This window comes from Triturus cristatus, chromosome 1_1 (assembly GCF_964204655.1).
Source record: "Triturus cristatus chromosome 1_1, aTriCri1.1, whole genome shotgun sequence".
Lineage (NCBI taxonomy): Eukaryota > Metazoa > Chordata > Amphibia > Caudata > Salamandridae > Triturus > Triturus cristatus.
This window is the reverse complement of record NC_140579.1, coordinates 171974388-172046476: the sequence shown is the minus strand read 5'-3', so window position 1 is coordinate 172046476 and position 72089 is coordinate 171974388.

Below are 72089 nucleotides of genomic sequence, written 5' to 3'. Positions count from 1 at the left end.
CCTAGGGAGTGAGACCATGCTGTCTCTTCTCCATCCAGCATGAGGCGCTGGGACAGCCTTCAGCCCTGGTAAGTGAGATCATACTGTCTACTATCCATCAATCAGGAGGTGCTGTGACAGCCTTCAGACCTGGGGAGTGAGACCAGACTGTCTCTTCTCCATCCAGCATGAGGCACAGGGACAGCCTTCAGACCTGGGGAGTAAAACTATGATGTCTCTTCTCCATCCAACAAGAAGCTTTGTGACAATCTTCTGACGTGGAGAATGAGACCATACTTTCCATTATCCATCCATCAGGAGGCTCTGTGACAGCCTTCAGACCTGGGGAGCGAGACCATGAATTCTCTTCCCCACCCAGCATGAGACGCTGGGACAGCCTTCAGACCTAGGGAGTGGGACCGTGCTGTCTCCTCCCCTTCCAGCATGAGGTGCTGGGACAGCCTTCAGACCTAGTGGGTGAGACCATGCTGTCTCTTCTTGTTAGAAATGAGGGGGCTCTGGTTGACGCAGGTGTGTACCCACAACAAGCAGGGACCCTTTACTTCTTGTCAGGGCGAAGGGTGACTCCCCAGAATAACCCCTGCTCACCCTCTAGGTGCGTGGCGCGAGCAGTCTAGGCTAAGTCTCAGGCGTACACGGTTAAGCAAATGCAATTACACATACAGTAAACCCCTTGCATGCACCACAAATGGACACCAATCCGGAAGTATATAAAAATAAGCTTTTATGTAGATTCAGCAGATTCCAATACAAGGCCCAGTAACGTTAACCTGATGGGGCCACAACTCTTGGAAATACGGTAAAGTCACTTTGTTGCGGAAAGTTCTTTAGGCGGGCACAAGGTAACTGTGGGCCTCAGCGCACTCCGTGCTGAGGCGGCGCCCGGGAAGCACACGGCAGATGACAGGGAAATCAGAACGTTGCGGACCCTGGATCCGATGCGAGCTCGCGGTCGAGTTCGTAAGTACAGTACCTTATTTCTTGACGCGAAGGCGGGTGCGGGATTTCAGCGGCTCTTCGACAGAAGAGCGAGGCGGCGTCCAGGGCTCCCACACTTCACGATGGGGGTCTGATCTTCAGGCTCACGACAATAGCGGGGTGTTGTAGGTGGCGGTTGAACAAAGCGGGGCAGCCGGGCACGCAGATTACGTCCGGGCCGTCCGAGGCTTGGAGATGCTCACAACGCCGATTCCGGCGGGAGGGTGAAGGTGCGTAGCGAGCCTCCAGCGAGCGAGGTGACAGGGGCAGCCCAGCACAGCATAGGGGGAGCGGCTCCGATCGAGCGAGGCTCTTCCCAAGGCGGGGGCGGCTAAGCAGTACCTGGTCACGGCTCAGGGAGGGACTGGGGCACGAGGGTCACAGCTCCGGCGAGGGAACGGACACCACAGTCCAGCGGCAGGCGAGTGAAGATCAGGGAGAGCCCAATGGTCCTGGGGCTCAGTTCAGGGGGCAAGCTCAGTTCCAAGCCCTTGGAGATCGTTTTGGAAAGCACAAGTTTTGAAAGTAAAAATAAAGCAAAGTCTTCAGCAACAGTTTCTCTTCTCCTCTTTGGCAGCAAGGTCACCACTGCAGGCCAATCCCCCAGGATAGGGACAGTCTTCTTCCTACAGCTTTCCCAGTGCCTCCTCCTCAGGCAGAGATTCTTCTTGGTCAAAAGCGGATCTAGTTTCTTAGGAGCAGGGCTCCTACATTTATACAGCAAATCTTTTGTTCTCCCAGGCCAGTGGGGCCCTTGCCTAGTCCAGTCCGGTTTCTGAGCACTTTGTTTACGCGATGCAGGCTTCTTCTTTCAGAGTGCAGGGCAGAGTCCTCAGACGCTCCACAGGGGCCGGAGCCGGCATTGAGGTGGCAGAGCACTGTCCTATTCAGAGCCTAGGAGTACTCCTCCCACCCATCTACCTGTCGATCGTCCTATTCACCACCAGGCTACCTAGCCCTGCCCATCTGGGATCCCCCAGCCCTGTCACTCATACCAGCCAGACATTAGATACACATCCCGCTGAGGCGGGCTGAAATGTTTAGGCAAGCAAAGGCCAGCTTTCTAAAAGCGGCATTTGCAAACCCGGAATATTAAAATAAACCTTGGGAAAAGATGTACCTTATTATTCCGAGTTCAGGCATACTAAACTCGATCTTCTACCATGTTCCCTGGGTCGGTCAGGATCATAGGGTGTAACAATCCAAGCCGCCCATACTGGCCTATGAGAACAGGGTAGCCTTGCAGTAGTGAACAACAAGATGGCGGTAATTCACTACTAGGACATGCCACGCATCTAGGCTTGTCCTACCTTATGCTCACAACGCACCCTGCCCGTGGGCCTACCAGAGGGGTGACTAACATGCAGCTAAGGGAAGGTTTTAGGGACCGGCAAGTGTGGGCAATGGCCGGTCAGCATGTCAGTACCAGACTGCACGCAGGTTCTGCGATGGCAGACCTTAGACATATTTTACCGGCCGCTTCTGTGGGTGGCACAACCCGTACTGCAAGCCCACCAGCGGTGTTTGCCTTTACATGCCCTGGCGCTCCTGGCGCACTTTACTGGGGTCTGACAGTAAATCAAACGATCCAATCATGGAATCCAACCAACGTGTACAATTTACATAGGGTGCACTCGCACCGCGACACTGGTTGGCAGTGGCACAGCGCGCTGAGCGGCCAACACCATAAAAGCACATGAGGAACAGCGACAAAAAGAGGAAGGGAGACTCACGCCAAGGTGCCAGGTCTAACACTTCTCCATCCAGCATTAGGCGCTGGGACAGCCTTTAGACCTGGGGAGTGAGACCATGCTGTCTCTTCCCCATCCAGCTTGAGGCGCTGGGACAACCTTCAGACCTAGAGGGTGAGACCATGCTGTCTCTTCTCCATCCAGCATGAGGTGCTGGGACAGCCTTCTGACCTGGGGAGTGAGACCATGCTTTCTCTTCTCCATCCAGCTTGAGGCGCAGGGACAGCCTTCAGACCTGTGGAGTGAGACCATGCTGTCTCTTCTCCATCCAGCATTAGGCGTAGGGACAGCCTTCAGACCTGGGGAGTGAGACCATGCTGTCTCTTCTCCATCAAGCAAGAAGCATAGTGACAATCTTCTGACGTGGAGAGTGAGACCATACTGTCTATTATCCATCCATCAGGAGGCGCTGTGACAGCCTTCAGACCTGGGGAGTGAGACTATGCATTCTCTTCCCAACCCAGCATGAGCCGCTGTGACAGCCTTCAGACCTGGGGAGTGAGACCATGCTGTCTCTTCTCCAGCATGATGCGCAGCGACAGCCTTCAGACCTGGGGAGTGAGACCATGCTGTCTCTTCTCCATCCAGCATAAGGCGCTGTGACAGCCTTCAGACCTAGGGAGTGAGACCATGCTGTCTCTTCTCCATCCAGCATGAGGCGCTGTGACAGCCTTTATAACTGGAGAGTGAGACCATGCTGTCTCTTCTCCAGCATGATGCGCAGCGACAGCCTTCAGACCTGGGGAGTGAGACCATGCTGTCTCTTCTCCATCCAGCATAAGGCGCTGTGACAGCCTTCAGACCTAGGGAGTGAGACCATGCTGTCTCTTCTCCATCCAGCATGTGCGCAAGGACAGCCTTCAGACCTGGGGAGTTAGACCATGCTGTCTCTTCTCCATCCAGCAAGAAGCATGGTGACAATCGTCTGACGTGGAGAGTGAGACCATACTGTCTTTTATCCATCCAGCATGAGGCGCTGTGACAGCCTTCAGGCATGGGGAGTGAGACCATGCTATCTCTTCTCCATCCAGCATTAGGCGCAGGGACAGCCTTCAGACCTGGGGAGTGCGCCCATGCTGTCTCTTCTCCATCCAGCAAGAAGCATGGTGACAATCTTCTGATGTGGAGAGTGAGACCATACTGTCTACTATCCATTCATCAGGAGGCGCTGTGACAGCCTTCAGACCTGGGGAGTGAGACCATGCATTCTCTTCCCCACCCATCATGAGCCGCAGTGACAGCCTTCAGACCTGGGGAGTGAGACCATGCTGTCTCTTCTCCATCCAGTATGAGGCGCAGGGACAGCCTTCAGACCTGGGGAGTGAGACCATGCTGTCTCCTCTCCATCCAGCATGAGGCGCTGCGACAGCCTTCAGACCTAAGGAGTGAAACCATGCTGTCTCTTCTCCATCCAGCATGAGGCACTTGGACAGCCTTCAGACCTGGGGAGTGAGATCATACTATCTATTATCCATCAAACAGGAGGCGCTGTGACAGCTTTCAGACCTGGGGAGTGAGACCATGCATTTTCTTCCCCACCCAGCATGAGGTGCTGGCACAACCTTCAGACCTCGGGAGTGAGACTGTGCTGTCTCTTCTCAAGCCAGCATGAAGCGCTGTGACAGCCTTCAGACCTGGGGAGTGAGACCATACTGTCTCCTCTATCCAGCATGAGGCGCAGGGACAGCCTTCAGACCTGGGGAGTGAGACCATGATGTCTCTTCTCCATCCAGCAAGAAGCATGGTGACAATCTTTTGATGTGGAGAGTGAGACCATACTGTCTCTTCTCCATCCAGCATGAGGCACTGGGACAGCCTTCAAACCTGGGGAGTGAGACCATGCTGTCTCTTCCCCATTCAGCATGAGGCGCTGGGACAGCCTTCAGACCTAGGGAGTGAGACCATGCTGTCTCTTCTCCGCCCAGCATGAGGCGCTGGGACAGCCTTCAGACCTAGGGGGTGAGACCATGCTGTCTCTTCTCGATCCAGCATGAGGCGCTGGGACAACCTTCAGACCTGGGGAGTGAGACCATGCTGTCTCTTCTCCATCCAGCTTGAGGCGCAGGGACAGCCTTCAGACCTGGGAAGTGAGACCATGCTGTCTCTTCTCCATCCAGCATGAGGCACTGGGACAGCCTTCAGACCTGGGGAGTAAGACCATGCTGTCTCTTCTCCATCCAGCTTGAGGCGCAGGGACAGCCTTCAGACCTGTTGAGTGAGACCATGCTGTCTCTTCTCCATCCAGCATTAGGCGTAGGGACAGCCTTCAGACCTGGAGAGTGAGACCATGCTGACTCTTCTCCATCCAGCAACAAGCATGGTGACAATCTTCTGACGTGGAGAGTGAGACCATACTGTCTATTATCCATCCATCAGGAGGCGCTGTGACAGCCTTCAGACCTGGGGAGTGAGACCATGCATTCTCTTCCCCACCCAGCATGAGCCGCTGTGACAGCCTTCAGACCTGGGGAGTGAGACCATACTGTCTCTTCTCCATCCAGCATGAGGCGCATGGACAGCCTTCAGACCTGGGGAGTGAGATCATGCTGTCTCTTCTCCATCCAGCAAGAAGCATGGTGACAATCTTCTGACGTGGAGAGTGAGACAATAATGTCTATTATCCAACCATCAGGAGGTGCTGTGACATCCTTCAGACCTGGGGAGTGAGACCATGCAGTCTCTTCTCTATCCAGCATGAGGCGCTGCAACAGCCTTCAGACCTAAGGAGTGAGACCAGCATGAGGTGCTGTCTATTATCCATCAATCAGAAGGCGCTGTGACAGCCTTCAGACCTGGGGAGCAAGACCATACTGTCTCTTCTCCATCCAGCATGAGGTGCAGGGACAACCTTCAGACCTAGGGAGCGGGACCATGCTGTCTCTTCTCCATCCAGCATGAGGCGCTGGGACAGCCTTCAAACCTGTGGAGTGAGACCATGCTGTCTCTTCCCCATCCAGCATGAGGCGCTGGGACAGCCTTCAGACCTGGGGAGTGAGACCATGCTGTCTCTTCTCCACCCAGCACAAGGCGCTGGGACAGCCTTCAGACCTACGGGGTGAGACCATGCTGTCTCTTCTCGATCCAGCATGCGGCGCTGGGACAGCCTTCAGACCTGGGGAGTGAGACCATGCTGTCTCTTCTCCATCCAGCATGAGGCGCTGGGGCAGCCTTCAGACCTGGGGAGTGAGATCATACTGTCTACTATCCATCAATCAGGAGGCGCTGTGACAGCCTTCAGACCTGGGGAGTGAGACCATGCTGTCTCTTCTCCACCCAGCATGAGGAGGTGCAACAGCCTTCAGACCTAAGGAGTGAGACGATGCTGTCTCTTCTCCATCCAGCATGAGGCACTTGGACAGCCTTCAGACCTGGGGAGTGAGATCATCCTGTCTATTATCCATCAAACAGGAGCCGCTGTGACAGCCTTCAGACCTGGGGAGTGAGACCATGCTGTCTCTTCTCCACCCAGCATGAGGTGCTGGGACAGCCTTCAGACCTCGGGAGTGAGACTATGCTGTCTCTTCTCCATCCAGCATTCGGCGCTGGGACAGCCTTCAGACCTGGGGAGTGAGACCATGCAGTCTCTTCTCAATCCAGCTTGAGGCGCTCGGACAGCCTTCAGACCTAGGGAGTGAGACCATGCTGTCTCTTCTCCATCCAGCATTCGGCGCTGGGACAGCCTTCAGCCCTGGTGAGTGAGATCATACTGTCTACTATCCATCAATCAGGAGGTGCTGTGACAGCCTTCAGACCTGGGGAGTGAGACCAGACTGTCTCTTCTCCATCCAGCATGAGGCACAGGGACAGCCTTCAGACCTGGGGAGTAAAACTATGATGTCTCTTCTCCATCCAACAAGAAGCTTTGTGACAATATTCTGACGTGGAGAATGAGACCATACTTTCCATTATCCATCCATCAGGAGGCTCTGTGACAGCCTTCAGACCTGGGGAGCGAGACCATGAATTCTCTTTCCCACCCAGCATGAGACGCTGGGACAGCCTTCAGACCTAGGGAGTGGGACCGTGCTGTCTCTTCCCCTTCCAGCATGAGGTGCTGGGACAGCCTTCAGACCTAGTGGGTGAGACCATGCTGTCTCTTCTCCATCCAGCATTCGGCGCTGGGACAGCCTTTAGACCTGGGGAGTGAGACCATGCTGTCTCTTCCCAATCCAGCTTGAGGCGCAGGGACAGCCTTCAGACTTGGTCAGTGAGACCATGCTGTCTCTTCTCCATCCAGCATGAGGCGCTGGGACAGCCTTCAGACCTGGGGAGTGAGACCATGCTGTCTCTTCTCCATCCAGCATGAGGTGCTGGGACAGCCTTCAGACCTGGGAAGTGAGACCATGCTTTCTCTTCTCCATCCAGCTTGAGGCACAGGGACAGCCTTCAGACCTGTGGAGTGAGACCATGCTGTCTCTTCTCCATCCAGCATGAGGCGCTGTGACAGCCTTCAGACCTAGGGAGTGAGACCATGCTGTCTCTTCTCCATCCAGCATGAGGCCCTTGGACAGCCTTCAGAGCTGGGGAGTGAGACCATACTGTCTATGATCCATTCATCAGGAGGCGCTGTGACAGCCTTCGGACCTGGGGAGTGAGACCATGCATTCTCTCCCCCACCCAGCATGAGGCGCTGGGACAGCCTTCAGGCCTGGGCAGTGAGACCATGCGGTCTCTTCTCCATCCAACCTGAGGCGCTGTGACAACCTTCAGACCTGAGGAGTGAGACCATACTGTCTCTTCTCCATCCAGCATGAGGCGCTGTGACAGCCTTTATACCTGGGGAGTGAGACCATGCTGTCTCTTCTCCATCCAGCATGTGCACAAGGACAGCCTTCAGACCTGGGGAGTTAGACCATGCTGTCTCTTCTCCATCCAGCAAGAAGCATGGTGACAATCGTCTGACGTGGAGAGTGAGACCATACTGTCTTTTATCCATTCAGCATGAGGCGCTATGACAGCCTTCAGGCCTGGGGAGTGAGACCATGCTATCTCTTCTCCATCCAGCATTAGGCGCAGGGACAGCTTTCAGACCTGGGGAGTGAGACCATGCTGTCTCTTCTCCATCCAGCAAGAAGCATGGTGACAATCTTCTGACGTGGAGAGTGAGACCATACTGTCTACTATCCATCCATCAGGAGGCGCTGTGACAGCCTTCAGACCTGGGGAGTGAGACCATGCATTCTCTTCCCCACCCAGCATGAGCCGCAGTGACAGCCTTCAGACCTGGGGAGTGAGACCATGCTGTCTCTTCTCCATCCAGCATGAGGCGCAGGGACAGCCTTCAGACCTGGGGAGTGAGACCATGCTGTCTCCTCTCCATCCAGCATGAGGCGCAGCGACAGCCTTCAGACCTAAGGAGTGAAACCATGCTGTCTCTTCTCCATCCAACATGAGGCACTTGGACAGCCTTCAGACCTGGGGAGTGAGATCATACTATCTATTATCCATAAAACAGGAGGCGCTGTGACAGCTTTCAGACCTGGGGAGTGAGACCATGCATTTTCTTCCCCACCCAGCATGAGGAGCTGGGACAACCTTCAAACCTCGGGAGTGAGACTGTGCTGTCTCTTCTCCAGCCAGCATGAAGCGCTGTGACAGCCTTCAGACCTGGGGAGTGAGACCATACTGTCTCCTCTATCCAGCATGAGGCGCAGGGACAGCCTTCAGACCTGGGGAGTGAGACCATGATGTCTCTTCTCCATCCAGCAAGAAGCATGGTGACAATCTTTTGATGTGGAGAGTGAGACCATACTGTCTCTTCTCCATCCAGCATGAGGCACTGGGACAGACTTCAAACCTGGGGAGTGAGACCATGCTGTCTCTTCTCCACCCAGCATGAGGCGCTGGGACAGCCTTCAGACCTAGGGGGTGAGACCATGCTGTCTCTTCTCGATCCAGCATGAGGTGCTGGGACAGCCTTCAGACCTGGGGAGTGAGACCATGCTGTCTCTTCTCCATCCAGCTTGAGGCGCAGGGACAGCCTTCAGACCTGGGGAGTGAGACCATGCTGTCTCTCCTCCATCCAGCATGAGGCACTGGGACAGCCTTCAGACCTGGGGAGTAAGACCATGCTGTCTCTTCTCCATCCAGCTTGAGGCGCAGGGACAGCCGTCAGACCTGTGGAGTGAGACCATGCTGTCTCTTCTCCATCCAGCATTAGGCGTAGGGACAGCCTTCAGACCTGGAGAGTGAGACCATGCTTTCTCTTCTCCATCCAGCAAGAAGCATGGTGACAATCTTCTGACGTGGAGAGTGAGACCATACTGTCTATTATCCATCCATCAGGAGGCGCTGTGACAGCCTTCAGACCTGGGGAGTGAGACCATGCATTCTCTTCCCCACCCAGCATGAGCCGCTGTGACAGCCTTCAGACCTCGGGAGTGAGACCATACTGTCTCTTCTCCAACCAGCATGAGGCGCATGGACAGCCTTCAGACCTGGGGAGTGAGATCATGCTGTCTCTTCTCCATCCCGCAAGAAGCATGGTGACAATCTTCTGACGTGGAGAGTGAGACAATACTGTCTATTATCCAACCATCAGGAGGTGCTGTGACATCCTTCAGACCTGGGGAGTGAGACCATGCTGTCTCTTCTCTATCCAGCATGAGGCGCTGCAACAGCCTTCAGACCTAAGGAGTGAGACCATGCTGTCTCTTCTCCATCCAGCATGAGGTGCTGTCTAATATCCATCAATCAGAAGGCGCTGTGACAGCCTTCAGACCTGGGGAGCAAGACCATACTGTCTCTTCTCCATCCAGCATGAAGTGCGGGGACAGCCTTCAGACCTAGGGAGCGGGACCATGCTGTCTCTTCTCCATCCAGCATGAGGCGCAGGGACAGCCTTCAAACCTGTGGAGTGAGACCATGCTGTCTCTTCCCCATTCAGCATGAGACGCTGGGACAGCCTTCAGACCTGGGGAGTGAGACCATGCTGTCTCTTCTCCACCCAGCACGAGGCGCTGGGACAGCCTTCAGACCTAGGGGGTGAGACCATGCTGTCTATTCTCGATCCACCATGAGGCGCTGGGACAGCCTTCAGACCTGGGGAGTGAGACCATGCTGTCTCTTCTCCATCCAGCATGAGGCGCTGGGGCAGCCTTCAGACCTGGGGTGTGAGATCATACTGTCTACTATCCATCAATCAGGAGGCGCTGTGACAGCCTTCAGACCTGGGGAGTGAGACCAGATTGTCTCTTCTCCATCCAGCAAGAGGCACAGGGACAGCCTTCAGACCTGGGGAGTGAGACTATGATGTCTCTTCTCCATCCAACAAGAAGCTTGGTGATAATCTTCTGACGTGGAGAGTGAGACCATACTGTCTATTATCCATCCATCAGGAGGCGCTGTGACAGCCTTCAGACCTGGGGAGTGAGACCATGCATTCTCTTCCCCACCCAGCATGAGCCGCTGTGACAGCCTTCAGACCTCGGGAGTGAGACCATACTGTCTCTTCTCCAACCAGCATGAGGCGCATGGACAGCCTTCAGACCTGGGGAGTGAGATCATGCTGTCTCTTCTCCATCCCGCAAGAAGCATGGTGACAATCTTCTGACGTGGAGAGTGAGACAATACTGTCTATTATCCAACCATCAGGAGGTGCTGTGACATCCTTCAGACCTGGGGAGTGAGACCATGCTGTCTCTTCTCTATCCAGCATGAGGCGCTGCAACAGCCTTCAGACCTAAGGAGTGAGACCATGCTGTCTCTTCTCCATCCAGCATGAGGTGCTGTCTAATATCCATCAATCAGAAGGCGCTGTGACAGCCTTCAGACCTGGGGAGCAAGACCATACTGTCTCTTCTCCATCCAGCATGAAGTGCGGGGACAGCCTTCAGACCTAGGGAGCGGGACCATGCTGTCTCTTCTCCATCCAGCATGAGGCGCAGGGACAGCCTTCAAACCTGTGGAGTGAGACCATGCTGTCTCTTCCCCATCCAGCATGAGACGCTGGGACAGCCTTCAGACCTGGGGAGTGAGACCATGCTGTCTCTTCTCCACCCAGCACGAGGCGCTGGGACAGCCTTCAGACCTAGGGGGTGAGACCATGCTGTCTATTCTCGATCCACCATGAGGCGCTGGGACAGCCTTCAGACCTGGGGAGTGAGACCATGCTGTCTCTTCTCCATCCAGCATGAGGCGCTGGGGCAGCCTTCAGACCTGGGGTGTGAGATCATACTGTCTACTATCCATCAATCAGGAGGCGCTGTGACAGCCTTCAGACCTGGGGAGTGAGACCAGATTGTCTCTTCTCCATCCAGCAAGAGGCACAGGGACAGCCTTCAGACCTGGGGAGTGAGACTATGATGTCTCTTCTCCATCCAACAAGAAGCTTGGTGATAATCTTCTGATGTGGAGAGTGAGACCATACTGTCTATTATCCATCCATCAGGAGGCTCTGTGACAGCCTTCAGACCTGGGGAGCGAGACCATGAATTCTCTTCCCCACCCAGCATGAGGCGCTGGGACAGCCTTCAGACCGAGGGAGTGGGACCGTGCTGTCTCTTCCCCATCCAGCATGAGGTGCTGGGACAGCCTTCAGACCTAGTGGGTGAGACCATGCTGTCTCTTCTCCATCCAGCATGAGGCGCTGGGATAGCCTTTAGACCTAGGGAGTGAGACCTTGCTGTCTCTTCTCCATCCAGCTTAGGGCGCCGGGACAGCCGTCAGACCTTTGGAGTGAGACCATGCTGTCTCTTCTCCATCCAGCATGAGGCGCTAGGACAGCCTTCAGACCTAGGGAGTAAGACCATGCTGTCTCTTCTCCATCCAGCATGAGGCCCTTGGACAGCCTTCAGACCTGGGGATTGAGACCATATTGTCTATTATCCATCCATCAGGAGGTGCTGTGATAGCCTTCGGACCTGGGGAGTGAGACCATGCATTCTCTTCCCCACCCAGCATGAGGCGCTGGGACAGCCTTCAGGCCTGGGGGGTGAGACCATGCGGTCTCTTCTCCATCCAGCCTGAGGAGCTGTGACAACCTTCAGACCTGAGGAGTGAGACCATACTGTCTCTTCTCCATCCAGCATGAAGCGCTGTGACAGCATTTATACCTGGGGAGTGAGACCATGCTGTCTCTTCTCCATCCAGCATGTGCGCAGGGACAGCCTTCAGACCTGGGGAGTGAGACCATGCTGTCTCTTCTCCATCCAGGAAGAAGCATGGTGACAATCTTCTGACGTGGAGAGTGAGACCATACTGTCTTTTATCCATCCAGCATGAGGCACTGTGACAGCCTTCAGGCCTGGGGAGTGAGACCATGCTATCTCTTCTCCATCCAACATTAGGCGCAGGGACAGCCTTCAGACCTGGGGAGTGAGACCATGCTGTCTCTTCTCCATCCAGCAAGAAGCATAGTCACAATCTTCTGACGTGGAGTGAGACCATACTGTCTATTATCCATCCATTAGGAGGCGCTGTGACAGCCTTCAGACCTGGGGAGTGAGACCATGCATTCTCTTCCCCACCCAGCATGAGCCGCTGTGACAGCCTTCAGACCTGGGGAGTGAGACCACGCTGTCTCTTCTCCATCCAGCATGAGGCGCAGGGACAGCCTTCAGACATGGGGAGTGAGACCATGCTGTCTCTTCTCCATCCAGCATGAGGCGGTGCGACAGCCTTCAGACCTAAGGAGTGAGACCATGCTGTCTCTTCTCCATCCAGCATGAGGCACTGGGACAGCCTTCAGACCTGGGGAGTGAGATCATCCTGTCTATTATCCATCAAACAGGAGGCGCTGTGACAGCCTTCAGACCTGGGGAGTGAGACCATGCATTTTCTTCCCCACCCAGCATGAGGTGTTGGGACAGCCTTCAGACCTCGGGAGTGAGACTATGCTGTCTCTTCTCCAGCCAGCATGAGGCGCTGTGACAGCCTTCAGACCTGGGGAGTGAGACCATACTGTCTCTTCTCCATCCAGTATGAGGCACAGAGACAGCCTTCAGACCTGGGGAGTGAGACCATGCAGTCTCTTCTCAATCCAGCTTGAGGCACTGGGACAGCCTTCAGACCTAGGGAGTGAGACCATGCTGTCTCTTCTCCATCCAGCATGAGGCGCTGGGACAGCCTTCAGCCCTGGTAAGTGAGATCATACTGTCTACTATCCATCAATCAGGAGGTGCTGTGACAGCCTTCAGACCTGGGGAGTGAGACCAGACTGTCTCTTCTCCATCCAGCATGAGGCACAGGGACAGCCTTCAGACCTGGGGAGTAAAACTATGATGTCTCTTCTCCATCCAACAAGAAGCTTTGTGACAATCTTCTGACGTGGAGAATGAGACCATACTTTCCATTATCCATCCATCAGGAGGCTCTGTGACAGCCTTCAGACCTGGGGAGCGAGACCATGAATTCTCTTCCCCACCCAGCATGAGACGCTGGGACAGCCTTCAGACCTAGGGAGTGGGACCGTGCTGTCTCCTCCCCTTCCAGCATGAGGTGCTGGGACAGCCTTCAGACCTAGTGGGTGAGACCATGCTGTCTCTTCTTGTTAGAAATGAGGGGGCTCTGGTTGACGCAGGTGTGTACCCACAACAAGCAGGGACCCTTTACTTCTTGTCAGGGCGAAGGGTGACTCCCCAGAATAACCCCTGCTCACCCTCTAGGTGCGTGGCGCGAGCAGTCTAGGCTAAGTCTCAGGCGTACACGGTTAAGAAAATGCAATTACACATACAGTAAACCCCTTGCATGCACCACAAATGGACACCAATCCGGAAGTATATAAAAATAAGCTTTTATGTAGATTCAGCAGATTCCAATACAAGGCCCAGTAACGTTAACCTGATGGGGCCACAACTCTTGGAAATACGGTAAAGTCACTTTGTTGCGGAAAGTTCTTTAGGCGGGCACAAGGTAACTGTGGGCCTCAGCGCACTCCGTGCTGAGGCGGCGCCCGGGAAGCACACGGCAGATGACAGGGAAATCAGAACGTTGCGGACCCTGGATCCGATGCGAGCTCGCGGTCGAGTTCGTAAGTACAGTACCTTATTTCTTGACGCGAAGGCGGGTGCGGGATTTCAGCGGCTCTTCGACAGAAGGGCGAGGCGGCGTCCAGGGCTCCCACACTTCACGATGGGGGTCTGATCTTCAGGCTCACGACAATAGCGGGGTGTTGTAGGTGGCGGTTGAACAAAGCGGGGCAGCCGGGCACGCAGATTACGTCCGGGCCGTCCGAGGCTTGGAGATGCTCACAACGCCGATTCCGGCGGGAGGGTGAAGGTGCGTAGCGAGCCTCCAGCGAGCGAGGTGACAGGGGCAGCCCAGCACAGCATAGGGGGAGCAGCTCCGATCGAGCGAGGCTCTTCCCAAGGCGGGGGCGGCTAAGCAGTACCTGGTCACGGCTCAGGGAGGGACTGGGGCACGAGGGTCACAGCTCCGGCGAGGGAACGGACACCACAGTCCAGCGGCAGGCGAGTGAAGATCAGGTAGAGCCCAATGGTCCTGGGGCTCAGTTCAGGGGGCAAGCTCAGTTCCAAGCCCTTGGAGATCGTTTTGGAAAGCACAAGTTTTGAAAGTAAAAATAAAGCAAAGTCTTCAGCAACAGTTTCTCTTCTCCTCTTTGGCAGCAAGGTCACCACTGCAGGCCAATCCCCCAGGATAGGGACAGTCTTCTTCCTACAGCTTTCCCAGTGCCTCCTCCTCAGGCAGAGATTCTTCTTGGTCAAAAGCGGATCTAGTTTCTTAGGAGCAGGGCTCCTACATTTATACAGCAAATCTTTTGTTCTCCCAGGCCAGTGGGGCCCTTGCCTAGTCCAGTCCGGTTTCTGAGCACTTTGTTTACGCGATGCAGGCTTCTTCTTTCAGAGTGCAGGGCAGAGTCCTCAGACGCTCCACAGGGGCCGGAGCCGGCATTGAGGTGGCAGAGCACTGTCCTATTCAGAGCCTAGGAGTACTCCTCCCACCCATCTACCTGTCGATCGTCCTATTCACCACCAGGCTACCTAGCCCTGCCCATCTGGGATCCCCCAGCCCTGTCACTCATACCAGCCAGACATCAGATACACATCCCGCTGAGGCGGGCTGAAATGTTTAGGCAAGCAAAGGCCAGCTTTCTAAAAGCGGCATTTGCAAACCCGGAATATTAAAATAAACCTTGGGAAAAGATGTACCTTATTATTCCGAGTTCAGGCATACTAAACTCGATCTTCTACCATGTTCCCTGGGTCGGTCAGGATCATAGGGTGTAACAATCCAAGCCGCCCATACTGGCCTATGAGAACAGGGTAGCCTTGCAGTAGTGAACAACAAGATGGCGGTAATTCACTACTAGGACATGCCACGCATCTAGGCTTGTCCTACCTTATGCTCACAACGCACCCTGCCCGTGGGCCTACCAGAGGGGTGACTAACATGCAGCTAAGGGAAGGTTTTAGGGACCGGCAAGTGTGGGCACTGGCCGGTCAGCATGTCAGTACCAGACTGCACGCAGGTTCTGCGATGGCAGACCTTAGACATATTTTACCGGCCGCTTCTGTGGGTGGCACAACCCGTGCTGCAAGCCCACCAGCGGTGTTTGCCTTTACATGCCCTGGCGCTCCTGGCGCACTTTACTGGGGTCTGACAGTAAATCAAACGATCCAATCATGGAATCCAACCAACGTGTACAATTTACATAGGGTGCACTCGCACCGCGACACTGGTTGGCAGTGGCACAGCGCGCTGAGCGGCCAACACCATAAAAGCACATGAGGCACAGCGACAAAAAGAGGAAGGGAGACTCACGCCAAGGTGCCAGGTCTAACACTTCTCCATCCAGCATTAGGCGCTGGGACAGCCTTTAGACCTGGGGAGTGAGACCATGCTGTCTCTTCCCCATCCAGCTTGAGGCGCAGGGACAGCCTTCAGACTTGGTCAGTGAGACCATGCTGTCTCTTCTCCATCCAGCATGAGGCGCTGGGACAACCTTCAGACCTAGGGGGTGAGACCATGCTGTCTCTTCTCCATCCAGCATGAGGTGCTGGGACAGCCTTCAGACCTGGGGAGTGAGACCATGCTTTCTCTTCTCCATCCAGCTTGAGGCGCAGGGACAGCCTTCAGACCTGTGGAGTGAGACCATGCTGTCTCTTCTCCATCCAGCATTAGGCGTAGGGACAGCCTTCAGACCTGGGGAGTGAGACCATGCTGTCTCTTCTCCATCAATCAAGAAGCATAGTGACAATCTTCTGACGTGGAGAGTGAGACCATACTGTCTATTATCCATCCATCAGGAGGCGCTGTGACAGCCTTCAGACCTGGGGAGTGAGACTATGCATTCTCTTCCCAACCCAGCATGAGCCGCTGTGACAGCCTTCAGACCTGGGGAGTGAGACCATGCTGTCTCTTCTCCAGCATGATGCGCAGCGACAGCCTTCAGACCTGGGGAGTGAGACCATGCTGTCTCTTCTCCATCCAGCATAAGGCGCTGTGACAGCCTTCAGACCTAGGGGGTGAGACCATGCTGTCTATTCTCGATCCACCATGAGGCGCTGGGACAGCCTTCAGACCTGGGGAGTGAGACCATGCTGTCTCTTCTCCATCCAGCATGAGGCGCTGGGGCAGCCTTCAGACCTGGGGAGTGAGATCATACTGTCTACTATCCATCAATCAGGAGGCGCTGTGACAGCCTTCAGACCTGGGGAGTGAGACCAGATTGTCTCTTCTCCATCCAGCAAGAGGCACAGGGACAGCCTTCAGACCTGGGGAGTGAGACCATGCTGTCTCTCCTCCATCCAGCATGAGGCACTGGGACAGCCTTCAGACCTGGGGAGTAAGACCATGCTGTCTCTTCTCCATCCAGCTTGAGGCGCAGGGACAGCCGTCAGACCTGTGGAGTGAGACCATGCTGTCTCTTCTCCATCCAGCATTAGGCGTAGGGACAGCCTTCAGACCTGGAGAGTGAGACCATGCTTTATCTTCTCCATCCAGCAAGAAGCATGGTGACAATCTTCTGACGTGGAGAGTGAGACCATACTGTCTATTATCCATCCATCAGGAGGCGCTGTGACAGCCTTCAGACCTGGGGAGTGAGACCATGCATTCTCTTCCCCACCCAGCATGAGCCGCTGTGACAGCCTTCAGACCTCGGGAGTGAGACCATACTGTCTCTTCTCCAACCAGCATGAGGCGCATGGACAGCCTTCAGACCTGGGGAGTGAGATCATGCTGTCTCTTCTCCATCCCGCAAGAAGCATGGTGACAATCTTCTGACGTGGAGAGTGAGACAATACTGTCTATTATCCAACCATCAGGAGGTGCTGTGACATCCTTCAGACCTGGGGAGTGAGACCATGCTGTCTCTTCTCTATCCAGCATGAGGCGCTGCAACAGCCTTCAGACCTAAGGAGTGAGACCATGCTGTCTCTTCTCCATCCAGCATGAGGTGCTGTCTAATATCCATCAATCAGAAGGCGCTGTGACAGCCTTCAGACCTGGGGAGCAAGACCATACTGTCTCTTCTCCATCCAGCATGAAGTGCGGGGACAGCCTTCAGACCTAGGGAGCGGGACCATGCTGTCTCTTCTCCATCCAGCATGAGGCGCAGGGACAGCCTTCAAACCTGTGGAGTGAGACCATGCTGTCTCTTCCCCATCCAGCATGAGACGCTGGGACAGCCTTCAGACCTGGGGAGTGAGACCATGCTGTCTCTTCTCCACCCAGCACGAGGCGCTGGGACAGCCTTCAGACCTAGGGGGTGAGACCATGCTGTCTATTCTCGATCCACCATGAGGCGCTGGGACAGCCTTCAGACCTGGGGAGTGAGACCATGCTGTCTCTTCTCCATCCAGCATGAGGCGCTGGGGCAGCCTTCAGACCTGGGGTGTGAGATCATACTGTCTACTATCCATCAATCAGGAGGCGCTGTGACAGCCTTCAGACCTGGGGAGTGAGACCAGATTGTCTCTTCTCCATCCAGCAAGAGGCACAGGGACAGCCTTCAGACCTGGGGAGTGAGACTATGATGTCTCTTCTCCATCCAACAAGAAGCTTGGTGATAATCTTCTGATGTGGAGAGTGAGACCATACTGTCTATTATCCATCCATCAGGAGGCTCTGTGACAGCCTTCAGACCTGGGGAGCGAGACCATGAATTCTCTTCCCCACCCAGCATGAGGCGCTGGGACAGCCTTCAGACCGAGGGAGTGGGACCGTGCTGTCTCTTCCCCATCCAGCATGAGGTGCTGGGACAGCCTTCAGACCTAGTGGGTGAGACCATGCTGTCTCTTCTCCATCCAGCATGAGGCGCTGGGATAGCCTTTAGACCTAGGGAGTGAGACCTTGCTGTCTCTTCTCCATCCAGCTTAGGGCGCCGGGACAGCCGTCAGACCTTTGGAGTGAGACCATGCTGTCTCTTCTCCATCCAGCATGAGGCGCTAGGACAGCCTTCAGACCTAGGGAGTAAGACCATGCTGTCTCTTCTCCATCCAGCATGAGGCCCTTGGACAGCCTTCAGACCTGGGGATTGGGACCATATTGTCTATTATCCATCCATCAGGAGGTGCTGTGATAGCCTTCGGACCTGGGGAGTGAGACCATGCATTCTCTTCCCCACCCAGCATGAGGCGCTGGGACAGCCTTCAGGCCTGGGGGGTGAGACCATGCGGTCTCTTCTCCATCCAGCCTGAGGAGCTGTGACAACCTTCAGACCTGAGGAGTGAGACCATACTGTCTCTTCTCCATCCAGCATGAAGCGCTGTGACAGCATTTAACCTGGGGAGTGAGACCATGCTGTCTCTTCTCCATCCAGCATGTGCGCAGGGACAGCCTTCAGACCTGGGGAGTGAGACCATGCTGTCTCTTCTCCATCCAGGAAGAAGCATGGTGACAATCTTCTGACGTGGAGAGTGAGACCATACTGTCTTTTATCCATCCAGCATGAGGCACTGTGACAGCCTTCAGGCCTGGGGAGTGAGACCATGCTATCTCTTCTCCATCCAACATTAGGCGCAGGGACAGCCTTCAGACCTGGGGAGTGAGACCATGCTGTCTCTTCTCCATCCAGCAAGAAGCATGGTCACAATCTTCTGACGTGGAGTGAGACCATACTGTCTATTATCCATCCATTAGGAGGCGCTGTGACAGCCTTCAGACCTGGGGAGTGAGACCATGCATTCTCTTCCCCACCCAGCATGAGCCGCTGTGACAGCCTTCAGACCTGGGGAGTGAGACCACGCTGTCTCTTCTCCATCCAGCATGAGGCGCAGGGACAGCCTTCAGACATGGGGAGTGAGACCATGCTGTCTCTTCTCCATCCAGCATGAGGCGGTGCGACAGCCTTCAGACCTAAGGAGTGAGACCATGCTGTCTCTTCTCCATCCAGCATGAGGCACTGGGACAGCCTTCAGACCTGGGGAGTGAGATCATCCTGTCTATTATCCATCAAACAGGAGGCGCTGTGACAGCCTTCAGACCTGGGGAGTGAGACCATGCATTTTCTTCCCCACCCAGCATGAGGTGTTGGGACAGCCTTCAGACCTCGGGAGTGAGACTATGCTGTCTCTTCTCCAGCCAGCATGAGGCGCTGTGACAGCCTTCAGACCTGGGGAGTGAGACCATACTGTCTCTTCTCCATCCAGTATGAGGCACAGAGACAGCCTTCAGACCTGGGGAGTGAGACCATGCAGTCTCTTCTCAATCCAGCTTGAGGCACTGGGACAGCCTTCAGACCTAGGGAGTGAGACCATGCTGTCTCTTCTCCATCCAGCATGAGGCGCTGGGACAGCCTTCAGCCCTGGTAAGTGAGATCATACTGTCTACTATCCATCAATCAGGAGGTGCTGTGACAGCCTTCAGACCTGGGGAGTGAGACCAGACTGTCTCTTCTCCATCCAGCATGAGGCACAGGGACAGCCTTCAGACCTGGGGAGTAAAACTATGATGTCTCTTCTCCATCCAACAAGAAGCTTTGTGACAATCTTCTGACGTGGAGAATGAGACCATACTTTCCATTATCCATCCATCAGGAGGCTCTGTGACAGCCTTCAGACCTGGGGAGCGAGACCATGAATTCTCTTCCCCACCCAGCATGAGACGCTGGGACAGCCTTCAGACCTAGGGAGTGGGACCGTGCTGTCTCCTCCCCTTCCAGCATGAGGTGCTGGGACAGCCTTCAGACCTAGTGGGTGAGACCATGCTGTCTCTTCTTGTTAGAAATGAGGGGGCTCTGGTTGACGCAGGTGTGTACCCACAACAAGCAGGGACCCTTTACTTCTTGTCAGGGCGAAGGGTGACTCCCCAGAATAACCCCTGCTCACCCTCTAGGTGCGTGGCGCGAGCAGTCTAGGCTAAGTCTCAGGCGTACACGGTTAAGAAAATGCAATTACACATACAGTAAACCCCTTGCATGCACCACAAATGGACACCAATCCGGAAGTATATAAAAATAAGCTTTTATGTAGATTCAGCAGATTCCAATACAAGGCCCAGTAACGTTAACCTGATGGGGCCACAACTCTTGGAAATACGGTAAAGTCACTTTGTTGCGGAAAGTTCTTTAGGCGGGCACAAGGTAACTGTGGGCCTCAGCGCACTCCGTGCTGAGGCGGCGCCCGGGAAGCACACGGCAGATGACAGGGAAATCAGAACGTTGCGGACCCTGGATCCGATGCGAGCTCGCGGTCGAGTTCGTAAGTACAGTACCTTATTTCTTGACGCGAAGGCGGGTGCGGGATTTCAGCGGCTCTTCGACAGAAGGGCGAGGCGGCGTCCAGGGCTCCCACACTTCACGATGGGGGTCTGATCTTCAGGCTCACGACAATAGCGGGGTGTTGTAGGTGGCGGTTGAACAAAGCGGGGCAGCCGGGCACGCAGATTACGTCCGGGCCGTCCGAGGCTTGGAGATGCTCACAACGCCGATTCCGGCGGGAGGGTGAAGGTGCGTAGCGAGCCTCCAGCGAGCGAGGTGACAGGGGCAGCCCAGCACAGCATAGGGGGAGCAGCTCCGATCGAGCGAGGCTCTTCCCAAGGCGGGGGCGGCTAAGCAGTACCTGGTCACGGCTCAGGGAGGGACTGGGGCACGAGGGTCACAGCTCCGGCGAGGGAACGGACACCACAGTCCAGCGGCAGGCGAGTGAAGATCAGGTAGAGCCCAATGGTCCTGGGGCTCAGTTCAGGGGGCAAGCTCAGTTCCAAGCCCTTGGAGATCGTTTTGGAAAGCACAAGTTTTGAAAGTAAAAATAAAGCAAAGTCTTCAGCAACAGTTTCTCTTCTCCTCTTTGGCAGCAAGGTCACCACTGCAGGCCAATCCCCCAGGATAGGGACAGTCTTCTTCCTACAGCTTTCCCAGTGCCTCCTCCTCAGGCAGAGATTCTTCTTGGTCAAAAGCGGATCTAGTTTCTTAGGAGCAGGGCTCCTACATTTATACAGCAAATCTTTTGTTCTCCCAGGCCAGTGGGGCCCTTGCCTAGTCCAGTCCGGTTTCTGAGCACTTTGTTTACGCGATGCAGGCTTCTTCTTTCAGAGTGCAGGGCAGAGTCCTCAGACGCTCCACAGGGGCCGGAGCCGGCATTGAGGTGGCAGAGCACTGTCCTATTCAGAGCCTAGGAGTACTCCTCCCACCCATCTACCTGTCGATCGTCCTATTCACCACCAGGCTACCTAGCCCTGCCCATCTGGGATCCCCCAGCCCTGTCACTCATACCAGCCAGACATCAGATACACATCCCGCTGAGGCGGGCTGAAATGTTTAGGCAAGCAAAGGCCAGCTTTCTAAAAGCGGCATTTGCAAACCCGGAATATTAAAATAAACCTTGGGAAAAGATGTACCTTATTATTCCGAGTTCAGGCATACTAAACTCGATCTTCTACCATGTTCCCTGGGTCGGTCAGGATCATAGGGTGTAACAATCCAAGCCGCCCATACTGGCCTATGAGAACAGGGTAGCCTTGCAGTAGTGAACAACAAGATGGCGGTAATTCACTACTAGGACATGCCACGCATCTAGGCGTGTCCTACCTTATGCTCACAACGCACCCTGCCCGTGGGCCTACCAGAGGGGTGACTAACATGCAGCTAAGGGAAGGTTTTAGGGACCGGCAAGTGTGGGCACTGGCCGGTCAGCATGTCAGTACCAGACTGCACGCAGGTTCTGCGATGGCAGACCTTAGACATATTTTACCGGCCGCTTCTGTGGGTGGCACAACCCGTGCTGCAAGCCCACCAGCGGTGTTTGCCTTTACATGCCCTGGCGCTCCTGGCGCACTTTACTGGGGTCTGACAGTAAATCAAACGATCCAATCATGGAATCCAACCAACGTGTACAATTTACATAGGGTGCACTCGCACCGCGACACTGGTTGGCAGTGGCACAGCGCGCTGAGCGGCCAACACCATAAAAGCACATGAGGCACAGCGACAAAAAGAGGAAGGGAGACTCACGCCAAGGTGCCAGGTCTAACACTTCTCCATCCAGCATTAGGCGCTGGGACAGCCTTTAGACCTGGGGAGTGAGACCATGCTGTCTCTTCCCCATCCAGCTTGAGGCGCAGGGACAGCCTTCAGACTTGGTCAGTGAGACCATGCTGTCTCTTCTCCATCCAGCATGAGGCGCTGGGACAACCTTCAGACCTAGGGGGTGAGACCATGCTGTCTCTTCTCCATCCAGCATGAGGTGCTGGGACAGCCTTCAGACCTGGGGAGTGAGACCATGCTTTCTCTTCTCCATCCAGCTTGAGGCGCAGGGACAGCCTTCAGACCTGTGGAGTGAGACCATGCTGTCTCTTCTCCATCCAGCATTAGGCGTAGGGACAGCCTTCAGACCTGGGGAGTGAGACCATGCTGTCTCTTCTCCATCAATCAAGAAGCATAGTGACAATCTTCTGACGTGGAGAGTGAGACCATACTGTCTATTATCCATCCATCAGGAGGCGCTGTGACAGCCTTCAGACCTGGGGAGTGAGACTATGCATTCTCTTCCCAACCCAGCATGAGCCGCTGTGACAGCCTTCAGACCTGGGGAGTGAGACCATGCTGTCTCTTCTCCAGCATGATGCGCAGCGACAGCCTTCAGACCTGGGGAGTGAGACCATGCTGTCTCTTCTCCATCCAGCATAAGGCGCTGTGACAGCCTTCAGACCTAGGGGGTGAGACCATGCTGTCTATTCTCGATCCACCATGAGGCGCTGGGACAGCCTTCAGACCTGGGGAGTGAGACCATGCTGTCTCTTCTCCATCCAGCATGAGGCGCTGGGGCAGCCTTCAGACCTGGGGAGTGAGATCATACTGTCTACTATCCATCAATCAGGAGGCGCTGTGACAGCCTTCAGACCTGGGGAGTGAGACCAGATTGTCTCTTCTCCATCCAGCAAGAGGCACAGGGACAGCCTTCAGACCTGGGAAGTGAGACTATGATGTCTCTTCTCCATCCAACAAGAAGCTTGGTGACAATCTTCTGACGTGGAGAGTGAGACCATACTGTCTATTATCCATCCATCAGGAGGCTCTGTGACAGCCTTCAGACCTAGGGAGCGAGACCATGAATTCTCTTCCCCACCCAGCATGAGGCGCTGGGACAGCCTTCAGACCGAGGGAGTGGGACCGTGCTGTCTCTTCCCCATCCAGCATGAGGTGCTGGGACAGCCTTCAGACCTAGTGGGTGAGACCATGCTGTCTCTTCTCCATCCAGCATGAGGCGCTGGGATAGCCTTTAGACCTGGGGAGTGAGACCTTGCTGTCTCTTCTCCATCCAGCTTAGGGCGCCGGGACAGCCGTCAGACCTTTGGAGTGAGACCATGCTGTCTCTTCTCCATCCAGCATGAGGCGCTAGGACAGCCTTCAGACCTAGGGAGTAAGACCATGCTGTCTCTTCTCCATCCAGCATGAGGCCCTTGGACAGCCTTCAGACCTGGGGATTGAGACCATATTGTCTATTATCCATCCATCAGGAGGTGCTGTGATAGCCTTCGGACCTGGGGAGTGAGACCATGCATTCTCTTCCCCACCCAGCATGAGGCGCTGGGACAGCCTTCAGGCCTGGGGGGTGAGACCATGCGGTCTCTTCTCCATCCAGCCTGAGGAGCTGTGACAACCTTCAGACCTGAGGAGTGAGACCATACTGTCTCTTCTCCATCCAGCATGAAGCGCTGTGACAGCATTTATACCTGGGGAGTGAGACCATGCTGTCTCTTCTCCATCCAGCATGTGCGCAGGGACAGCCTTCAGACCTGGGGAGTGAGACCATGCTGTCTCTTCTCCATCAAGGAAGAAGCATGGTGACAATCTTCTGACGTGGAGAGTGAGACCATACTGTCTTTTATCCATCCAGCATGAGGCACTGTGACAGCCTTCAGGCCTGGGGAGTGAGACCATGCTATCTCTTCTCCATCCAACATTAGGTGCAGGGACAGCCTTCAGACCTGGGGAGTGAGACCATGCTGTCTCTTCTCCATCCAGCAAGAAGCATGGTCACAATCTTCTGACGTGGAGTGAGACCATACTGTCTATTATCCATCCATTAGGAGGCGCTGTGACAGCCTTCAGACCTGGGGAGTGAGACCATGCATTCTCTTCCCCACCCAGCATGAGCCGCTGTGACAGCCTTCAGACCTGGGGAGTGATACCACGCTGTCTCTTCTCCATCCAGCATGAGGCGCAGGGACAGCCTTCAGACATGGGGAGTGAGACCATGCTGTCTCTTCTCCATCCAGCATGAGGCGGTGCGACAGCCTTCAGACCTAAGGAGTGAGACCATGCTGTCTCTTCTCCATCCAGCATGAGGCACTGGGACAGCCTTCAGACCTGGGGAGTGAGATCATCCTGTCTATTATCCATCAAACAGGAGGCGCTGTGACAGCCTTCAGACCTGGGGAGTGAGACCATGCATTTTCTTCCCCACCCAGCATGAGGTGCTGGGACAGCCTTCAGACCTCGGGAGTGAGACTATGCTGTCTCTTCTCCAGCCAGCATGAGGCGCTGTGACAGCCTTCAGACCTGGGGAGTGAGACCATACTGTCTCTTCTCCATCCAATATGAGGCACAGAGACAGCCTTCAGACCTGGGGAGTGAGACCATGCAGTCTCTTCTCAATCCAGCTTGAGGCACTGGGACAGCCTTCAGACCTAGGGAGTGAGACCATGCTGTCTCTTCTCCATCCAGCATGAGGCGCTGGGACAGCCTTCAGCCCTGGTAAGTGAGATCATACTGTCTACTATCCATCAATCAGGAGGTGCTGTGACAGCCTTCAGACCTGGGGAGTGAGACCAGACTGTCTCTTCTCCATCCAGCATGAGGCACAGGGACAGCCTTCAGACCTGGGGAGTAAAACTATGATGTCTCTTCTCCATCCAACAAGAAGCTTTGTGACAATCTTCTGACGTGGAGAATGAGACCATACTTTCCATTATCCATCCATCAGGAGGCTCTGTGACAGCCTTCAGACCTGGGGAGCGAGACCATGAATTCTCTTCCCCACCCAGCATGAGACGCTGGGACAGCCTTCAGACCTAGGGAGTGGGACCGTGCTGTCTCTTCCCCTTCCAGCATGAGGTGCTGGGACAGCCTTCAGACCTAGTGGGTGAGACCATGCTGTCTCTTCTCCATCCAGCATTCGGCGCTGGGACAGCCTTTAGAGCTGGGGAGTGAGACCATGCTGTCTCTTCCCAATCCAGCTTGAGGCGCAGGGACAGCCTTCAGACTTGGTCAGTGAGACCATGCTGTCTCTTCTCCATCCAGCATGAGGCGCTGGGACAGCCTTCAGACCTGGGGAGTGAGACCATGCTGTCTCTTCTCCATCCAGCATGAGGTGCTGGGACAGCCTTCAGACCTGGGGAGTGAGACCATGCTTTCTCTTCTCCATCCAGCTTGAGGCACAGGGACAGCCTTCAGACCTGTGGAGTGAGACCATGCTGTCTCTTCTCCATCCAGCATGAGGCGCTGTGACAGCCTTCAGACCTAGGGAGTGAGACCATGCTGTCTCTTCTCCATCCAGCATGAGGCCCTTGGACAGCCTTCAGAGCTGGGGAGTGAGACCATACTGTCTATGATCCATTCATCAGGAGGCGCTGTGACAGCCTTCGGACCTGGGGAGTGAGACCATGCATTCTCTCCCCCACCCAGCATGAGGCGCTGGGACAGCCTTCAGGCCTGGGCAGTGAGACCATGCGGTCTCTTCTCCATCCAACCTGAGGCGCTGTGACAACCTTCAGACCTGAGGAGTGAGACCATACTGTCTCTTCTCCATCCAGCATGAGGCGCTGTGACAGCCTTTATACCTGGGGAGTGAGACCATGCTGTCTCTTCTCCATCCAGCATGTGCACAAGGACAGCCTTCAGACCTGGGGAGTTAGACCATGCTGTCTCTTCTCCATCCAGCAAGAAGCATGGTGACAATCGTCTGACGTGGAGAGTGAGACCATACTGTCTTTTATCCATCCAGCATGAGGCGCTGTGACAGCCTTCAGGCCTGGGGAGTGAGACCATGCTATCTCTTCTCCATGCAGCATTAGGCGCAGGGACAGCCTTCAGACCTGGGGAGTGAGACCATGCTGTCTCTTCTCCATCCAGCAAGAAGCATGGTGACAATCTGCTGACGTGGAGAGTGAGACCATACTGTCTACTATCCATCCATCAGGAGGCGCTGTGACAGCCTTCAGACCTGGGGAGTGAGACCATGCATTCTCTTCCCCACCCAGCATGAGCCGCAGTGACAGCCTTCAGACCTGGGGAGTGAGACCATGCTGTCTCTTCTCCATCCAGCATGAGGCGCAGGGACAGCCTTCAGACCTGGGGAGTGAGACCATGCTGTCTCCTCTCCATCCAGCATGAGGCGCAGTGACAGCCTTCAGACCTAAGGAGTGAAACCATGCTGTCTCTTCTCCATCCAGCATGAGGCACTTGGACAGCCTTCAGACCTGGGGAGTGAGATCATACTATCTATTATCCATAAAACAGGAGGCGCTGTGACAGCTTTCAGACCTGGGGAGTGAGACCATGCATTTTCTTCCCCACCCAGCATGAGGAGCTGGGACAACCTTCAAACCTCGGGAGTGAGACTGTGCTGTCTCTTCTCCAGCCAGCATGAAGCGCTGTGACAGCCTTCAGACCTGGGGAGTGAGACCATACTGTCTCCTCTATCCAGCATGAGGCGCAGGGACAGCCTTCAGACCTGGTGAGTGAGACCATGATGTCTCTTCTCCATCCAGCAAGAAGCATGGTGACAATCTTTTGATGTGGAGAGTGAGACCATACTGTCTCTTCTCCATCCAGCATGAGGCACTGGGACAGCCTTCAAACCTGGGGAGTGAGACCATGCATTTTCTTCCCCACCCAGCATGAGGCGCTGGGACAGCCTTCAGACCTAGGGGGTGAGACCATGCTGTCTCTTCTCGATCCAGCATGAGGCGCTGGGACAACCTTCAGACCTGGGGAGTGAGACCATGCTGTCTCTTCTCCATCCAGCTTGAGGCGCAGGGACAGCCTTCAGACCTGGGAAGTAATGTAATGTAATATAATGCAAGTGCCAATTTGTATCGCGCGGCAATCGCTCCAAGGAGCATCTAGGCGCCCAGAAAGGACCACCAGATGTTAGGTAGTCCCTATGCTTACTTGACCGAGAACCCGAATTACACTAGGCTTCTGGCAGTTATATCTTGGAGGTTAAAGATCCAGGTTTTTAGATGTTTACGGAAGTCTATTTCTTTATCCAGTAATCTCAACTGGGGGGGAAGAGTATTCCATGCTTTTGCTCCCAGTACCGCCAGGGATTTGCCCCCTCGAGTTTTGAGTCTAAAACTCGGGACGGTAAGCAGGTTGGCCGTTGAAGAACGCAGTGCTCTGGTTGGACAGTATCTGCTGAATTTTTTCCTCAGATAGGACGGGCCTAGGTTGTGAACAGCTCTAAAAGTAATTAACAGTACTTTAAACAAAACCCTTTTTGTAATGGGCAGCCAATGTAATGCCTTGAGGACTTTGGTTGCAGATGATCTTTTCGGCCATTTTAGAACCAGCCTCGCTGCTGCATGTTGCACCATCTGAAGTTTGTGTGTGACAACTTTATTTGTACCAGCATAGAGGCTGTTGCAGTAATCGATGCGCGATGTTACAAGTGCAACCGTAACTGTTTTCCTTGCTTCAAGGGGCAAAAGATCAAAGAACTTTCTCAGTCCCTTTATTACCCCAAAGCACATGCCTGCCACTCTAGCTGCTTGTTGTCTAAAAGACAGGTCAGAGTCAAAATGCACCCCCAGATTACGGGCCGAGTTGGTTGTATGAGGTGGTATTTCAGCTTTTTCTGGCCACCATAATCGTGGGGTGAACTCATTTTTTGGGCCTATAGGCATGATCTCTGTTTTACCTGTGTTGCATTTCAGGTGATTTAGGCGTATCCATTCAAAGGTGGCCGTTAGGCAACCTTTGAGCTTATCCTCCCAGGCTTGGTTATCCTTATCCATTACCAGGATAAGTTGTGTGTCATCGGCATAGGCTATAGCGTCTATGCCAAATGACGATATTACTTTTATCAGGGGTGCAGTATAAACATTAAACAGGGTCGGGCTCAGGCTCGAACCCTGCAGAACTCCCGTCAACAGCGCTTTTTCACTGGAGCAGAATTCCCCCAGGGTCACCACTTGCCTCCTGTCACTTAAAAAGTTTCTTATCCACTCAAGCACTGTCCCTGTGACACCAGATGTTATTAACCGGTCTAATAGGATGGCATGTGAGACCGTGTCGAATGCCGCCGATAGGTCTAATAAAATCAGGACGGCCTTCTTGCCTTGGTCTAGGGCTGAGCGGATAGTTTCTGTAGTGAACAGGAGGGCCGATTCGGTGGAATGTTTGGCCCTGAAACCTGCCTGGTTGGGGTGCCATACATCACTATCTTCCAAGAAACGAGTAAGTTGTTTATTTACAATTGACTCTGTGACTTTGCACAGAGCCGGAAGTAGTGAGATGGGTCGTAGGTTCGACAATGTGGTGGGGTCAGGGAGTTGTTTTTTTTGCAGTGGTTTCACCGCTGCCAGTTTCCACTCTGGGGGGACTTTGGCTGTGGACAGTGAGGTGTTGACAATGGCATTTATTATTGGATTGGCAATGTCCACAATGAGGTGTAAAAGTCTAACTGGGCATGGATCGAAGGGGGATCCGGATTTTGTTGCCAGAATTCCTCTTTTGGTATCCTCCAGGCTAACTGGAAGGAAAGTTGTCAACTGCGTGGCCCCTTGCCTCACTATATTGTCGTACTTTAATATTCGGGACCGCGTAGGGGACAGGGCCCTACCCCTGTCTATCTTGGTATTAGCGAACCGCAAATGGTAAATGCGGCATGTACGAGTGCTTTATATACCGTTCTAGCTATGAATGCACTGTGTACACGTTATTCTGCTCCACTACGCGGGTTCCATTTTGGAAGCAGTGGCCATCTTGTCATTGCCCTCACATAGGCTATAATGGAGTAAATACGGGCCTCACAGTACATGGGCTTTCCCTCTGACTTCTCTGTGACCTGGGCAGCTGGCTCTGCTGCCCTGGGTCAAACCGGTCTCACGAGCTCCCCTTCCTCCGTCCACCTGTGATTAGCATCAGGGCTTGACCCGTCATAAAACCCTTTCATTCTACACAATCCCCCGGCTAATCTCTTCCACACCTGCTTGTTCCTGCTTTATGACTTGTTTCCCAAAACAGGAGATGCTCATGTTTATTGGGGGGTCTCTTTACATCAAACGTGGGATCTGAACCTTACTGTGTAAATCATTGTGGGCTGGCCGAACTGGAATGTGGGATGGTCATCATGACTCTGCTTTTTCGTTTGTAATGTATACCTTTATATGGCCATATCGTAAACCAAGGAATGTGTGCCTGGAGCATGATATTTTGTACTTAAGGAGAAGTCCGTTCCTATGATTTTCAGCAGTCTCCTGAGAACATACACGCTGTTGTACTTCTAGGATACCTGTCATTAGTCTGCAGCCAATAAACGATTCTTTGACTTCACCCAGAAGACTCTGTGTTTCTGTAGGTCCGGAACAGGGTGAAACCCAGAAGTCATAGGGTGTGTGCCCCTGCACCGCTGGGTCTAAAATACCCAGTACTTCAGTTTGGCGCCCAACTCGGGACGATTTCAGCGGTACCAGTCCAAGCCAGAGGTTCGTGAGGAGCTTCGTGTGGAAATTCCGGAGGGAGGCCGCCACTTCATCGACCCCTGCATGTCGACGTGGTCCGAAAGTCTTTTCTGCGAGGTTCTCCGCGTCCCGACGGCTACGAAGGACTGCTGCCATGATTAATCGACCTGTTTTGGACCCTTGACGAGTTTTGAGAGAGCGAAACAATCGAGAGAGTCTTCTGGTGACGCCATCGATCAGCAATATTCAGTTAAGTATAAGTGGAGCGTCTCCCATTTGTTTTGGTATCCTTCGGGATCATTTGAATTGGTACTTTGGAGTTTGCAAACGCCAAAACCAGAGGACTCGTGTATTCACGAGGCTATCGTAATCGATAATCCTTTGACGTTTGGATCTAGACTAGTGAGCGAAGATGCCTGGTTCTGGACTATTTGGTAGATTATTCTGTTTGGGTTGTGGAAAAGATTTCCAGCTAGAGGAATCATGTCCGGTTCCTCCGGTTGGAACTCCAACTTATGAGCTCTATGTGAAACATGGCGTAGGCCCCATTGCATATAACGAAGTGTGGATCCACTACACCAGGAAAGATGGTGTTTTAAAATGGCCCCAAAATGGTAGTTTTGATACCGATATTTTAGATAATCTGGAAATTAAATTGTTTAAGAAGAAAGCCCGGCCGGCGATGTTTGACTCTTTCCGCTTATGGCGAAAGGAAGCCAAACAGAAGGAAATTAAGTTAGCGAAAAAGAATAAAAGAGAGAGAGGTATGTCAGTAATGCAAGCAGCTGTACAATTTAAAGACAATGAAGAGGAGCAAATGAATGAGCAATTGCACAGGCAGCGTAAGTTAGGGATTGACAAATGTTACCCAGCTTTGCCACATTCTAAGCAGGATGAGTCAGAAGAAAAGGAGAAAGATCCCTTGATGTCACATTTGTTGAGTTCGCCACCCCCGTATGCTCAAACTGCCACGGCGCCTCCCCAGCTTGTAAATATGCCGCCTCCAGTGCATATACTGCAAGCCTTGCCGCAACCGCCAGTTGCTTTGCAGCCAGTTCCTATTCCTGTAGCGCAGCCCTCTCAAGCGCCGCCAGTTGTGCTTCCAACTGCCCCCGCACTTCCTGCGACTTTGCCTAATCCAGTAACTGCCTCCCCTAACACTCTTCCTTCCACCACTCCAGTACCTGTCTCTACATCCTCTTTTCTTCCCTCTGTTTTTCCCCCTGTTCTCGCCTCAGCTTCTCCTTCAGCGCGACAGCGCTTAGCTAATGTGGTTACTACATTAATGTCTCCTCTCTTTGGGTCATCTGGTGCAACTCCTGGTGTACAGCGTAAGCAGTTGCGCAGCCAATTGCCTAACCCCGATGAGAAAAAGGTAATAGATCACATGGCGCGTAGATGGATCGTTTTTCCTTCACTTTATGATGTGGAATCAGTTGTCAACACTTTCCATCAATGGGATGCCCCTAAACAGAGATATGTGTTCGAGAAAATGTGCGAAATTCTCTGTGAAGAATTGGAGGATAGTGGTAAAAATCCGAACCCGCAGGAGTTGTGTAGAGTGAGGTTCGATTTTGGAACTGGTATAATTGTGGACCGCGAAGTAGATAAAGCAGTTGCGGTTGTATTGTCACTTAGGAATGACGATTGCCAACAGTCATTGTTTGAACAAGAGGTCCTTGTGGGGAAAAAGGCAAAAGCGCGACAATACCCCATGAGAGAAGTTCCCCCGGTATGGAAGGAAGCGGTTGCAGCTGTCGGTGGTAACCCCGCTGTGGCAGCGCATTTCCAGCGTGTTTGGGTGCATGTTCCATGGAAGCGCTCTGAAGTATTAGCGCTTAAGCAGTCCTTACCTGATCCCCGTAAGAACCCAGCAGGTTATTATAAAGAGTTGTCACAGACGGCAGGGTCATGCATTATGAATCTGGCCGATATAGACATGTTGTTTGGCAATGTTGTTCCACAGCCTCTATGGGGATCAATTCGTAATGTAGATCACAATGCAGAACTAGGGGATACATGGGCCAACATTGTTGCTGCTGATGCTAGACAAACTGGTGGTGCGAAACCAGAACCTTTAGTAGCTGAACTGCCTGGTAGAATCATCACGTATATGAAGACAGTAATGCCTGCGATGCGCCTAAATTGGGACAAGTTATCTGCATGCAAGCAGAAGAAAGATGAGACAGTGTCAGACTTCTTTACTAGGTTTGAAGAAACGTTTATTGACCACAGTGGGCAGGATATGAGTACTGAGGGTGGCCAACGGTTATTTGTGGATAAGTTTGTGCAGAATCTACTTCCTGACCTGTGTAAAAAGTTAAAAGATTCAGAGAGTTCCTGGGCTGTTTCTTCTTCAGCGCAAATACTGGCTACTGCACAGTATTATGAAAATAGAGATAAGGACGAGAAAGATAGAACAGAAAAGAAAACGAAGGAATTAAAGACAAAGGTCCTTTTACAGCAGGCCTATCCGCCACGTGGAGGTCAGAATAATTATAGACAACCACAAGGTGTCTATCACCAACCCCAACAGTTTCAGAACAACCAGCAAATGAATGGGTATTATCAACCACGTGTCCCTGTAGGTCCCAACCAATGTTCATACTGCAAAGAGGAAGGTCATTTTAAATATAGTTGCCCTAAATTAATGCAGCGGAACGGTAATATGTATGGCGCAAGAGGTAGGGGTGGTCAGCAAGCTCCTAGAGGCAGAGGGCGTGGAAATGCTCCCCAGAACGCGCGTCCTCTGCCGCCTCAAAGTGCCATCAATAGCTTTGATCAGCAAGTTAACGCGATTAGTAATACGGCCCAGTATTATAATAATGATTATTATGCAGAGGACGGTGATGCAGAAAGTAATGATTACTAGGACAGCCATAGACAAAGAGAGGGAGTTGTTTCAGTGCCAGTGGATCAAAGTGGACCGTATGTTGAGGTGACGACAGCAAATGTAACGGAGCCTTTTCTGCTAGACACTGGTGCTGCAAAGAGTTCAATCATGCATTCAAAACTCCCTGGCGCACCTTTGTCTGGCGATATAAATGTTTCAGTAGGTTTTTCTGGCGCCCCAGTTAGGAACCCGATTTCCTGTCCCATGTCACTTTCTGTTGGACCTTGCAAGCTGAAAGCACCCCTGATCCTGACAACAGGTTGTGGTGAGAATTTGCTGGGATTAGATTTGTTGAAAAGATTACACGCTACACTGTATTGTTCTCCTTCAGGAGTACAACTTACATTAGGCAAGAAAGTGATTTCCCCAATGTATTTGTCTAAAAACACGATGCCACCTGAATTGTCATCCCTTCCGGATGCCCTTTGGGCTATTGGTCCCAATGACGTGGGCCTCTTAGAGATACCGCCATATGTGGTGACTTTAAAGGCTAATGTCAGACTGCCACGTATTCCCCAGTACAAGATCTCTAATGAAGGGCAGAAAGCATTGTTAGACATTGTCAGCGACTTGATTCATAAGGGTGTGATTGAAGAGACAAGAGGCAACGTTTGCAATAGTCCGATCTTACCTGTCTTAAAACGAACGGATCCTTCACAGCCACCTGTTTACAGGTTTGTGATTGATCTTAGAGAGGTTAATAAGATTGTTGTGCCACAGTTTCCGGTTGTCCCCGATATAACTGCCTTGTTAACGATGATTCCAGCCTCTGCTGCATGGTTTTCGGTGATCGATTTAAAGAATGCTTTCTTTAGTATCCCAATTGCAGAAGAGAGTAGAGATATTTTTGGGTTTAGTCTGGGAGGCCGAAGCTTCCGCTTCAAACGCGCTCCCCAGGGCTACTGTGAGAGTCCATCCATATACAGTCAGGCTTTGAAAGCGCAGCTTGATGCACTTGTTTTACCTAGTGGCGCTATCCTGATTCAGTACGTGGACGATTTACTGATCGCCGCGGATACTGAGAAGATCTGTAAAGAAGCCACATTGTCACTGTTGCGCCATTTATCCGCTTTCCATCACAAAGTGTCTCTCTCTAAGCTGCAATATTGTCGACAAGAAGTGACCTACTTAGGTCATCTCTTATCGAAGGAGGGAAGGAAACTGACCCCAGAAAGAATTCAAGCCATTGCACAGTTGAGTGTGCCAAAAACACAGAGAGAAGTACGTGCTTTCTTGGGCATCACTTCATACTGTAGGCATTGGATCCCTAGTTTTTCTTTATTGGCAAAACCTTTGTTAGCCTTAACATGCAAAGACACACCGAATCCTATCCCATGGTCTGAAGAGTGCCAGAAAAGTTTTGTGGAATTGCGTAATGCATTATGTTCAGCACCTGTGTTGGGTACCCCCGACTACAGTAAGCCTTTTACATTGTATGTTCACGAGAAAGATGGATGTGCGTTGTCAGTGTTAACACAGCCTTTTGGTGACAGACCGCGCCCATGCGCATATTTTTCATCTACCTTGGACCCTGTAGCGAGGGCATTGCCAAGCTGTCTGAGAGCGACAGCTGCTGCAGCGATGTCTATCCGACAATCTGCTGGTTTGGTAATGGACAACACATTGATTGTTATGGTTCCACATGCCGTGGACACATTATTAAATAGAACTAAGACACAACACTTGACTAGTGCACGATTATCGGGCTACGAACTTACACTGTTAGCTAATCACATACACATAAAGAGATGCAATACGCTGAATCCAGCCACATTGTTGCCAATTCCAGCAGACTCAGATGAGATTGAGCAACATGACTGTCTGTTCAGGACAGAAGAAGAGACGAAAGGGAGAGTAGATCTAAAAGATACTCCCCTGACTGAGTGTGATGGCACTTTATGGGTAGATGGGTCCTGTTTCAAGCTCCCTAATGGTGACACGACTGCTGCCTATGCTATCACGACTTTGCACACGGTCGTGGAAACTGCACGAGTGCCACATAATTCGGCCCAAGCAGCAGAATTAATCGCCCTCACGAGAGCATGTGTGTTGTCTGAAGGAATGAGAGTGAACATATACACAGATAGCCAGTACGCCTTTGGCGTGGCTCATAATTTTGGGCGTTTGTGGAAAGAGCGTGGGTTCCTGACGTCACATGGAGCTAAAATTCAGAATGGCAAGTTGGTAAATGATCTCCTTGAGTCACTGACCCTACCGTTGCAAGTTGCGATCATGAAATGCAGTGCGCACAGGAAAGTCACAGATGATGTTGGACGTGGGAATGCGTTTGCTGATGAGACCGCGAGAGAAACAGCACAGAATGTGAAGACTAGAATGTATGTTGCAGGTCCCGCAAGATGGGTTAATGATGTTGAAATGTGTGAGAACACAATAGAGAGTGTGAAGTCGCTTCAAGCTGAAGCCACAGAAGAGGAGTTAAGCAAGTGGAGAGAAAGTATGGGTAAGTTGGATGAGAATGGTTGTTGGATTGATCTGACAGAACATAGGCGATGGTTGTTGCCTGATGCATATGTGCTTCCAGTGGTTACTATGGCACATGGAATGGCACATATCAGTACGAAAGGTATATGCAAGTTGTTGGCTCCAGTATGGCAGAATGCTGGGATTCCCAAGTGTGCAGAGAATGTGGTCAAGAATTGCATAGTATGCTTGAAGTACAACCCTGGTAGGGGAACCCCAACTCCGGCTGGTCACTTTGCACCCCCATCATGTCCATTTGAAGTTTTGCAGCTGGACTTTATTCACATGGAAAGATGCAACCACCTGAAATATGTACTGGTGGTTGTTTGTGCTTTCTCAAAATGGATTGAGGCTTATCCTCTGAAAGATAACACTGCCCTATCCACAGCCAAAGCCCTTGTGAAAGAGTTTTTCCCTAGGTTTGGGATGCCAAGAATGGTGTGGTGTGATAACGGAAGTGAGTTTGTGGGTAAAGTGATGAAGAATGTATGTGAAGGGCTAGGGATAAAGCAGAAGTTCCACGCTGCAAATCACCCCCAATCAGCTGGATTAGTAGAACGCTACAATGGAGCCTTAAAGCTCAAGCTGGCTAAAATCCAGGCGAGCACCGGTCTTAAATGGCCTGACGCTCTACCTCTAGCACTCCTGTCCACCAGAATGACCATACACTCACGAGTGGGACTTAGTCCCTATGAGGTCGTCTTTGGCCGCCCGGCTAATGTATGGGGCGTGCCAAGACCGGCGAAATTTAGTGAAATAGAACATCCAGTACTGCTCGATTACCTGTATGATTTGACGGTTAAACTGCGTGTTTTGCACCAACAGGTACATGATACTCTTCCCCAAGCCTCTGAACCTCCTGGACACCCTATCAACCCTGGCTCGTGGGTCCTGGTCCGGAATTTCCAGCGCAAGAGCAACGACGAGCCTCGCTGGATCGGCCCTCATCTTGTTCTTCTTTCAACAAGATCAGCAGTGCGAGTGAAAGGGAAGAAGCACTGGATTCATGGTACCCACTGCAAAGTAGTCCCCTTGCCTCTGCCATATGACCAGTGGGTCAAGGAGGGTATCGCCGACTCAGAGACAAACATTGTACCTCGTTTTGCACCATTCAGTGACGCACGCTTAAAAGGCACAGTTTCAGACCAAGAGAGTGACAATATTCTGCAGGAAGCTGTGCCACCATCAAATCGATTGGACACCACTGAGCCTGAACTTTTGTTTCAAGACCAAACAGCACCTGGCCGTCTCCGCTATAATTTGAGACCTAGGCCCATGGACAAATAAAGATTTCCTCATTATTTCCCTTTTGACATTTTTGCTCTCCCATCTGAAGGACTTTCTTGATTTTTGTTTTTCGAACCACCATCCGGGTTCTGCCGCAGGGTCGCGGTGCCAAGACTTTGGGGTACAGGCCGAAGACGCTAGGTCGACGGTTCTGGTTGGTCTAGGGCGTTTCCCTGGACTGACAGGCGTACTCTTTAGCAGAAGAAACTCATCCACCGCGAGCGGCCCGAGTAGAGGATGGAGTTTTTTAAGATGGAGAGACCGATTGAGGAAATGAACTTTAACGCAAGGATGTGTAGAATTGTAAAAAGTAAATGTTTTGTCTTTTTGTGCCTTTTTACACTGTGTAGTATCATAATGTTTATTGTAGGATTTGTGTTTTTCTCCGCTCAAAAGCCCATTGCACCCACTCAACAGCCTATATCTCTTTCTACTGCCTCCTCTCACTCTTTTCACCCTTTGCCTGAGCACGAACAGACCAGACGATCAGAGTTTGTAAATAACTCGTTTATCCAACTCTTGCACCAGCACCAACTAGTAATGAATACGACCAATTGCTGGGTGTGTGGGTTAATGCCACATACCATTAACAAAGGTATTCCCTACCTGGTGCTACCGTACAGTTACAATGGATCGTCATGGGCATTCCAAACCATGTTTCTCTATGCCCTAGATACATACTCCCCTCGCCAACCGCGTTCCATCAGACCTATCACCAATAATAAGGCTTTGATGAAAGGAGTTGCCGATATGAGTAGAGATATTGATGCATACTCATCCATTCCCAAAGAAGAGCTGAGACCTTATGTAGGATGGAACGCGACGGGGTATAGTATTAGTCTGGGTGAAAGACAGCGAAAAATCTCATCTCCAATCTGGGTCGTACCCCACATGGGTCGGTTCTGCTTACAGGGTAATGGTCAGAATCCTAGAGCTCAACTGGGAAGAAGTGACTGTACTGAAACGTACACTTTCCCGTCACAGTTTTCCCCTGCGTTTCTAGCTGCCAAGGGCACATATTTCATCTGTAATGACCGAGCATATACATGGCTGCCCCCTGATTTCTCGGGCACATGTTATATTGCGAACTTGCTACCGCCGACATTTACTGCCGCCTCTGACTATCACAAGACCAGAGTTGTGAGAGGTGTGATTAGTAAGGAAGATACTGCCGGTCAGGAAGCAGGAGACTTCTTCTTGGGTTTCCTGCCGTTTTGGGGACCTATGGTCAATAGTAGGAACCTGAGACAGCTGACACGTGTGGTTGAATCCACTGTCAATGTAACGGCTGGTGCCCTTAGTAATCTGACAGCTGAGCTCCAAGCGGATCGCCTTATGACTCTGCAGAACCGCATGGTTCTAGACGTTATTCTTGCAGACCGCGGTGGGGTATGCAAGGTCATCCAATCCAGTTGCTGCATTTTCATACCAGATAATGCTCCAACAGTGTATCAAGCCATCTCCAAACTCCATAAAATATCTGAAGCCATACACGTGGATAAGGGAGATTGGTCACTGGTGGGGTGGTTCTGGGAATTGATATCTGCCTGGGGTTGGAAAGTTCTGATGGTCATTGGAATGATCTTAGCCATTCTTTTCCTGTTCTGTCTGTGCATACAGTGTGCTCCTGCGATATGTGGCCTCTGTGCTACCTTATGTGTAAGGAAACCTGTATCGAGGGACGAGCTAAGTAATAGGATGATGCTACAGCAACATCTCCATGACTTTGCGGACATTGACCTAGACTCGGATTAAGATGAATATAGTAATTGCCTATGTAAGGGCAAAAGGAGGGTCTGTCGTACTTTAATATTCGGGACCGCGTAGGGGACAGGGCCCTACCCCTGTCTATCTTGGTATTAGCGAACCGCAAATGGTAAATGCGGCATGTACGAGTGCTTTATATACCGTTCTAGCTATGAATGCACTGTGTACACGTTATTCTGCTCCACTACGCGGGTTCCATTTTGGAAGCAGTGGCCATCTTGTCATTGCCCTCACATAGGCTATAATGGAGTAAATAGGGGCCTCACAGTACATGGGCTTTCCCTCTGACTTCTCTGTGACCTGGGCAGCTGGCTCTGCTGCCCTGGGTCAAACCGGTCTCACGAGCTCCCCTTCCTCCGTCCACCTGTGATTAGCATCAGGGCTTGACCCGTCATAAAACCCTTTCATTCTACACAATCCCCCGGCTAATCTCTTCCACACCTGCTTGTTCCTGCTTTATGACTTGTTTCCCAAAACAGGAGATGCTCATGTTTATTGGGGGGTCTCTTTACATCAAACGTGGGATCTGAACCTTACTGTGTAAATCATTGTGGGCTGGCCGAACTGGAATGTGGGATGGTCATCATGACTCTGCTTTTTCGTTTGTAATGTATACCTTTATATGGCCATATCGTAAACCAAGGAATGTGTGCCTGGAGCATGATATTTTGTACTTAAGGAGAAGTCCGTTCCTATGATTTTCAGCAGTCTCCTGAGAACATACACGCTGTTGTACTTCTAGGATACCTGTCATTGGTCTGCAGCCAATAAACGATTCTTTGACTTCACCCAGAAGACTCTGTGTTTCTGTAGGTCCGGAACAGGGTGAAACCCAGAAGTCATAGGGTGTGTGCCCCTGCACCGCTGGGTCTAAAATACCCAGTACTTCAATATCATCCTCTGTTCTTGGCTCTAATATAGGGACATCGAAGTCCTTCGTCAGCCCCTGTACTTTTCCCTCAAAGAAATCTGCGATCTTGTCACAGAGTGCCTGCGAGGGCGGGATATCCTGCGCTAAACATTTAGGCTTATTAAAGCCGTTTACAATTTTAAATATTTCCTTTTGTTTGCTGCTGGCTGTTTCTATTGCCAACGAGAAGTACCTTTTTTTAGCCTGTTTAATTAGCGCATAATAGGCATTTTTTATCCTTTTGTATTTGCTACGTTCTAGGCTAGAGTAGTATTTCCGCCAGCTTCGTTCAGCTCTTCTAAGCTCCCCTTGTTTATCTTTGAGATCTCGATCGAACCAGGGTGCAGATGTTTTCTTTCTACCCTGCCTCGTTCTATTTTTTCCCTGCCCAACTGTACCTTTCAGATCATTCATCCATGTTCTGAAACTGATGGGATTTACAGGTACTACCAGCTGGGGTCTACAGTTCCTGGCTATAGTTATAAGTTCTGGGTGGGACAGTATCGTTTTCCATTCATCCCTTGTGACCTTGCTGTGTTCCTTTTTATGATCGATTCCTCGGTAGGACATAAGGGGAAGCATAAAAGGAATCAGCATATGGTCAGTCCAAATTTGGGGTCTAAGGGGGTTAGTTGTCAAAGTGTCTAGGTTAGTGGCAATGCAGTCTATTGTATGCCCTGCCTCATGGGTGGCTAGGGTGTCTCGAATAGTGAGGCCCAAAACCTCCATGGTTTCCCGATAGGAGGCAGCAGGTGCATCGGTTGTGGACTCTAGGTGGATGTTTATGTCACCCATCAGAGTGAAATTAGAATATCTAAGTATCAATGGGCTGAGCACCTCTCCGCTGTTACCCAGGAAGCCAGCACAGGGTCCTGGTGGGCGATAGATCAAAGCCCCCGAGAAGGAGAAGTTATCATTAATTTTAATTATGAAACCCATCCCTTCTGCATCTGTTAGCTCTTGCAGTGGTATCGTCGAGCAGCTGAGGGAGTCCCTATATATAATGGCCACTCCTCCCCCGCATTGTTCATTCTCTCTATCTACTCTTTGTATTTCATATCCAGGAGGCAGGGTGTGAACCACATCAGGGGTGCACCAGGGTTTAAGCCATGTCTCCGTAATGAAGAGACAATCTAAATTGTCATCTATCAATAAGTCCTGGATATGCTGGGCATGCTTTGGTACAGATCTGGCATTTATTAGGGCTGCTTTAAAGCTATCCTGGGGTGTTGAGAAGGCCGAAACTTGGGACCACAGAAAAGTGTGGCGACAGGCCTGGCAGCTCACTGGGCCTGCCCAGTATGAGGGATCGAGTTTATTTGAGCCACAGCAGGGCTTTGTTTGTAAGGCAAGCAGATCTTGTCTATCATAGCACCTGGGTATGACATTTTTCACAGGGTCCCTGGCCCTGTGCCCGGCCTGTGCGCGGACGGGCGCAGACGGGCTGGACTCTGGCTTGACTCCGGCGTGAATGCGGCGTGCCCGCTGAGCGCGTCCGCTGCGCGGAGTCATAGCCGTCTATTTATATACTATCTAGCCCTACCCAAAATGGCCGCCGCCGTATTCCTTCCGTGTCCCGGCAAGACCTCCCTGAACTGGCCGGTTGCTCTGGGGGGAGGCTGAGGTGCTGTCCGTGCAGCGCGGAATTCGGGGGGGTGCAGGAGGTAATTTTTAAAATATTAAACGAATCTATGCCTCCACCCTCAATTGGTGGAGACACGCGCTGCGATAAATCCGCGCGCTGTGCAGGGGGGGATAGGACACAGAGGGAGTAATATCACACAAGAATATTTAAGAATCAAGTAAAAGCATCTGCCCGGCTCAAGCCTCAGGCATCAAGTGGCATGGTATCTCGAGAACGGAGTCCTTCTACTATTTTTATACTATCTAGCCCTACCCAAAATGGCCGCCGCCGTATTCCTTCCGTGTCCCGGCAAGACCGCCCTGAACTGGCCGGTTGCTCTGGGGGGAGGCTGAGGTGCTGTCCGTGCAGCGCGGAATTCGGGGGGGTGCAGGAGGTAATTTTTAAAATATTAAACGAATCTATGCCTCCACCCTCAATTGGTGGAGACACGCGCTGCGATAAATCCGCGCGCTGTGCAGGGGGGGATAGGACACAGAGGGAGTAATATCACACAAGAATATTTAAGAATCAAGTAAAAGCATCTGCCCGGCTCAAGCCTCAGGCATCAAGTGGCATGGTATCAGGCATCAAGTGGCATGGTATCAGGCATCAAGTGGCATGGTATCATGGTATCATGAGACCATGCTGTCTCTTCTCCATCCAGCATGAGGCACTGGGACAGCCTTCAGACCTGGGGAGTAAGACCATGCTGTCTCTTCTCCATCCAGCTTGAGGCGCAGGGACAGCCTTCAGACCTGTTGTGTGAGAACATGCTGTCTCTTCTCCATCCAGCATTAGGTGTAGGGACAGCCTTCAGACCTGGAGAGTGAGACCATACTGACTCTTCTCCATCCAGCAAGAAGCATGGTGACAATCTTCTGACGTGGAGAGTGAGACCATACTGTCTATTATCCATCCATCAGGAGGCGCTGTGACAGCCTTCAGACCTGGGGAGTGAGACCATGCATTCTCTTCCCCACCCAGCATGAGCCGCTGTGACAGCCTTCAGACCTGGGGAGTGAGACCATACTGTCTCTTCTCCATCCAGCATGAGGCGCATGGACAGCCTTCAGACCTGGGGAGTGAGATCATGCTGTCTCTTCTCCATCCAGCAAGAAGCATGGTGACAATCTTCTGATGTGGAGAGTGAGACAATAATGTCTATTATCCAACCATCAGGAGGTACTGTGACATCCTTCAGACCTGGGGAGTGAGACCATGCTGTCTCTTCTCTATCCAGCATGAGGCGCTGCAACAGCCTTCAGACCTAAGGAGTGAGACCATGCTGTCTCTTCTCCATCCAGCATGAGGTGCTGTCTATTATCCATCAATCAGAAGGCGCTGTGACAGCCTTCAGACCTGGGGAGCAAGACCATACTGTCTCTTCTCCATCCAGCATGAGGTGCAGGGACAGCCTTCAGACCTAGGGAGCGGGACCATGCTGTCTCTTCTCCATCCAGCATGAGGCGCTGGGACAGCCTTCAAACCTGTGGAGTGAGACCATGCTGTCTCTTCCCCATCCAGCATGAGGCGCTGGGACAGCCTTCAGACCTGGGGAGTGAGACCATGCTGTCTCTTCTCCACCCAGCACAAGGCGCTGGGACAGCCTTCAGACCTAGGGGGTGAGACCATGCTGTCTCTTCTCGATCCAGCATGCGGCGCTGGGACAGCCTTCAGACCTGGGGAGTGAGACCATGCTGTCTCTTCTCCATCCAGCATGAGGCGCTGGGGCAGCCTTCAGACCTGGGGAGTGAGATCATACTGTCTACTATCCATCAATCAGGAGGCGCTGTGACAGCCTTCAGACCTGGGGAGTGAGACCAGATTGTCTCTTCTCCATCCAGCATGAGGCACAGGGACAGCCTTCAGACCTGGGGAGTGAGACTATGATGTCTCTTCTCCATCCAACAAGAAGCTTGGTGACAATCTTCTGACGTGGAGAGTGAGACCATACTGTCTATTATCCATCCATCAGGAGGCTCTGTGACAGCCTTCAGACCTGGGGAGCGAGACCATGAATTCTCTTCCCCACCCAGCATGAGGCGCTGGAACAGCCTTCAGACCTAGGGAGTGGGACCGTGCTGTCTCTTCCCCATCCAGCATGAGGTGCTGGGACAGCCTTCAGACCTAGTGGGTGAGACCATGCTGTCTCTTCTCCATCCAGCATGAGGCGCTGGGATAGCCTTTAGACCTGGGGAGTGAGACCTTGCTGTCTCTTCTCCATCCAGCTTAGGTCGCCGGGACAGCTGTCAGACCTTTGGAGTGAGACCATGCTGTCTCTTCTCCATCCAGCATGAGGCGCTAGGACAGCCTTCAGACCTAGGGAGTAAGACCATGCTGTCTCTTCTCCATCCAGCATGAGGCCCTTGGACAGCCTTCAGACCTGGGGATTGAGACCATATTGTCTATTATCCATCCATCAGGAGGCGCTGTGACAGCCTTCGAACCTGGGGAGTGAGACCATGCATTCTCTTACCCACCCAGCATGATGCGCAGCGACAGCCTTCAGACCTGGGGGGTGAGACCATGCGGTCTCTTCTCCATCCAGCATGAAGCGCTGTGACAGCATTTATACCTGGGGAGTGAGACCATGCGGTCTCTTCTCCATCCAGCATGAAGCGCTGTGACAGCCTTCAGACCTGGGGAGTGAGACCATGCTGTCTCTTCTCCATCTAGCGAGAAGCATGGTGACAATCTTCTGACGTGGAGAGTGAGACCATACTGTCTTTTATCCATCCAGCATGAGGCGCTGTGACAGCCTTCAGGCCTGGGGTGTGAGACCATGCTATCTCTTCTCCATCCAACATTAGGCGCAGGGACAGCCTTCAGACCTGGGGAGTGAGACCATGCTGTCTCTTCTCCATCCAGCAAGAAGCATGGTCACAATCTTCTGACGTGGAGTGAGACCATACTGTCTATTATCCATCCATTAGGAGGCGCTGTGACAGCCTTCAGACCTGGGGAGTGAGACCATGCATTCTCTTCCCCACCCAGCATGAGCCGCTGTGACAGCCTTCAGACCTGGGGAGTGAGACCATGCTGTCTCTTCTCCATCCAGCATGAGGCGCAGGGACAGACTTCAGACATGGGGAGTGAGACCATGCTGTCTCTTCTCCATCCAGCATGAGGCGGTGCGACAGCCTTCAGACCTAAGGAGTGAGACCATGCTGTCTCTTCTCCATCCAGCATGAGGCACTTGGACAGCCTTCAGACCTGGGGAGTGAGATCATCCTGTCTATTATCCATCAAACAGGAGGCGCTGTGACAGCCTTCAGACCTGGGGAGTGAGATCATGCATTTTCTTCCCCACCCAGCATGAGGTGCTGGGACAGCCTTCAGACCTCGGTAGTGAGACTATGCTTTCTCTTCTCCAGCCAGCATGAGGCGCTGTGACAGCCTTCAGACCTGGGGAGTGAGACCATACTGTCTCTTCTCCATCCAGCATGAGGCACAGGGACAGCATTCAGACCTGGGGAGTGAGACTATGCAGTCTCTTCTCAATCCAGCTTGAGGCGCTAGGACAGCCTTCAGACCTAGGGAGTGAGACCATGCTGTCTCTTCTCCATCCAGCATGAGGCGCTGGGACAGCCTTCAGCCCTGGTGAGTGAGATCATACTGTCTACTATCCATCAATCAGGAGGTGCTGTGACAGCCTTCAGACCTGGGGAGTGAGACCAGACTGTCTCTTCTCCATCCAGCATGAGGCACAGGGACAGCCTTCAGACCTGGGGAGTAAAACTATGATGTCTCTTCTCCATCCAACAAGAAGCTTTGTGACAATCTTCTGACGTGGAGAATGAGACCATACTTTCCATTATCCATCCATCAGGAGGCTCTGTGACAGCCTTCAGACCTGGGGAGCGAGACCATGAATTCTCTTCCCCACCCAGCATGAGACGCTGGGACAGCCTTCAGACCTAGGGACTGGGACCGTGCTGTCTCTTCCCCTTCCAGCATGAGGTGCTGGGACAGCCTTCAGACCTAGTGGGTGAGACAATGCTGTCTCTTCTCCATCCAGCATTAGGCGCTGGGACAGCCTTTAGACCTGGGGAGTGAGACCATGCTTTCTCTTCTCCATCCAGCTTGAGGCGCAGGGACAGCCTCCAGACCTGTGGAGTGAGACCATGCTGTCTCTTCTCCATCCAGGATTAGGCGTACGGACAGCCTTCAGACCTGGGGAGTGAGACCATGCTGTCTCTTCTCCATCCAGCAAGAAGCATAGTGACAATCTTCTGACGTGGAGAGTGAGACCATACTGTCTATTATCCATCCATCAGGAGGCGCTGTGACAGCCTTCAGACCTGGGGAGTGAGACCATGCATTCTCTTCCCAACCCAGCATGAGCCGCTGTGACAGCCTTCAGACCTGGGGAGTGAGACCATGCTGTCTCTTCTCCAGCATGATGCGCAGCGACAGCCTTCAGACCTGGGGAGTGAGACCATGCTGTCTCTCCTCCATCCAGCATGAGGCGCTGTGACAGCCTTCAGACCTAGGGAGTGAGACCATGCTGTCTCTTCTCCATCCAGCATGAGGCGCTGTGACAGCCTTTATACCTGGGGAGTGAGACCATGCTGTCTCTTCTCCATCCAGCATGTGCGCAAGGACAGCCTTCAGACCTGGGGAGTTAGACCATGCTGTCTCTTCTCCATCCAGCAAGAAGCATGGTGACAATCGTCTGACGTGGAGAGTGAGACCATACTGTCTTTTATCCATCCAGCATGAGGCGCTGTGACAGCCTTCAGGCATGGGGAGTGAGACCATGCTATCTCTTCTCCATCCAGCATTAGGCGCAGGGAGAGCCTTCAGACCTGGGGAGTGAGACCATGCTGTCTCTTCTCCATCCAGCAAGAAGCATGGTGACAATCTTCTGACGTGGAGAGTGAGACCATACTGTCTACTATCCATCCATCAGGAGGCGCTGTGACAGCCTTCAGACCTGGGGAGTGAGACCATGCATTCTCTTCCCCACCCATCATGAGCCGCAGTGACAGCCTTCAGACCTGGGGAGTGAGACCATGCTGTCTCTTCTCCATCCAGTATGAGGCGCAGGGACAACCTTCAGACCTGGGGAGTGAGACCATGCTGTCTCCTCTCCATCCAGCATGAGGCACTTGGACAGCCTTCAGACCTGGGGAGTGAGATCATGCTATCTATTATCCATCAATCAGAAGGCGCTGTGACAGCCTTCAGACCTGGGGAGCAAGACCATACTGTCTCTTCTCCATCCAGCATGAGGTGCAGGGACAGCCTTCAGACCTAGGGAGCGGGACCATGCTGTCTCTTCTCCATCCAGCATGAGGCGCTGGGACAGCCTTCAAACCTGTGGAGTGAGACCATGCTGTCTCTTCCCCATCCAGCATGAGGTGCTGGGACAGCCTTCAGACCTGGGGAGTGAGACCATGCTGTCTCTTCTCCACCCAGCACGAGGCACTGGGACAGCCTTCAGACCTAGGGGGTGAGACCATGCTGTCTCTTCTCGATCCAGCATGAGGCGCTGGGACAGCCTTCAGACCTGGGGAGTGAGACCATGCTGTCTCTTCTCCATCCAGCATGAGGCGCTGGGGCAGCCTTCAGACCTGGGGTGTGAGATCATACTGTCTACTATCCATCAATCAGGAGGCACTGTGACAGCCTTCAGACCTGGGGAGTGAGACCAGAGTGTCTCTTCTCCATCCAGCATGAGGCACAGGGACAGCCTTCAGACCTGGGGAGTGAGACTATGATGTCTCTTTTCCATCCAACAAGAAGCTTGGTGACAATCTTCTGACGTGGAGAGTGAGACCATACTGTCTATTATCCATCCATCAGGAGGCTCTGTGACAGCCTTCAGACCTGGGGAGCGAGACCATGAATTCTCTTCCCCACCCAGCATGAGGCGCTGGGACAGCCTTCAGACCGAGGGAGTGGGACCGTGCTGTCTCTTCCCCATCCAGCATGAGGTGCTGGGACAGACTTCAGACCTAGTGGGTGAGACCATGCTGTCTCTTCTCCATCCAGCATGAGGCGCTGGGATAGCCTTTAGACCTGGGGAGTGAGACCTTGCTGTCTCTTCTCCATCCAGCTTATGGCACCGGGACAGCCGTCAGACCTTTGGAGTGAGACCATGCTGTCTCTTCTCCATCCAGCATGAGGCGCTAGGACAGCCTTCAGACCTAGGGAGTAAGACCATGCTGTCTCTTCTCCATCCAGCATGAGGCCCTTGGACAGCCTTTAGACCTGGGGATTGAGACCATATTGTCTATTATCCATCCATCAGGAGGCGCTGTGACAGCCTTCGGACCTGGGGAGTGAGACCATGCATTCTCTTCCCCACCCAGCATGAGGCGCTGGGACAGCCTTCAGGCCTGGGTGGTGAGACCATGCGGTCTCTTCTCCATCCAGCATTAGGCGTAGGGACAGCCTTCAGACCTGGAGAGTGAGACCATGCTGACTCTTCTCCATCCAGCAAGAAGCATGGTGACAATCTTCTGACGTGGAGAGTGAGACTATACTGTCTATTATCCATCCATCAGGAGGCGCTGTGACAGCCTTCAGACCTGGGGAGTGAGACCATGCATTCTCTTCCCCACCCAGCATGAGCCGCTGTGACAGCCTTCAGACCTGGGGAGTGAGACCATACTGTCTCTTCTCCATCCAGCATGAGGCGCATGGACAGCCTTCAGACCTGGGGAGTGAGATCATGCTGTCTCTTCTCCATCCAGCAAGAAGCATGGTGACAATCTTCTGACGTGGAGAGTGAGACAATAATGTCTATTATCCAACCATCAGGAGGTGCTGTGACATCCTTCAGACCTGGGGAGTGAGACCATGCGGTCTCTTCTCTATCCAGCATGAGGCGCTGCAACAGCCTTCAGACCTAAGGAGTGAGACCATGCTGTCTCTTCTCCATCCAGCATGAGGTGCTGTCTATTATCCATCAATCAGAAGGCGCTGTGACAGCCTTCAGACCTGGGGAGCAAGACCATACTGTCTCTTCTCCATCCAGCATGAGGTGCAGGATCAGCCTTCAGACCTAGGGAGCGGGACCATGCTGTCTCTTCTCCATCCAGCATGAGGCGCTGGGACAGCCTTCAAACCTGTGGAGTGAGACCATGCTGTCTCTTCCCCATCCAGCATGAGGCGCTGGGACAGCCTTCAGACCTGGGGAGTGAGACCATGCTGTCTCTTCTCCACCCAGCACAAGGCGCTGGGACAGCCTTCAGACCTAGGGGGTGAGACCATGCTGTCTCTTCTCGATCCAGCATGCGGCGCTGGGACAGCCTTCAGACCTGGGGAGTGAGACCATGCTGTCTCTTCTCCATCCAGCATGAGGCGCTGGGGCAGCCTTCAGACCTGGGGAGTGAGATCATACTGTCTACTATCCATCAATCATGAGGCGCTGTGACAGCCTTCAGACCTGGGGAGTGAGACCAGATTGTCTCTTCTCCATCCAGCATGAGGCACAGGGACAGCCTTCAGACGTGGGGAGTGAGACTATGATGTCTCTTCTCCATCCAACAAGAAGCTTGGTGACAATCTTCTGACGTGGAGAGTGAGACCATACTGTCTATTATCCATCCATCAGGAGGCTCTGTGACAGCCTTCAGACCTGGGGAGCGAGACCATGAATGCTCTTCCCCACCCAGCATGAGGCGCTGGAACAGCCTTCAGACCTAGGGAGTGGGACCGTGCTGTCTCTTCCCCATCCAGCATGAGGTGCTGGGACAGCCTTCAGACCTAGTGGGTGAGACCATGCTGTCTCTTCTCCATCCAGCATGAGGCGCTGGGATAGCCTTTAGACCTGGGGAGTGAGACCTTGCTGTCTCTTCTCCATCCAGCTTAGGTCGCCGGGACAGCTATCAGACCTTTGGAGTGAGACCATGCTGTCTCTTCTCCATCCAGCATGAGGCGCTAGGACAGCCTTCAGACCTAGGGAGTAAGACCATAGTGTCTCTTCTCCATCCAGCATGAGGCCCTTGGACAGCCTTCAGACCTGGGGATTGAGACCATATTGTCTATTATCCATCCATCAGGAGGCGCTGCGACAGCCTTCGAACCTGGGGAGTGAGACCATGCATTCTCTTACCCACCCAGCATGATGCGCAGCGACAGCCTTCAGACCTGGGGGGTGAGACCATGCGGTCTCTTCTCCATCGAGCCTGAGGAAATGTGACAACCTTCAGACCTGAGGAGTGAGACCATACTGTCTCTTCTCCATCCAGCATGAAGCGCTGTGACAGCATTTTTACCTGGGGAGTGAGACCATGCTGTCTCTTCTCCATCCAGCATGTGCGCAGGGACAGCCTTCAGACCTGGGGAGTGAGACCATGCTGTCTCTTCTCCATCTAGCGAGAAGCATGGTGACAATCTTCTGACGTGGAGAGTGAGACCATACTGTCTTTTATCCATCCAGCATGAGGCGCTGTGACAGCCTTCAGGCCTGGGGTGTGAGACCATGCTATCTCTTCTCCATCCAACATTAGGCGCAGGGACAGCCTTCAGACCTGGGGAGTGAGACCAAGCTGTCTCTTCTCCATCCAGCAAGAAGCATGGTCACAATCTTCTGACGTGGAGTGAGACCATACTGTCTATAATCCATCCATTAGGAGGCGCTGTGACAGCCTTCAGACCTGGGGAGTGAGACCATGCATTCTCTTCCCCACCCAGCATGAGCCGCTGTGACAGCCTTCAGACCTGGGGAGTGAGACCATGCTGTCTCTTCTCTATCCAGCATGAGGCGCAGGGACAGACTTCAGACATGGGGAGTGAGACCATGCTGTCTCTTCTCCATCCAGCATGAGGCGGTGCGACAGCCTTCAGACCTAAGGAGTGAGACCATGCTGTCTCTTCTCCATCCAGCATGAGGCACTTGGACAGCCTTCAGACCTGGGGAGTGAGATCATCCTGTCTATTATCCATCAAACAGGAGGCGCTGTGACAGCCTTCAGACCTGGGGAGTGAGACCATGCATTTTCTTCCCCACCCAGCATGAGGTGCTGGGACAGCCTTCAGACCTCGGTAGTGAGACTATGCTTTCTCTTCTCCAGCCAGCATGAGGCGCTGTGACAGCCTTCAGACCTGGGGAGTGAGACCATACTGTCTCTTCTCCATCCAGCATGAGGCACAGGGACAGCATTCAGACCTGGGGAGTGAGACTATGCAGTCTCTTCTCAATCCAGCTTGAGGCGCTGGGACAGCCTTCAGACCTAGGGAGTGAGACCATGCTGTCTCTTCTCCATCCAGCATGAGGCGCTGGGACAGCCTTCAGCCCTGGTGAGTGAGATCATACTGTCTACTATCCATCAATCAGGAGGTGCTGTGACAGCCTTCAGACCTGGGGAGTGAGACCAGACTGTCTCTTCTCCATCCAGCATGAGGCACAGGGACAGCCTTCAGACCTGGGGAGTAAAACTATGATGTCTCTTCTCCATCCAACAAGAAGCTTTGTGACAATCTTCTGACATGGAGAATGAGACCATACTTTCCATTATCCATCCATCAGGAGGCTCTGTGACAGCCTTCAGACCTGGGGAGCGAGACCATGAATTCTCTTCCCCACCCAGCATGAGACGCTGGGACAGCCTTCAGACCTAGGGACTGGGACCGTGCTGTCTCTTCCCCTTCCAGCATGAGGTGCTGGGACAGCCTTCAGACCTAGTGGGTGAGACAATGCTGTCTCTTCTCCGTCCAGCATTAGGCGCTGGGACAGCCTTTAGACCTGGGGAGTGAGACCATGCTTTCTCTTCTCCATCCAGCTTGAGGCGCAGGGACAGCCTTCAGACCTGTGGAGTGAGACCATGCTGTCTCTTCTCCATCCAGGATTAGGCGTACGGACAGCCTTCAGACCTGGGGAGTGAGACCATGCTGTCTCTTCTCCATCCAGCAAGAAGCATAGTGACAATCTTCTGACGTGGAGAGTGAGACCATACTGTCTATTATCCATCCATCAGGAGGCGCTGTGACAGCCTTCAGACCTGGGGAGTGAGACCATGCATTCTCTTCCCAACCCAGCATGAGCCGCTGTGACAGCCTTCAGACCTGGGGAGTGAGACCATGCTGTCTCTTCTCCAGCATGATGCGCAGCGACAGCCTTCAGACCTGGGGAGTGAGACCATGCTGTCTCTCCTCCATCCAGCATGAGGCGCTGTGACAGCCTTCAGACCTAGGGAGTGAGACCATGCTGTCTCTTCTCCATCCAGCATGAGGCGCTGTGACAGCCTTTATACCTGGGGAGTGAGACCATGCTGTCTCTTCTCCATCCAGCATGTGCGCAAGGACAGCCTTCAGACCTGGGGAGTTAGACCATGCTGTCTCTTCTCCATCCAGCAAGAAGCATGGTGACAATCGTCTGACGTGGAGAGTGAGACCATACTGTCTTTTATCCATCCAGCATGAGGCGCTGTGACAGCCTTCAGGCATGGGGAGTGAGACCATGCTATCTCTTCTCCATCCAGCATTAGGCGCAGGGAGAGCCTTCAGACCTGGGGAGTGAGACCATGCTGTCTCTTCTCCATCCAGCAAGAAGCATGGTGACAATCTTCTGACGTGGAGAGTGAGACCATACTGTCTACTATCCATCCATCAGGAGGCGCTGTGACAGCCTTCAGACCTGGGGAGTGAGACCATGCATTCTCTTCCCCACCCATCATGAGCCGCAGTGACAGCCTTCAGACCTGGGGAGTGAGACCATGCTGTCTCTTCTCCATCCAGTATGAGGCGCAGGGACAACCTTCAGACCTGGGGAGTGAGACCATGCTGTCTCCTCTCCATCCAGCATGAGGCGCTGCGACAGCCTTCAGACCTAAGGAGTGAAACCATGCTGTCTCTTCTCCATCCAGCATGAGGCACTTGGACAGCCTTCAGACCTGGGGAGTGAGATCATGCTATCTATTATCCATCAATCAGAAGGCGCTGTGACAGCCTTCAGACCTGGGGAGCAAGACCATACTGTCTCTTCTCCATCCAGCATGAGGTGCAGGGACAGCCTTCAGACCTAGGGAGCGGGACCATGCTGTCTCTTCTCCATCCAGCATGAGGCGCTGGGACAGCCTTCAAACCTGTGGAGTGAGACCATGCTGTCTCTTCCCCATCCAGCATGAGGTGCTGGGACAGCCTTCAGACCTGGGGAGTGAGACCATGCTGTCTCTTCTCCACCCAGCACGAGGCACTGGGACAGCCTTCAGACCTAGGGGGTGAGACCATGCTGTCTCTTCTCGATCCAGCATGAGGCGCTGGGACAGCCTTCAGACCTGGGGAGTGAGACCATGCTGTCTCTTCTCCATCCAGCATGAGGCGCTGGGGCAGCCTTCAGACCTGGGGTGTGAGATCATACTGTCTACTATCCATCAATCAGGAGGCACTGTGACAGCCTTCAGACCTGGGGAGTGAGACCAGATTGTCTCTTCTCCATCCAGCATGAGGCACAGGGAAAGCCTTCAGACCTGGGGAGTGAGACTATGATGTCTCTTTTCCATCCAACAAGAAGCTTGGTGACAATCTTCTGACGTGGAGAGTGAGACCATACTGTCTATTATCCATCCATCAGGAGGCTCTGTGACAGCCTTCAGACCTGGGGAGCGAGACCATGAATTCTCTTCCCCACCCAGCATGAGGCGCTGGGACAGCCTTCAGACCGAGGGAGTGGGACCGTGCTGTCTCTTCCCCATCCAGCATGAGGTGCTGGGACAGACTTCAGACCTAGTGGGTGAGACCATGCTGTCTCTTCTCCATCCAGCATGAGGCGTTGGGATAGCCTTTAGACCTGGGGAGTGAGACCTTGCTGTCTCTTCTCCATCCAGCTTATGGCACCGGGACAGCCGTCAGACCTTTGGAGTGAGACCATGCTGTCTCTTCTCCATCCAGCATGAGGCGCTAGGACAGCCTTCAGACCTAGGGAGTAAGACCATGCTGTCTCTTCTCCATCCAGCATGAGGTCCTTGGACAGCCTTTAGACCTGGGGATTGAGACCATATTGTCTATTATCCATCCATCAGGAGGCGCTGTGACAGCCTTCGGACCTGGGGAGTGAGACCATGCATTCTCTTCCCCACCCAGCATGAGGCGCTGGGACAGCCTTCAGGCCTGGGGGGCGAGACCATGCGGTCTCTTCTCCATCCAGCATTAGGCGTAGGGACAGCCTTCAGACCTGGAGAGTGAGACCATGCTGACTCTTCTCCATCCAGCAAGAAGCATGGTGACAATCTTCTGACGTGGAGAGTGAGACCATACTGTCTATTATCCATCCATCAGGAGGCGCTGTGACAGCCTTCAGACCTGGGGAGTGAGACCATGCATTCTCTTCCCCACCCAGCATGAGCCGCTGTGACAGCCTTCAGACCTGGGGAGTGAGACCATACTGTCTCTTCTCCATCCAGCATGAGGCGCATGGACAGCCTTCAGACCTGGGGAGTGAGATCATGCTGTCTCTTCTCCATCCAGCAAGAAGCCTGGTGACAATCTTCTGACGTGGAGAGTGAGACAATAATGTCTATTATCCAACCATCAGGAGGTGCTGTGACATCCTTCAGACCTGGGGAGTGAGACCATGCGGTCTCTTCTCTTTTCAGCATGAGGCGCTGCAACAGCCTTCAGACCTAAGGAGTGAGACCATGCTGTCTCTTCTCCATCCAGCATGAGGTGCTGTCTATTATCCATCAATCAGAAGGCGCTGTGACAGCCTTCAGACCTGGGGAGCAAGACCATACTGTCTCTTCTCCATCCAGCATGAGGTGCAGGGACAGCCTTCAGACCTAGGGAGCGGGACCATGCTGTCTCTTCTTCATCCAGCATGAGGCGCTGGGACAGCCTACGAACCTGTGGAGTGAGACCATGCTGTCTCTTCCCCATCCAGCATGAGGCGCTGGGACAGCCTTCAGACCTGGGGAGTGAGACCATGCTGTCTCTTCTCCACCCAGCACAAGGCGCTGGGACAGCCTTCAGACCTAGGGGGTGAGACCATGCTGTCTCTTCTCGATCCAGCATGCGGCGCTGGGACAGCCTTCAGACATGGGGAGTGAGACCATACTGTCTCTTCTCCATCCAGCATGAAGCGCTGTGACAGCATTTTTACCTGGATAGTGAGACCATGCTGTCTCTTCTCCATCCAGCATGTGCGCAGGGACAGCCTTCAGACCTGGGGAGTGAGACCATGCTGTCTCTTCTCCATCTAGCGAGAAGCATGGTGACAATCTTCTGACGTGGAGAGTGAGACCATACTGTCTTTTATCCATCCAGCATGAGGCGCTGTGACAGCCTTCAGGCCTGGGGTGTGAGACCATGCTATCTCTTCTCCATCCAACTTTAGGCGCAGGGACAGCCTTCAGACCTGGGGAGTGAGAATGAGGAAATATGAATTTTGTGATCAGTTATGTCCCCTATCGTAGACCCCAACGGCTCCATGTGCATGCTATAAGTACATGTATGTTCCCTCCAGTTCCAGTTTTGAAGACGCAAATACATGTGCGTCCACCGTCAACATGTCCTCTTTCAGATCCACCATGAATGGGTCAGATATTCCATTCCTAAGTATGAAAGGCCACCGACTTTATGTGGTTCACTTTCCACATTTTACAGATTCAGACGAGTAGGCCCTGAATTCTGCCATCAAGCCTTTTCCTGCCTTCTGCCTCTGAAAGCTTCAGTCCGAGCCTGCATCTGTATCCATGAACTTTGTCCTACTCCCTGCGCGGCTAACGATGCCTGATCCAGCCGGTTGCCTGCCAAAAACTGTATTTCACCTTCAAGATTATCTGCTTCGCTCCTCATCCGATGCATTCCTGTCTAGTAGTTTAGGTAAACATTCCTCCAGCTACCGTGCAAGGGGCCAGGCCTCACTGTCCTCGTGCAAGTAATTCATAGCCCCTGTTACCATGGAAGATTCCTGCCCCCTCGCATCTCATGTAGACACTTAGACGCTTGTACACGCACTAACAGTCAGTATAGAATAGATTCCGTCCGAGAGACCTTTCCTTTTGGATAATACAGTTCTTTAAACATAAGATATTAGATATGATTTGGGATTAGGTTGACATGACCCCTCAGACTTCTGTCTCCACATGTAGAGCTAAATGTCAAGTCCCCTTCACCCTCTAGTTGCACGTCAATCACACGTCATGCGGCTGCGCGCACATCTCTGCCAAATATTTCTGCTGACATTGCAGGATTCTCTTATGGATCCACCCACTTGTGACATCATGTATAATGACGTTTTCTAAGTTACGCCTATATGTCCGCCTTTTTGGTTACGTATGCATATTTTATCTCTCTTATCAACTGTTACGCCTCCTGCATCTGTTACACTATAATGTATTTCTTATAAAAGTGATTACCTGTCAATAATGTATTGCCTTCCTTCCTGAACCCTCATGGTGATGGAGTGTGAAGCCTGCAATTCGAATTGTATTTCCTTTGTAGAGTAATAAAGCCTTTTAGAACCTCTAATACCACGGATTCTGCCTCTTATATTTACTGAGTTATTCTTACTAGACTTTACCGCATAAAAAATAGTACCGGTAATGAAATATTTACCACAAGACCATGCTGTCTCTTCTCCATCCAGCAAGAAGCATGGTCACAATCTTCTGACGTGGAGTGAGACCATACTGTCTATTATCCATCCATTAGGAGGCGCTGTGACAGCCTTCAGACCTGGGGAGTGAGACCATGCATTCTCTTCCCCACCCAGCATGAGCCGCTGTGACAGCCTTCAGACCTGGGGAGTGAGACCACGCTGTCTCTTCTCCATCCAGCATGAGGCGCAGGGACAGACTTCAGACATGGGGAGTGAGACCATGCTGTCTCTTCTCCATCCAGCATGAGGCGGTGCGACAGCCTTCAGACCTAAGGAGTGAGACCATGCTGTCTCTTCTCCATCCAGCATGAGGCACTTGGACAGCCTTCAGACCTGGGGAGTGAGATCATCCTGTCTATTATCCATCAAACAGGAGGCGCTGTGACAGCCTTCAGACCTGGGGAGTGAGGCCATGCATTTTCTTCCCCACCCAGCATGAGGTGCTGGGACAGCCTTCAGACCTCGGTAGTGAGACTATGCTTTCTCTTCTCCAGCCAGCATGAGGCGCTGTGACAGCCTTCAGACCTGGGGAGTGAGACCATACTGTCTCTTCTCCATCCAGCATGAGGCACAGGGACAGCATTCAGACCTGGGGAGTGAGACTATGCAGTCTCTTCTCAATCCAGCTTGAGGCGCTGGGACAGCCTTCAGACCTAGGGAGTGAGACCATGCTGTCTCTTCTCCATCCAGCATGAGGCGCTGGGACAGCCATCAGACCTGGGGTGTGAGATCATACTGTCTACTATCCATCAATCAGGAGGCACTGTGACAGCCTTCAGACCTGGGGAGTGAGACCAGATTGTCTCTTCTCTATCCAGCATGAGGCACAGGGAAAGCCTTCAGACCTGGGGAGTGAGACTATGATGTCTCTTTTCCATCCAACAAGAAGCTTGGTGACAATCTTCTGACGTGGAGAGTGAGACCATTCTGTCTATTATCCATCCATCAGGAGGCTCTGTGACAGCCTTCAGACCTGGGGAGCGAGACCATGAATTCTCTTCCCCACCCAGCATGAGGCGCTGGGACAGCCTTCAGACCGAGGGAGTGGGACCGTGCTGTCTCTTCCCCATCCAGCATGAGGTGCTGGGACAGACTTCAGACCTAGTGGGTGAGACCATGCTGTCTCTTCTCCATCCAGCATGAGGCGCTGGGATAGCCTTTAGACCTGGGGAGTGAGACCTTGCTGTCTCTTCTCCATCCAGCTTATGGCACCGGGACAGCCGTCAGACCTTTGGAGTGAGACCATGCTGTCTCTTCTCCATCCAGCATGAGGCGCTAGGACAGCCTTCAGACCTAGGGAGTAAGACCATGCTGTCTCTTCTCCATCCAGCATGAGGCCCTTGGACAGCCTTTAGACCTGGGGATTGAGACCATATTGTCTATTATCCATCCATCAGGAGGCGCTGTGACAGCCTTCGGACCTGGGGAGTGAGACCATGCATTCTCTTCCCCACCCAGCATGAGGCGCTGGGACAGCCTTCAGGCCTGGGGGGTGAGACCATGCGGTCTCTTCTCCATCCAGCATTAGGCGTAGGGACAGCCTTCAGACCTGGAGAGTGAGACCATGCTGACTCTTCTCCATCCAGCAAGAAGCATGGTGACAATCTTCTGACGTGGAGAGTGAGACCATACTGTCTATTATCCATCCATCAGGAGGCGCTGTGACAGCCTTCAGACCTGGGGAGTGAGACCATGCATTCTCTTCCCCACCCAGCATGAGCCGCTGTGACAGCCTTCAGACCTGGGGAGTGAGACCATACTGTCTCTTCTCCATCCAGCATGAGGCGCATGGACAGCCTTCAGACCTGGGGAGTGAGATCATGCTGTCTCTTCTCCATCCAGCAAGAAGCATGGTGACAATCTTCTGACGTGGAGAGTGAGACAATAATGTCTATTATCCAACCATCAGGAGGTGCTGTGACATCCTTCAGACCTGGGGAGTGAGACCATGCGGTCTCTTCTCTATCCAGCATGAGGCGCTGCAACAGCCTTCAGACCTAAGGAGTGAGACCATGCTGTCTCTTCTCCATCCAGCATGAGGTGCTGTCTATTATCCATCAATCAGAAGGCGCTGTGACAGCCTTCAGACCTGGGGAGCAAGACCATACTGTCTCTTCTCCATCCAGCATGAGGTGCAGGATCAGCCTTCAGACCTAGGGAGCGGGACCATGCTGTCTCTTCTTCATCCAGCATGAGGCGCTGGGACAGCCTTCAAACCTGTGGAGTGAGACCATGCTGTCTCTTCCCCATCCAGCATGAGGCGCTGGGACAGCCTTCAGACCTGGGGAGTGAGACCATGCTGTCTCTTCTCCACCCAGCACAAGGCGCTGGGACAGCCTTCAGACCTAGGGGGTGAGACCATGCTGTCTCTTCTCGATCCAGCATGCGGCGCTAGGACAGCCTTCAGACCTGGGGAGTGAGACCATGCTGTCTCTTCTCCATCCAGCATGAGGCGCTGGGGCAGCCTTCAGACCTGGGGAGTGAGATCATACTGTCTACTATCCATCAATCAGGAGGCGCTGTGACAGCCTTTAGACCTGGGGAGTGAGACCAGATTGTCTCTTCTCCATCCAGCATGAGGCACAGGGACAGCCTTCAGACCTGGGGAGTGAGACTATGAAGTCTCTTCTCCATCCAACAAGAAGCTTGGTGACAATCTTCTGACGTGAAGAGTGAGACCATACTGTCTATTATCCATCCATCAGGAGGCTCTGTGACAGCCTTCAGACCTGGGGAGCGAGACCATGAATTCTCTTCCCCACCCAGCATGAGGCGCTGGAACAGCCTTCAGACCTAGGGAGTGGGACCATGCTGTCTCTTCTCCATCCAGCATGAGGCGCTGGGATAGCCTTTAGACCTGGGGAGTGAGACCTTGCTGTCTCTTCTCCATCCAGCTTAGGTCGCCGGGACAGCTGTCAGTCCTTTGGAGTGAGACCATGCTGTCTCTTCTCCATCCAGCATGAGGCGCTAGGACAGCCTTCAGACCTAGGGAGTAAGACCATGCTGTCTCTTCTCCATCCAGCATGAGGCCCTTGGACAGCCTTCAGACCTGGGGATTGAGACCATATTGTCTATTATCCATCCATCAGGAGGCGCTGTGACAGCCTTCGAACCTGGGGAGTGAGACCATGCATTCTCTTACCCACCCAGCATGATGCGCAGCGACAGCCTTCAGACCTGGGGGGTGAGACCATGCGGTCTCTTCTCCATCCAGCCTAAGGAGCTGTGACAACCTTCAGACCTGAGGAGTAAGACCATACTGTCTCTTCTCCATCCAGCATGAAGCGCTGTGACATCATTTTTACCTGGGGAGTGAGACCATGCTGTCTCTTCTCCATCCAGCATGTGCGCAGGGACAGCCTTCAGACCTGGGGAGTGAGACCATGCTGTCTCTTCTCCATCTAGCGAGAAGCATGGTGACAATCTTCTGACGTGGAGAGTGAGACCATACTGTCTTTTATCCATCCAGCATGAGGCGCTGTGACAGCCTTCAGGCCTGGGGTGTGAGACCATGCTATCTCTTCTCCATCCAACATTAGGCGCAGGGACAGCCTTCAGACCTGGGGAGTGAGACCATGCTGTCTCTTCTCCATCCAGCAAGAAGCATGGTCACAATCTTCTGACGTGGAGTGAGACCATACTGTCTATTATCCATCCATTAGGAGGCGCTGTGACAGCCTTCAGACCTGGGGAGTGAGACCATGCATTCTCTTCCCCACCCAGCATGAGCCGCTGTGACAGCCTTCAGACCTGGGGAGTGAGACCATGCTGTCTCTTCTCCATCCAGCATGAGGCGCAGGGACAGACTTCAGACATGGGGAGTGAGACCATGCTGTCTCTTCTCCATCCAGCATGAGGCGGTGCGACAGCCTTCAGACCTAAGGAGTGAGACCATGCTGTCTCTTCTCCATCCAGCATGAGGCACTTGGACAGCCTTCAGACCTGGGGAGTGAGATCATCCTGTCTATTATCCATCAAACAGGAGGCGCTGTGACAGCCTTCAGACCTGGGGAGTGAGACCATGCATTTTCTTCCCCACCCAGCATGAGGTGCTGGGACAGCCTTCAGACCTCGGTAGTGAGACTATGCTTTCTCTTCTCCAGCCAGCATGAGGCGCTGTGACAGCCTTCAGACCTGGGGAGTGAGACCATACTGTCTCTTCTCCATCCAGCATGAGGCACAGGGACAGCATTCAGACCTGGGGAGTGAGACTATGCAGTCTCTTCTCAATCCAGCTTGAGGCGCTGGGACAGCCTTCAGACCTAGGGAGTGAGACCATGCTGTCTCTTCTCCATCCAGCATGAGACGCTGGGACAGCCTTCAGCCCTGGTGAGTGAGATCATACTGTCTACTATCCATCAATCAGGAGGTGCTGTGACAGCCTTCAGACCTGGGGAGTAAGACCAGACTGTCTCTTCTCCATCCAGCATGAGGCACAGGGACAGCCTTCAGACCTGGGGAGTAAAACTATGTTGTCTCTTCTACATCCAACAAGAAGCTTTGTGACAATCTTCTGACGTGGAGAATGAGACCATACTTTCCATTATCCATCCATCAGGAGGCTCTGTGACAGCCTTCAGACCTGGGGAGCGAGACCATGAATTCTCTTCCCCACCCAGCATGAGACGCTGGGACAGCCTTCAGACCTAGGGACTGGGACCGTGCTGTCTCTTCCCCGTCCAGCATGAGGTGCTTCGGACAGCCTTCAGACCTACTGGGTGAGACAATGCTGTCTCTTCTCCATCCAGCATTAGGCGCAGGGACAGCCTTTAGACCTGGGGAGTGAGACCATGCTTTCTCTTCTCCATCCAGCTTGAGGCGCAGGGACAGCCTTCAGACCTGCGGAGTGAGACCATGCTCTCTCTTCTCCATCCAGGATTAGGCGTACGGACAGCCTTCAGACCTGGGGAGTGAGACCATGCTGTCTCTTCTCCATCCAGCAAGAAGCATAGTGACAATCTTCAGACGTGGAGAGTGAGACCATACTGTCTATTATCCATCCATCAGGAGGCGCTGTGACAGCCTTCAGACCTGGGGAGTGAGACCATGCATTCTCTTCCCAACCCAGCATGAGCCGCTGTGACAGCGTTCAGACCTGGGGAGTGAGACCATGCTGTCTCTTCTCCAGCATGATGCGCAGCGACAGCCTTCAGACCTGGGGAGTGAGACCATGCTGTCTCTCCTCCATCCAGCATGAGGCGCTGTGACAGCCTTCAGACCTAGGGAGTGAGACCATGCTGTCTCTTCTCCATCCAGCATGAGGCGCTGTGACAGCCTTTATACCTGGGGAGTGAGACCATGCTGTCTCTTCTCCATCCAGCATGTGCGCAAGGACAGCCTTCAGACCTGGGGAGTTAGACCATGCTGTCTCTTCTCCATCCAGCAAGAAGCATGGTGACAATCGTCTGATGTGGAGAGTGAGACCATACTGTCTTTTATCCATCCAGCATGAGGCGCTGTGACAGCCTTCAGGCATGGGGAGTGAGACCATGCTATCTCTTCTCCATCCAGCATTAGGCGCAGGGACAGCCTTCAGACTTGGGGATTGAGACCATGCTGTCTCTTCTCCATCCAGCAAGAAGCATGGTGACAATCTTCTGACGTGGAGAGTGAGACCATACTGTCTTATCCATCCAACAAGGAGGCGCTGTGACAGCCTTCAGACCTGGGGAGTGAGACCATGCATTCTCTTCCCCACCCATCATGAGCCGCAGTGACAGCCTTCAGACCTGGGGAGTGAGACCATGCTGTCTCTTCTCCATCCAGTATGAGGCGCAGGGACAACCTTCAGACCTGGGGAGTGAGACCATGCTGTCTCCTCTCCATCCAGCATGAGGCGCTGCGACAGCCTTCAGACCTAAGGAGTGAAACCATGCTGTCTCTTCTCCATCCAGCATGAGGCACTTGGAAAGCCTTCAGACCTGGGGAGTGAGATCATGCTATCTATTATCCATCAAACAGGAGGCGCTGTGACAGCTTTCAGACCTAGGGAGTGAGACCATGCATTTTCTTCCCCACCCAGCATGAGGTGCTGGGACAACCTTCAGACCTCGGGAGTGAGACTGTGCTGTCTCTTCTCCAGCCAGCATGAAGCGCTGTGACAGCCTTCAGACCTGGAGAGTGAGACCATACTGTCTCCTCTATCCAGCATGAGGCGCAGGGACAGCCTTCAGACCTGGGGAGTGAGACCATGATGTCTCTTCTCCATCCAGCAAGAAGCATGGTGACAATCTTTTGATGTGGAGAGTGAGACCATACTGTCTCTTCTCCATCCAGCATGAGGCACTGGGACAGCCTTCAAACCTGGGGAGTGAGACCATGCTGTCTCTTCTCCATCCAGCATGAGGCGGTGCGACAGCCTTCAGACCTAAGGAGTGAGACCATGCTGTCTCTTCTCCATCCAGCATGAGGCACTTGGACAGCCTTCAGACCTGGGGAGTGAGATCATCCTGTCTATTATCCATCAAACAGGAGGCGCTGTGACAGCCTTCAGACCTGGGGAGTGAGACCATGCATTTTCTTCCCCACCCAGCATGAGGTGCTGGGACAGCCTTCAGACCTCGGTAGTGAGACTATGCTTTCTCTTCTCCAGCCAGCATGAGGCGCTGTGACAGCCTTCAGACCTGGGGAGTGAGACCATACTGTCTCTTCTCCATCCAGCATGAGGCACAGGGTCAGCATTCAGACCTGGGGAGTGAGACTATGCAGTCTCTTCTCAATCCAGCTTGAGGCGCTGGGACAGCCTTCAGACCTAGGGAGTGAGACCATGCTGTCTCTTCTCCATCCAGCATGAGGCGCTGGGACAGCCTTCAGCCCTGGTGAGTGAGATCATACTGTCTACTATCCATCAATCAGGAGGTGCTGTGACAGCCTTCAGACCTGGGGAGTGAGACCAGACTGTCTCTTCTCCATCCAGCATGAGGCACAGGGACAGCCTTCAGACCTGGGGAGTAAAACTATGTTGTCTCTTCTCCATCCAACAAGAAGCTTTGTGACAATCTTCTGACGTGGAGAATGAGACCATACTTTCCATTATCCATCCATCAGGAGGCTCTGTGACAGCCTTCAGACCTGGGGAGCGAGACCATGAATTCTCTTCCCCACCCAGCATGAGACGCTGGGACAGCCTTCAGACCTAGGGACTGGGACCGTGCTGTCTCTTCCCCTTCCAGCATGAGGTGCTGGGACAGCCTTCAGACCTAGTGGGTGAGACAATGCTGTCTCTTCTCCATCCAGCATTAGGCGCAGGGACAGCCTTTAGACCTGGGGAGTGAGACCATGCTTTCTCTTCTCCATCCGGCTTGAGGCACAGGGACAGCCTTCAGACCTGTGGAGTGAGACCATGCTGTCTCTTCTCCATCCAGGATTAGGCGTACGGACAGCCTTCAGACCTGGGGAGTGAGACCATGCTGTCTCTTCTCCATCCAGCAAGAAGCATAGTGACAATCTTCAGACGTGGAGAGTGAGACCATACTGTCTATTATCCATCCATCAGGAGGCGCTGTGACAGCCTTCAGACCTGGGGAGTGAGACCATGCATTCTCTTCCCAACCCAGCATGAGCCGCTGTGACAGCGTTCAGACCTGGGGAGTGAGACCATGCTGTCTCTTCTCCAGCATGATGCGCAGCGACAGCCTTCAGACCTGGGGAGTGAGACCATGCTGTCTCTCCTCCATCCAGCATGAGGCGCTGTGACAGCCTTCAGACCTAGGGAGTGAGACCATGCTGTCTCTTCTCCATCCAGCATGAGGCGCTGTGACAGCCTTTATACCTGGGGAGTGAGACCATGCTGTCTCTTCTCCATCCAGCAAGAAGCATGGTGACAATCTTCTGACGTGGAGAGTGAGACCATACTGTCTTTTATCCATCCAGCATGAGGCGCTGTGACAGCCTTCAGACCTAGGGAGTGAGACCATGCTGTCTCTTCTCCATCCAGCATGAGGCGCTGTGACAGCCTTTATACCTGGGGAGTGAGACCATGCTGTCTCTTCTCCATCCAGCATGTGCGCAAGGACAGCCTTCAGACCTGGGGAGTTAGACCATGCTGTCTCTTCTCCATCCAGCAAGAAGCATGGTGACAATCGTCTGACGTGGAGAGTGAGACCATGCTATCTCTTCTCCATCCAGCATTAGGCGCAGGGAGAGCCTTCAGACCTGGGGAGTGAGACCATGCTGTCTCTTCTCCATCCAGCAAGAAGCATGGTGACAATCTTCTGACGTGGAGAGTGAGACCATACTGTCTACTATCCATCCATCAGGAGTCGCTGTGACAGCCTTCAGACCTGGGGAGTGAGACCATGCATTCTCTTCCCCACCCATCATGAGCTGCAGTGACAGCCTTCAGACCTGGGGAGTGAGACCATGCTGTCTCTTCTCCATCCAGTATGAGGCGCAGGGACAACCTTCAGACCTGGGGAGTGAGACCACGCTGTCTCCTCTCCATCCAGCATGAGGCGCTGCGACAGCCTTCAGACCTAAGGAGTGAAACCATGCTGTCTCTTCTCCATCCAGCATGAGGCACTTGGACAGCCTTCAGACCTGGGGAGTGAGATCATGCTATCTATTATCCATCAAACAGGAGGCGCTGTGACAGCTTTCAGACCTGGGGAGTGAGACCATGCATTTTCTTCCCCACCCAGCATGAGGTGCTGGGACAACCTTCAGACCTCGGGAGTGAGACTGTGCTGTCTCTTCTCCAGCCAGCATGAAGCGCTGTGACAGCCTTCAGACCTGGAGAGTGAGACCATACTGTCTCCTCTATCCAGCATGAGGCGCAGGGACAGCCTTCAGACCTGGGGAGTGAGACCATGATGTCTCTTCTCCATCCAGCAAGAAGCATGGTGACAATCTTTTGATGTGGAGAGTGAGACCATACTGTCTCTTCTCCATCCAGCATGAGGCACTGGGACAGCCTTCAAACCTGGGGAGAGAGACCATGCTGTCTCTTCCCCATTCAGCGTGAGGCGCTGGGACAGCCTTCAGACCTAGGGAGTGAGACCATGCTGTCTCTTCTCCACCCAGCATGAGGCGCTGGGACAGCCTTCAGACCTAGGGGGTGAGACCATGCTGTCTCTTCTCGATCCAGCATGAGGCGCTGGGACAACCTTCAGACCTGGGGAGTGAGACCATGCTGTCTCTTCTCCATCCAGCTTGAGGCACAGGGACAGCCTTCAGACCTGGGGAGTGAGACCATGCTGTCTCTTCTCCATCCAGCATGAGGCACTGGGACAGCCTTCAGACCTGGGGAGTAAGACCATGCTGTCTCTTCTCCATCCAGCTTGAGGCGCAGGGACAGCCTTCAGACCTGTGGAGTGAGACCATGCTGTCTCTTCTCCATCCAGCATTAGGCGTAGGGACAGCCTTCAGACCTAGGGAGTGAGACCATGCTGTCTCTTCTCCACCCAGCATAAGGCGCTGGGACAGCCTTCAGACCTAGGGGGTGAGACCATGCTGTCTCTTCTCGATCCAGCATGAGGCGCTGGGACAACCTTCAGACCTGGGGAGTGAGACCATGCTGTTTCTTCTCCATCCAGCTTGAGGCGCAGGGACAGCCTTCAGACCTGGGGAGTGAGACCATGCTGTCTCTTCTCCATCCAGCATGAGGCACTGGGACAGCCTTCAGACCTGGGGAGTAAGACCATGCTATCTCTTCTCCATCCAGCTTGAGGCGCAGGGACAGCCTTCAGACCTGTGGAGTGAGACCATGCTGTCTCTTCTCCATCCAGCATTAGGCGTAGGGACAGCCTTCAGACCTGGAGAGTGAGACCATGCTGTCTCTTCTCCATCCAGCAAGAAGCATGGTGACAATCTTCTGACGTGGAGAGTGAGACCATACTGTCTATTATCCATCCATCAGGAGGCGCTGTGACAGCCTTCAGACCTGGGGAGTGAGACCATGCATTCTCTTCCCCACCCAGCATGAACCGCTGTGACAGCCTTCAGACCTGGGGAGTGAGACCATACTGTCTCTTCTCCCTCCAGCATGAGGCACATGGACAGCCTTCAGACCTGGGGAGTGAGATCATGCTATCTATTATCCATCAAACAGGAGGCGCTGTGACAGCTTTCAGACCTGGGGAGTGAGACCATGCATTTTCTTCCCCACCCAGCATGAGGTGCTGGGACAACTTTCAGACCTCGGGAGTGAGACTGTGCTGTCTCTTCTCCAGCCAGCATGAAGCGCTGTGACAGCCTTCAGACCTGGAGAGTGAGACCATACTGTCTCCTCTATCCAGCATGAGGCGCAGGGACAGCCTTCAGACCTGGGGAGTGAGACCATGATGTCTCTTCTCCATCCAGCAAGAAGCATGGTGACAATCTTTTGATGTGGAGAGTGAGACCATACTGTCTCTTCTCCATCCAGCATGAGGCACTGGGACAGCCTTCAAACCTGGGGAGTGAGACCATGCTGTCTCTTCCCCATTCAGCGTGAGGCGCTGGGACAGCCTTCAGACCTAGGGAGTGAGACCATGCTGTCTCTTCTCCACCCAGCATGAGGCGCTGGGACAGCCTTCAGACCTAGGGGGTGAGACCATGCTGTCTCTTCTCGATCCAGCATGAGGCGCTGGGACAACCTTCAGACCTGGGGAGTGAGACCATGCTGTCTCTTCTCCATCCAGCTTGAGGCGCAGGGACAGCCTTCAGACCTGGGGAGTGAGACCATGCTGTCTCTTCTCCATCCAGCATGAGGCACTGGGACAGCCTTCAGACCTGGGGAGTAAGACCATGCTGTCTCTTCTCCATCCAGCTTGAGGTGCAGGGACAGCCTTCAGACCTGTGGAGTGAGACCATGCTGTCTCTTCTCCATCCAGCATTAGGCGTAGGGACAGCCTTCAGACCTAGGGAGTGAGACCATGCTGTCTCTTCTCCACCCAGCATGAGGCGCTGGGACAGCCTTCAGACCTAGGGGGTGAGACCATGCTGTCTCTTCTCGATCCAGCATGAGGCGCTGGGACAACCTTCAGACCTGGGGAGTGAGACCATGCTGTCTCTTCTCCATCCAGCTTGAGGCGCAGGGACAGCCTTCAGACCTGGGGAGTGAGACCATGCTGTCTCTTCTCTATCCAGCATGAGGCACTGGGACAGCCTTCAGACCTGGGGAGTAAGACCATGCTGTCTCTTCTCCATCCAGCTTGAGGCGCAGGGACAGCCTTCAGACCTGTGGAGTGAGACCATGCTGTCTCTTCTCCATCCAGCATTAGGCGTAGGGACAGCCTTCAGACCTGGAGAGTGAGACCATGCTGTCTCTTCTCCATCCAGCAAGAAGCATGGTGACAATCTTCTGACGTGGAGAGTGAGACCATACTGTCTATTATCCATCCATCAGGAGGCGCTGTGACAGCCTTCAGACCTGGGGAGTGAGACCATGCATTCTCTTCCCCACCCAGCATGAGCCGCTGTGACAGCCTTCAGACCTGGGGAGTGAGACCATACTGTCTCTTCTCCCTCCAGCATGAGGCACATGGACAGCCTTCAGACCTGGGGAGTGAGATCATGCTGTCTCTTCTCCATCCAGCAAGAAGCATGGTGACAATCTTCTGACGTGGAGAGTGAGACAATAATGTCTATTATCCAACCATCAGGAGGTGCTGTGATATCCTTCAGACCTGGGGAGTGAGACCATGCTGTCTCTTCTCTATCCAGCATGAGGCGCTGCAACAGCCTTCAGACCTAAGGAGTGAGACCATGCTGTCTCTTCTCCATCCAGCATGAGGTGCTGTCTATTATCCATCAATCAGAAGGCGCTGTGACAGCCTTCAGACCTGGGGAGCAAGACCATACTGTCTCTTCTCCATCCAGCATGAGGTGCAGGGACAGCCTTCAGACCTAGGGAGCGGGACCATGCTGTCTCTTCTCCATCCAGCATGAGGCGCTGGGACAGCCTTCAAACCTGTGGAGTGAGACCATGCTGTCTCTTCCCCATCCAGCATGAGGTGCTGGGACAGCCTTCAGACCTGGGGAGTGAGACCATGCTGTCTCTTCTCCACCCAGCACGAGGCACTGGGACAGCCTTCAGACCTAGGGGGTGAGACCATGCTGTCTCTTCTCGATCCAGCATGAGGCGCTGGGACAGCCTTCAGACCTGGGGAGTGAGACCATGCTGTCTCTTCTCCATCCAGCATGAGGCGCTGGGGCAGCCTTCAGACCTGGGGTGTGACATCATACTGTCTACTATCCATCAATCAGGAGGCACTGTGACAGCCTTCAGACCTGGGGAGTGAGACCAGATTGTCTCTTCTCCATCCAGCATGAGGCACAGGGACAGCCTTCAGACCTGGGGAGTGAGACTATGATGTCTCTTTTCCATCCAACAAGAAGCTTGGTGACAATCTTCTGACGTGGAGAGTGAGACCATACTGTCTATTATCCATCCATCAGGAGGCTCTGTGACAGCCTTCAGACCTGGGGAGCGAGACCATGAATTCTCTTCCCCACCCAGCATGAGGCGCTGGGACAGCCTTCAGACCGAGGGAGTGGGACCGTGCTGTCTCTTCCCCATCCAGCATGAGGTGCTGGGACAGACTTCAGACCTAGTGGGTGAGACCATGCTGTCTCTTCTCCATCCAGCATGAGGCGCTGGGATAGCCTTTAGACCTGGGGAGTGAGACCTTGCTGTCTCTTCTCCATCCAGCTTATGGCGCCGGGACAGCCGTCAGACCTTTGGAGTGAGACCATGCTGTCTCTTCTCCATCCAGCATGAGGCGCTAGGACAGCCTTCAGACCTAGGGAGTAAGACCATGCTGTCTCTTCTCCATCCAGCATGAGGCCCTTGGACAGCCTTTAGACCTGGGGATTGAGACCATATTGTCTATTATCCATCCATCAGGAGGCGCTGTGACAGCCTTCGGACCTGGGGAGTGAGACCATGCATTCTCTTCCCTACCCAGCATGAGGCACTGGGACAGCCTTCAGGCCTGGGGGGTGAGACCATGCGGTCTCTTCTCCATCCAGCCTAAGGAGCTGTGACAACCTTCAGACCTGAGGAGTGAGACCATACTGTCTCTTCTCCATCCAGCAAGAAGCGCTGTGACAGCATTTATACCTGGGGAGTGAGACCATGCTGTCTCTTCTCCATCCAGCATGTGCGCAGGGACAGCCTTCAGACCTGGGGAGTGAGACCATGCTGTCTCTTCTCCATCCAGCAAGAAGCATGGTGACAATCTTCTGACGTGGAGAGTGAGACCATACTGTCTTTTATCCATCCAGCATGAGGCACTGTGACAGCCTTCAGGCCTGGGGAGTGAGACCATGCTATCTCTTCTCCATCCAACATTAGGCGCAGGGACAGCCTTCAGACCTGGGGAGTGAGACCATGCTGTCTCTTCTCCATCCAGCAAGAAGCATGGTCACAATCTTCTGACGTGGAGTGAGACCATACTGTCTATTATCCATCCATTAGGAGGCGCTGTGACAGCCTTCAGACCTGGGGAGTGAGACCATGCATTCTCTTCCCCACCCAGCATGAGCCGCTGTGACAGCCTTCAGACCTGGGGATGAGACCATGCTGTCTCTTCTCCATCCAGCATGAGGCGCAGGGACAGCCTTCAGACATGGGGAGTGAGACCATGCTGTCTCTTCTCCATCCAGCATGAGGCGGTGCGACAGCCTTCAGACCTAAGGAGTGAGACCATGCTGTCTCTTCTCCTTCCAGCATGAGGCACTTGGACAGCCTTCAGACCTGGGGATTGAGATCATCCTGTCTATTATCCATCAAACAGGAGGCGCTGTGACAGCCTTCAGACCTGGGGAGTGAGACCATGCATTTTCTTCCCCACCCAGCATGAGGTGCTGGGACAGCCTTCAGACCTCGGGAGTGAGACTATGCTGTCTCTTCTCCAGCCAGCATGAGGCGCTGTGACAGCCTTCAGACCTCAGGAGTGAGACCATTCTGTCTCTTCTCCATCCAGCATGAGGCACAGGGACAGCCTTCAGACCTGGGGAGTGAGACCATGCAGTCTCTGATCAATCCAGCTTGAGGCGCTAGGACAGCCTTCAGACCTAGGGAGTGAGACCATGCTGTCTCTTCTCCATCCAGCATGAGGCGCTGGGACAGCCTTCAGCCCTGGTGAGTGAGATCATACTGTCTACTATCCATCAATCAGGAGGTGCTGTGACAGCCTTCAGACCTGGGGAGTGAGACCAGACTGTCTCTTCTCCATCCAGCATGAGGCACAGGGACAGCCTTCAGACCTGGGGAGTAAAACTATGATATCTCTTCTCCATCCAACAAGAAGCTTTGTGACAATCTTCTGACGTGGAGAATGAGACCATACTTTCCATTATCCATCCATCAGGAGGCTCTGTGACAGCCTTCAGACCTGGGGAGCGAGACCATGAATTCTCTTCCCCACCCAGCATGAAACGCTGGGACAGCCTTCAGACCTAGGGAGTGGGACCGTGCTGTCTCTTCCCCTTCCAGCATGAGGTGCTGGGACAGCCTTCAGACCAAGTGGGTGAGACCATGCTGTCTCTTCTTGTTAGAAATGAGGGGGCTCTGGTTGACGCAGGTGTGTACCCACAACAAGCAGGGACCCTTTACTTCTTGTCAGGGCGAAGGATGACTCCCCAGAATAACCCCTGCTCACCCTCTAGGTGCGTGGCGCGAGCAGTCTAGGCTAAGTCTCAGGCGTACACGGTTAAGCAAATGCAATTACACATACAGTAAACCCCTTGCATGCACCACAAACGGACACCAATCCGGAAGTATATAAAAATAAGCTTTTATGTAGATTCAGCAGATTCCAATACAAGGCCCAGTAACGTTAACCTGATGGGGCCACAACTCTTGGAAATATGGTAAAGTCTCTTTGTTGCGGAAAGTTCTTTAGGCGGGCACAAGGTAACTGTGGGCCTCAGCGCACTCCGTGCTGAGGCGGCGCCCGGGAAGCACACGGCAGATGACAGGGAAATCAGAACGTTGCGGACCCTGGATCCGATGCGAGCTCGCGGTCGAGTTCGTAAGTACAGTACCTTGTTTCTTGACGCGAAGTCGGGTGCGGGATTTCAGCGGCTCTTCGACAGAAGGGCGAGGCGGCGTCCGGGGCTCCCACACTTCACGATGGGGGTCTGATCTTCAGGCTCACGACAAGAGCGGGATGTTGTAGGTGCCGGGTGAACAAAGCGGGGCAGCCGGGCACGCAGATTACGTCCGGGCCGTCCGAGGCTTGGAGATGCTCACAACGCCGATTCCGGCGGGAGGGTGAAGGTGCGCAGCGAGCCTCCAGCGAGCGAGGTGACAGGGGCAGCCCAGCACAGCGTAGGGGGAGCGGCTCCGATCGAGCGAGGCTCTTCCCAAGGCGGGGGCGGCTAAGCAGTACCTGGTCACGGCTCAGGGAGGGACTGGGGCACGAGGGTCACAGCTCCGGCGAGGGAACGGACACCACAGTCCAGCGGCAGGCGAGTGAAGATCAGGTAGAGCCCAATGGTCCTGGGACTCAGTTCAGGGGGCAAGCTCAGTTCCAAGCCCTTGGAGATCGTTTTGGAAAGCACAAGTTTTGAAAGTAAAAATAAAGCAAAGTCTTCAGCAACAGTTTCTCTTCTCCCCTTTGGCAGCAAGGTCACCACTGCAGGCCAATCCCCCAGGATAGGGACAGTCTTCCTCCTACAGCTTTCCCGGTGCCTCCTCCTCAGGCAGAGATTCTTCTTGGTCAAAAGCGGATCTAGTTTCTTAGGAGCAGGGCTCCTAAATTTATACAGCAAATCTTTTGTTCTCCCAGGCCAGGGGGGCCCTTGCCTAGTCCAGTCCGGTTTCTGAGCACTTTGTTTACGCGATGCAGGCTTCTTCTTTCAGAGTGCAGGGCAGAGTCCTCAGACGCTCCACAGGGGGCGGAGCCGGCATTGAGGTGGCAGAGCACTCTCCTATTCAGAGCCTAGGAGTACTCCGCCCACCCATCTACCTGTCGATCGTCCTATTCACCACCAGGCTACCTAGCCCTGCCCATCTGGGTTCCCCCAGCCATGTCACTCATACCAGCCAGACATCAGATACACATCTCGCAGAGGCGGGCTCAAATGTTTAGGCAAGCAAAGGCCAGCTTTCTAAAAGCGGCATTTGCAAACCCAGAATATTAAAATAAACCTTGGGAAAAGATGTACCTTATTATTCCGAGTTCAAGCATACTAAACTCGATCTTCTACCATGTTCCCTGGGTCGGTCAGGATCATAGGGTGTAACAATCCAAGCCGCCCATACTGGCCTATGAGAACAGGGTAGCCCTGCAGTAGTGAACAACAAGATGGCGGTAATTCACTACTAGGACATGCCACGCATCTAGGCTTGTCCAACTTTATGGTCACAACGCACCCTGCCCGTGGACCTACCAGAGGGGTGACTAACATGCAGCTAAGGGAAGGTTTTAGGGACCGGCAAGTGAGGGCACTGGCCGGTCAGCATGTCAGTACCAGACTGCACGCAGGTTCTGCGATGGCAGACCTTAGAAATATTTTACCGGCCGCTTCTGTGGGTGGCACAACCCGTGCTGCAAGCCCACCAGCGGTGTTTGCCTTTACATGCCCTGGCGCTCCTGGCGCACTTTACTGGGGTCTGACAGTAAATCAAATGATCCCATAATGGAATCCAACCAACGTATACAATTTACATAGGGAGCACTCGCACCGCGACACTGGTTGGCAGTGGCACAGCGCGCTGAGCGGCCAACACCATAAAAGCACATGAGGCACAGCGACAAAAAGAGGAAGGGAGGCTCACGCCAAGGTGCCAGGTCTAACACGTGTCCCCTCCAGCTGAAAAGTGGGGAGAACTACCCTACCCCAGGGAGTTCCTCATCACTAAGGCGGAAAAATCTGGACAGACCGTCAGCATT